The following is a 72,089-nucleotide window of genomic DNA, read 5'->3' as shown; positions in this document are numbered from 1 at the left end:
GCAATAGACACCTAGTTCCTTTTCCTTCTAGCCTATACAGAATTTAGCAATTGTGATGTGTACTGAAGCATTTAGTAGGCAAAATGACTTTCCAACTTTGTCATTCTTTTCTTTTTTTAAATTTAATTTTATTTCATTCATTTATTTATATTTTAACATCTTTATTGGAGTATAATTGCTTTACAATGGTGTGTTAGTTTCTGCTTTATAACAAAGTGAATCAGCTATACATATACATATATCCCCATATCTCTTCTCGCTTGTGTCTCCCTCCCTCCCCCCCTCCCTATCCCACCCCTCTAGGTGGTCACAAAACACCGAGCTGATCTCCCTGTGCTATGTGGCTGCTTCCCAGTAGCTATCTGTTTTACATTTGGTAAGGTATATATGTCCATGCCACTCTCTCACTTTATCCCAGCTTACCCCCTCCCCCTCCCCGTGTCCTCAAGTCCATTCTCTGGTAGGTCTGCGTCTTTATTCCCATCTTACCCCTAGGTACTTCATGACAATTTTTTTTTTTTTTTTTTAGATTCCATGTATATGTTGGCATACGGTATTTGTTTTTCTCCTTCTGACTTACTTCACTCTGTATGACAGTCTCTAGGTCCATCCACATCTCTACAAGTGACCCAATTTCATTCCGTTTTATGGCTGAGTAATATTCCATTATATATATGTGCCACATCTTCTTTATCTATTCATCTGTCAGTGGACACTTAGGTTGCTTCCATGTCCTGGCTATTGTAAATAGAGCTACAATGAACATTGTGCTACATGACTCTTTTTGAATTATGGTTTCTCAGGGTATATGCCCAGTAGTGGGATTGCTGGGTCGTATGGTAATTCTATTTTTAGTTTTTTAAGGAACCTCCATGGTGTTCTCCATAGTAGCCGTATCAATTTACCTTCCCACCAACAGTGCAAGAGGGTTCCCTTTTCTCCACACCCTCTCCAGCATTTATTGTTTCTAGATTTTTTGATGATGGCCATTCTGACCAGTGTGAGATGATATCTCATTGTAGTTTTGATTTCCATTTCTCTAATGATTAGTGATGTTGAGCATTCTTTCATGTGTTTGTTGGCAATCTGTATATCTTCTTTGGAGAAATGTCTATTTAGGTGTTCTGCCCATTTTTGGATTCGGTTGTTTGTTTTTTTGATATTGACCTGCATGAACTGCTTGTAAATTTTGGAGATTAATCCTCTGTCAGTTGCTTCATTTAAAAATATTTTCTCCCATTTTGAAGTTTGTCTTTTCGTCTTGTGTATGGTTTCCTTTGCTGTGCAAAAGCTTTTAAGTTTCATTAGGTCCCATTTGTTTATTTTTGTTTTTATTTCCATTTCTCTAGGAGGTGGGTCAAAAAGGAACTTGCTGTGATTTATGTCATAGAGTGTTCTGCCTATGTTTTCCTCTAATAGTTTGATAGTGTCTGGCCTTACATATAGGTTTTTAATCCATTTTGAGTCTATTTTTGTGTATGGTGTTAGGAAGTGTTCTAATTTCATTCTTTTACATGTAGCTGTCCAGTTTTCCCAGCACCACTTATTGAAGAGGCTGTCTTTTCTCCATTGAATATTCTTGCATCCTTTATCAAAGATAAGGTGACCATATGTGCATGGGTTTATCTTTGCGCTTTCTATTCTGTTCCATTGATCTATATTTCTGTTTTTGTGCCAGTACCATACTGTCTTGATTACTGTAGCTTTGTAGTATAGTCTGAAGTCAGGGAGCCTAATTCCTCTAGCTCCGTTTTTCTTTCTCAAGTTTGCTTTGGCTATTCGGGGTCTTTTGTGTTTCCATACAAATTGTGCAATTTTTTGTTCCAGTTCTGTGAAAAATGCCTGTGGTAGTTTGATAGGGATTGCATTGTATCCGTAGATTGCTTTGGGTAGTCTACTCATTTTCAGAATGTTGATTCTTCCAATCCAAGAACATGGTATATCTCTCCATCTATTTGTATCATCTTTAATTTCTTTCATCAGTGTCTTATACTTTTCTGCATACAGGTCTTTTGTCTCCTTAGGTAGGTTAATTCCTAGGTATTTTATCCTTTTTGTTGCCATGGTAAATGGGAGTGTTTTCTTAATTTCTCTTTCAGATTTTTCATCATAAGTGAATAGGAATGCAAGAGATTTCTGTGCATTAATTTTGTACCCTGCTACTTTACTAAATTCATTGATAAGCTCTCCTAGTTTTCTGGTAGCAGCTTTAGGATTCTCTATGTGTAGTATCATGTCATCTGCAAACAGTGACAGCTTCCGATTTGGATTCCTTTTATTTCTTTTTCTTCTCTGATTGCTGTGGCTAAAAATTCCAAACCTAGGTTGAATAATAGTTGTGAGAATGGGCAGTCTTGTCTTGTTCCTGATCTTAGTGGAAATGGTTTCAGTTTTTCACCATTGAGGACGATGTTGGCTGTCGGTTTGTCATATATGGCCTTTATTATGTTGAGGTAAGTTCCCTGTATGCCTACTTTCTGGAGAGTTTTTATCATAAATGGGTGTTGAATTTTGTTGAAAGCTTTCTCTGCATCTATTGAAACGATCATATGGTTTTTCTCCTTCATTTTGTTAATATGGTGTATCACATTGATTGATTCATGTATATTGAAGTAGCCTTGCATTCCTGGGATAAACCCTGCTTGATCATGGTGTATGATCCTTTTAATGTGCTGTTGGATTCTGTTGGTTAGTGTTTTGTTGAGGATTTTTGCATCTATGTTCATCAGTGATATTGGCCTGTAGTTTTCTTTCTTTGTGACTTCTTTGTCTGGTTTTGGTATCAGGGTTATGTTGGCCTTGTAGAATGAGTTTGGGAGTGTTCCTCCCTCTGCTATATTTTGGAAGAGTTTGAGAAGGATAGGTGTTAGCTCTTCTCTAAATGTTCGATAGAATTCGCCTGTGAAGCCATCTGGTCCTGGGCTTTTGTTTATTGGAAGATTTTTAATCACAGTTTCAATTTCATTACTTGTGGTTGGTCTGTTCATATTTTCTATTTCTTCCTGGTTCAGTCTTAGAAGGTTATACCTTTCTAAGTATTTGTCCACTTCTTCCAGGTTGTACATTTTATTGGCATATAGTTGACTGTAGTAATCTCTCATGATCCTTTGTATTTCTGCAGTGTCAGTTGTTACTTCTCCTTTATCATTTCTAATTCTACTGATTTGAGTCTTCTCCCTTTTTTTCTTGATGAGTCTGGCTAATGGTTTATCAATTTAGTTTATCTTCTCAAAGAACCAGCTTTTAGTTTTATTGATCTTTGCTATTGTTTCCTTCATTTCTTTTTCATTTATTTCTGATCTGATCTTTATGATTTCTTTCCTTCTGCTAACTTTTGAGGTTTTTTCTTCTTCTTTAATTGCTTTAGGTGTAAATGTATTTGAGATGTTTCTTGTTTCTTAAGGTAGGATTTTATTGCTATAAACTTCCCTCTTAGAACTGCTTTTGCTGCATCCCATAGGTTTTGGGTCATCGTGTTTTTATTGTCATTTGTTTCTAGGTATTTTTGGATATCCTCTTTGATTTCTTCAATGATTTCTTGGTTATTAAGTAGTGTATTGTTTAGCCTCCATGTGTTTCTTTTTTTTTCAGATTTTTTCCTGTAATTGATATCTGGTCTCATAATGTTGTGGTCGGAAAAGATAGTAGATATGATTTCAATTTTCTTAAATTTACCAAGGCTTGATTTGTGACCCAAGATATGAGCTATCCTGGAGAATGATCCATGAGCACTTGAGAAGAAAGTGTATTCTGTTGTTTTTGGATGGAATGTCCTATAAATATCAATTAATTCCATCTTGTTTAATGTATCATTTAAAGCTTGTGTTTCCTTATTTACTTTCATTTTGGTTGATGTGTCCATTGGTGAAAGTGGGGTGTTAAAGTCCCCTACTATGATTGTGTTACTGTCAATTTCCCCTTTTATGGCTGTTAGTGTTTGCCTTATGTATTGAGGTGCTCCTATGTTGGGTGCAGAAATATTTACAATGTTATATCTTCTTGGATTGATCCCTTGATCATTATGTGGTGTCCCCCTTTGTCTCTTGTAGTAGCTTTGTTTTAAAGTCTACTTTGTCTGATATGAGAATTGCTACTCCAGCTTTCTTTTGATTTCCGTTTGCATGGAATATCTTTTTGCCTCTTCTCACTTTCAATCTGTATGTGTCCCTAGGTCTGAAGTGGGTCTCTTCTAGACAGCATATATATGGGTCTTGTTTTTGTTTCTATTCAGCTAGTCTATGTCTATTGGTTGGAGCATTTAATCCATTTACTTTTAAGGTAATTATCAATATATATGTTCCTATTACCATTTTCTTAATTGTTTGGGGTGTTTTATTGTAGGTCTTTTCCTTCTCTTTTGTTTCCTGCCTAGAGAAGTTTCTTTAGCATTTGTTGTAAAGCTGGTTTGGTTGTGCTGAATACTCTTAGCTTTTGCTTGTGTGTAAAGGTTTTAATTTCTCCATCAAATGTGAATGAGATCCTTGATGGGTAGCATTATCTTCGTTGTATGTTTTCCCGTTTCATCACTTTAAATATGTCCTGCCAGTCCCTTCTGGCTTGCAGAGTTTCTGCTGAAAGATCAGCTGTTAACCTTATGGGGATTCCCTTGTATGTTATTTGTTGTTTTTCCCTTGCTGCTGCTGTTAAGATTTTTTCTTTGTATTTAATTTTTGATAGTTTGATTAATGTGTGTCTTGGCGTGTTTCTCCTTGGATTTATCCTTTATGGGACTCTCTGTGCTTCGTGGACTTGATTAACTATTTCCTTTCCCATGTTAGGGAAGTTTTCAAGTATAATCTCTTGAAATACTTTCTCAGTCCCTTTCTTTTTCTCTTCTTCTTTTGGGACCCCTATAATTTGAATGTTGGTGCATTTAATGTTGTCCCAGAAGTCTCTGAGACTGTCCTCAGTTCTTTTCATTCTTTTTTCTTTATTCTGGTCTTCAGTAGTTAATTCCACTATTTTAGCTTCCAGGTTACTTATCCGTTCTTCTACCTCAGTTATTCTGCTATTGATCCCTTCTAGAGAATGTTTAATTTCATTTATTGTGTTGTTCATCATTGTTTGTTTGCGCTTTAGTTCTTCTAGGTCCTTGTTAAATGTTTCTTGTATTTTCTCCATTCTATTTCCAAGATTTTGGATCATCTTTACTATCATTATTCTGAATTCTTTTTCAGGTAGACTGCGTATTTCCTCTGCATTTTTTAGGTGTGGTGGGTTTTTACCTTGCTCCTTCATGTTCTGGGTGTTTCTCTGTCTTCTCATTTTGCTTAACTTACTGTGTTTGGTGTCTCCTTTTCGCAGGCTGCAGGTTTGTATTTCCCATTGTTTTTGGTGTCTGCCCCAAGTGGCTAAGGTTGTTTCAGTGGGTTGTGTAGGCTTCCTCATGGAGGGGACTAGTGACTGTGTTCTGATGGATGAGGCTGGATCTTGTCTTTCTTGTGGGCAGGTCCACGTCTGGTGTTGTGTTTTGGGGTGTCTGTGACCTTATTATGATTTTAGGCAGCATCTCTGCTAATGTGTTGTGTTCCAGCATTGCTAGTTGTTTGGCATAGGGTGTCCAGCACTGTAGCTTTTTGGTTGTTGAGTGGAGCTGAGTCTTGGCATGGAAATGGAGATCTCTGGGAGATTTTTGCTGTTTGATGTTATGTGGAGCTGTGAGGTCTGTTTTGGAACAGTGTCCTGAAGTTGGCTCTCCCACCTCAGAGGCACAGCCCTGATGCCTGGCTGGAGGACCAAGAGCCTGTTTTCCACACTGCTGAGAATAAAAGGGAGAAGAAAGAAAGAGAGAAGGAGAAAGAGAGAAAGAGACGGAGGGAGGGAGGGATTAAATAAAATAAATATTAAAAAAATTTAAAAAGTAATAAAAGAAAAAAGAAAGAAGAGAGCAAGCAAACCAAAAACGAAATCCACCAATGATAAGAAGTGCTCAAAACTATACTAAAAAAAAGGAAAAACGAAAATAAAAGAAAACTGGACAGGCAGAACCCTAGGACAAATGTTAAAAGCAAAGCTATACAGACAAAATCTCACATAGAAGCATACAGATACACACGCACAAAAAGAGAAAAGGGGAAAAAAAGTATGTATCGTTGGTGCCAAAGTCCATCTTCTCAATTTGGGATGATTCGTTGTCTGTTCATTTATTCCACAGATGCAGGGTACATCAGGTTGATTGTGGGGATTTAATCCGCTGCTCCTGAGGCTGCTGGGAGGGGTTTCTCATTCTCTTCTTCGTTCACACAGCTCCTGGGATTCAGTTTTGGATTTGGCCCCGCCTCTGCGTGTAGGTCGCCTGAGGGCGTCTGTTTTTCTCTCAGACAGGAGCTGGTTAAAGTAGCAGGTGATTAGTGGGCTCTGCCTTACTCAGGCCGGGGGGAGGGAGGGGTATGGATACGGGGGGAGGGAGGGGTATGGATACAGGGTGAGCCTGCAGCGGCAGAGGCCGGTGTGACGTTGCACCAGTCTGAGGTGTGCCATGCGTTCTTCCGGGGAGGTTGTCCCTGGATCACGGGACCCTGGCAGTGGCGGGCTGCACAGGCTCCCAGGAGGGGAGGTGTGGAGAGTGACCTGTGATTGCACACAGGCTTTTTGGTGGCTGCAGCAGCCTTAGCATCTCATGCCCGTCTCTGGGGTCCACGCTGTTAGCTGCGGCTCGCGCCCATCTCTGGAGCTCCTTTTAGCAGCGCTCTTAATCCCCTCTCCTCACGCACCAGGAAACAAAGAGGCAAGAAAAAGTCTCTTGCCTCTTTGGCAGCTCCAGGCTTTTTCCTGGACTCCCTCCCGGTAGCCGTGGCGCACTAGCCCCCTTTAGGCTGTGTTCACGCAGCCAACCGCAGTCCTCTCCCTGGGATCCGACCTCCGAAGCCCGAGCCTCAGCTCCCAGACCCCGCCCGCCCTGGCGGGTGAGCAGACAAGCCTCTCGGGCTGGTGAGTGCTGGTCGGCACTGATCCTCTGTGTGGGGAATCTCTCCGCTTTGCCCTCCGCACCCCTGTTGCTGCACTCTCCTCCACGGCTCTGAAGCTTCCCCCACCGCCACCTGCAGTCTCTGCCCTCGAAGGGGCTTCTAGTGTGTGGAAACCTTTCCTCCTTCACAGCTCTCTCCTACTGGTGCAGGTCCCGTCCCTATTCTTTGTCTCTGTTTTTTCTTTTTTCTTTTGCCCTACCCAGGTATGTGGGGAGTTTCTTGCCTTTTGGGAGGTCTGAGGTCTTCTGCCAGTGTTCAGTAGGTGTTCTGAAGGAGTTGTTCCACATGTAGATGTATTTCTGATGTATTTGTAGGGAGGAAGGTGATCTCCACGTTTTACTCTTCGGCCATCTTGAAGCCTGTCATTCTTTTCTTTGTCTGGTTATTTGAAAATAATTGTTTTAAGATATGTAGACAACATAACAACAGACATCAAAAAAAAACTTAAATGAGTGAAGGATTTCTTAGTAAACATACGTTTTATATAGTTTCAAGTTACCAGATAACAAAAATACTACAATAAAGACAAAGGAGAGGAATGATATCTGTATGTTGGTCTCTATGTTTAATTATATAAATCATAGTTAAATGGCTTGTTGGTCCATGCTGGAATATTGAATATTGAATCCGAATTTCCTTGATGTAAGATAGGATGCATAACATTCATGCATTCAGACTACCTTCAGCTCCCCAGGTGAATTAATTTCTAATTGTTAAAGCTAATGAGTTAAATTCCCTAAGTCAATTGTGTATATGACCCTTTTTGGAGAAAACATGGAGGCAAATTTTTCTTTCATATTTGTAATGAGTTTATTTTAATCTATTCCTTTGTAAAGTTTGGTAATCCATGTATATGATAAGAGATACATTTTATATATGTGTAGGTACAATGCTAACGTTTCTTTCTTAATGGTTAGTTGATTTTGAGGGATATTTTTAGTTATGAAAATATTAAATTTGGTAGGAAGAGGCAAGGAAAAAGAATGGTTAGCTTAGGACTGACATGTTAAGTGTGGCTGCTTGTAGTTGCCAATCCATGTCTCCTTTGTTATAATAATGTGTTCTATAGAGTTAGCATTGGTTCTATACATAAGTTACATCAGGAGGCATTTTGTAATATGGATAGAGAAATATTGCAACACTGTAACAAGTTAAACTGTTGTTATAAAACAATTTTTTTACTCTGCTTGTACTATCCATGGAATGCAGAGACTTACTATTTCATCAGCCACTGATCTGGAAGCTTCTTCTTAGAAAACTTGTGTAAAGCATGTGCCTGCCACCCTTCTTAAATACTATAAATGCATAACTAACTAAAATTTTCCAAAATGGAAATGATAGATGAAAAATTTTGTTCAGGTTAATATGAAAACTTTAGCCAGTAAACTGTTCTTGTTTCTCTGAGATGAGGCCATCTTGGGTTTCTCAACCCTCAATATAAGTACATCTGCTATTGGTTTGTCCTAAGTGGCTTTTTTCTCTGAAAATGGTGACTTATTTTGTAAATTATACATGAAAAAATTATTTTTATTTATCATATGAGGTATGCATCCAAGGAGTACAGTTCTAAAAAGGAAATCAAAAAGGCAAACTGTACAGTTTGTGGGTAAATTTCAGGAGTTCCTTTGTTTCTTTTTGTACATAATTACCCTCTGCATGAAAAATATTTCAGTTGTAGTAGATATTAGGTAGCAGTATTCCGTGAATATAAAATAGAGTAATTGAAATTTTAGTTTGAAGTACATAGAAATATAGAATCTGAGGGAAAAAAAGAAATATAGAATCTGAGGGTTGAATTATCTAGCTTTCCATACAAATGCTGTTTATGCCTCTTCTTAAACATTTCCAGAGGTGGGATACTTTCTGTCTAATCCTGTGGCTAGTTCCCTTTTTGGGAAAGTGTGGTTGAAAGGCAGTTCTCACATTGAATTAAATATTCACCCCGTAGCATTTACCTTTTACTCTGAGTTTTGACCTTTCTCTGTGATAGTTATTTACATATTTGAAGATAACCGTCAAGCATTCTTAAATTTTCTTTTGCTTAAAACAAACAAATTTCCTTCAGCCTTTTTCTTATGACAGTTTTGATTTCTGTTTTACCTCTTTTGCTCACTAGTCCTCTTAGAGTATTTTATTAATATTGCTGTTACACATTTGGGATATTATCATAAAGAGTAAGTGATTTTCCTAACTAATTCTCATTTCAGTTAAAATGAAAAAAAAATCTGATTAATTTCATGTAGCTCAGTGTCGATCTTGCTAAGGTCAGAGGCTGGAAATAAATGAACACCAGGGAGAATTCAGGCTATGTGTAAGGGAGAATTTTAACTGGAAATGAAATACAGGATTCATGCCTGTTCTTTTTCCAAAATTTGAAGTAGTGGCAGCCTGCTGTAAAGATGGCACAGGCCGTTGCTCACATAGAGTAATTTTAGACAATCAGTAAGGACAAATTTGCATCCATATTTTCTACTTCTTTAAGTTTAACTTCTTTAGTTGCAATAGAAAGAGTCTCTGGCAAACAGTAAAAAATGAAATTTATTGGACAACTATGGATTCAGAATTGAAGGACAGGAACCACGAAAGCACAGGAACCAGAGAAACCTTGGAGATCTAGGGCAAGAAATGAAGCACATCCATTTCAGGGTGCTTCTCTCACTGTTGGGATGGAAACCAAAAATTGTCAGTCTTTCAGACACTGTTCTAGACTTCAAATCTAGGGGAGCCATAGTGATTGTGTTAGTCCTGCCATAACTTTGTTCATGGGTAAAGGTAGCATCCCATGGCAGAGTCTGAGTATCGTGCAGGGAACAGCAACATATGACCACTGTACTTCCCTAACTTAGTTCTGGATACTTTTAATATGTCTAATAGGAACAAAGCTTTTAACTTTACACATTTGTATTCTATATGAAAAGAAAATTCACATAATAAAGGTAATAGTGACACATTTAGTCTAAGTTTTAAATGAGAGTCAAGAGATCCTCTCCTATGAATTTTGTTAGTAAGATGGAAGGAGAAATGTAAACGCAACGATTGCTTTGCATGAGGTGCTGTGGCCTTTCTGGAAAGGTTCCACAGAGGAGGGTTGGGTGCTCGAGAAAAAAACCCCAGTTCTAAAATTTTGCCTTGGCCAGTCCCTCCCAAAGCAAGCTTTTACTGTGATATTTGTATTAATTTAAAGGGTAGACATTAAAAAAATTTATTTTTAAAAGTTTTTATTGGAGTATAGTCGATTTACAATGTTGTGTTAGTTTCAGGTGTACAGCAAAGTGAATCAGTTATACATATACATATATCCAGTCTTTTTTAGATTCTTTCCCCGTATAGGTCATTACAGAGTATTGAATAGAGGTCCCTGTGCTATACAGTAGGTCCTTATTAATTATCTATTTTATATATAGTAGTGTGTATACGTCAATCCCTATCTCCCAATCTCTCCCCCGTTTCCCTCTGATATCCGTAGGATTGTTTTATCTGTATCTGTTTAAAGGGTAGACATTTAAAGCTACCTTTGAGAAATTTATCATTGCTTCTATCTTGATAGCAGTTCTAGATTCTACTGCCTGCCAGTTTCAATTTGTCTTCCTCAGGAGTCTGGGTTCACTTTACCCTGCAATGAGAATTGTGGTTGATTTGGAACAGAGAGGAGATTATGGGCCAAATGATGGGCCTTGGGCTTCTTGCTGGGGAGTAGCCTTAGGAAGTCCATAAAAGAGACTGTAAGGATGGTCTGGGAGACTATTTCCTGATTAAAATAATTATCAGATATTGATAATCATAGTATACAGAAGCTGGCAGGCAGAAAGATTTCAATTTATTATAGTTTGGAAAGGGCTACTCTCTTTTAAAAAAATTGAAGTATAGCTCATCTATAATATTATATTAGTTTCAGGTGTACAGCAAAGTGATTCAGTTATATATATTTTTTCAGATTATATTCCATTGTAGGTTATTATAATAGGTTATTGAATACAATTCCCTGTGCTGTACAGTAAATCCTTGTTGCCTATCTATTTTTGTACAGCAGTTTGCATCTGTTAATCCCATACTCCTAATTTGTCCCTCCTCCCCTCCCTCTCCCCTTTGGTAACCATAAGTTTGTTTTGTCTGTAAGTCTGTCTGTGTTCTGTATATAGATTAATTTGTATTTTTAGATTCCATATGTAAATGATATCATATAGTATTTGTCTTTCTCTGTCCGACGTATTTCACATAGTATTCTCTAGGTCCATCCATGTTTCTGCAAATGGCAATATTTGATTCATTCTTATGGCTGAGTAAAATTCCATTGTGTGTGTGTGTGTGTATATATATATATATATATATACACACATACACATATCTTCTTAAGCCAGTTGTCTGTTGTTGGGCACTTGGGTTGTTTCTATGTCTTGGCTGTTGTAAATAGTGCTTCTATGAACGTTGGAGTGCATGTATCTTTTTCGAATTAGGGTTTTCATCTTTTTGAGATATATACCCAGTGGTGGGATCACTGGAGCATATGGTAGCTCTATCTTAGTACTTTTTTTCTTTTGCAGTCCGCGGGCCTCTCACTGTTGTGGCCTCTCCCGTTGCAGAGCACAGGCTCCGGACGCGCAGGCTCAGTGGCCATGGCTCACGGGCCCAGCCGCTCCGCTGCATGTGGGATCTTCCTGGACCGGGGCACGAACTTGTGTCCCCTGCATCGGCAGGCGGACTCTCAGCCACTGCGCCACCAGGGAAGCCCCCATTCTTAGTTTTTTAAAGAACCTCCATACTCTTGTCCATAGTAGCTGCACCAGTTTACATTCCCACTAACAGTGTGTGAGGGTTCCCTTTTTTCCACACCCTCTCCAGTATTTGTTATTTGTAGGCTTTTTGATGATAGCTATTTTGACCTATATGAGGTGATACCTCATTGTGGTTTTGATTTGCATTTCTCTAATTAAGTAGCGATGTTGAGCATCTTTTCATTTGCCTGTTGGCCATCTGTATGTCTTCTTTGGAAAAAATGTTTATTTTGGTCTTATGCCCAATTTTTGATTGGATTGTTTGTTTTTTTGATATTGAGTTGTATGAGCTGTTTGTATATTTTGGATATTAACCCCTTGTAGGTTGTATCATTTGTAAACATTTTCTCCCATTTCATAGGTTATCTTTTCATTTTGTTGATGGTTTCCTTTGCTGTGCAAAAGCTTTTAAGTTTGATTAGGTCCCATTTGTTTATTTTTTGCTTTTATTTCTTTTGCCTTGGGAGTCTTACCTAAGAAAATATTGCTACAACTTATGTCAGAGAATGTTTTGCCTGTGTTCTTTTCTAGGAGTTTTATGGTGTCATATCTTATATTTAGGTCTTTAAACCATTTTGAGTTTATTTTTGTATATGGTGTGATGGAGTGTTCTAATTTCGTTGATTTACATGTAGCTGTCCAGCTTTCCCAGCACCATTTGCTGAAGAGACTCTCTTTTCTCCATTGTATTGCCTCCTTTGTCATAAATTAATTGACCATAGGTGCATGGATTTATTTTTGGGCTCTCTATTCTGTTCCATTGATCTGTGTCTGTTTTTGTGCTGTTTTGATTACTGTATCTTTGTAGTATCATCTGAAATCTGGAAGGGTTATGCCTGCAGCTCTGTTCTTTTTCCTCGGGATTGTTGTGGCAATTTTGGTTTTTTTGTGGTTCCATATAAATTTTAGGATTATTTTTTCTAGTTCTGTGAGAAGTGTCATGGGTAATTTGATAGGGATCGCATTATATCTGTAGATTGCTTTGGGTACTATGGCCATTTTAACAAAATCAGTTCTTCCAATTCAGGAGCATGGGATATCTTTTCATTTCTTTGAACCCTATCTTCAATTTCCCTTATCAGTGTTTTATAGTTTTCAGTGTATAGGTCCATAATCTCCTTGGTTATGTTTATTCTTAGGTATTTTGTTATTTTTTGAAGTGATTTTAAACTGGATTTTTATTTTTTTTACTTTTTCTGATATTTCATTATATAAGTGTAAAGAAATGCAACAGATTTCACTATATTAATCTTGTATCCTGCTACCTTGCTGAATTCACTTATTCTAATAGTTTTTGTATGGAGATTTTAGGGTTCTCTATAGAGTATCATGTTGTCTGCAAATAGTGACAGTGTTACCTCTTCCCTTCCAAGTTGGATCCCTTTTATTTCTTTTTCTTGTTTGATTGTTGTGACTAGGAATTCCAGCACTATATTGAATAGAAACTGTGAGAGTGGGCATCCTTGTCTGTTTCTGAATTTAGCAATAAGGCTTTCAGTTTTGCACCAAGGAGTATTATGTTGGCTGTGGGTTTGTCATAAATAGCTTTTTATTATGTTGAGATATATTCCCTCTATAGCCACTTTGGTGAGCGTTTTTATCATGAATGGATGTTGAATTTTGTTGAATGCTTTTTCTGTGTCTATTAAGATGACCATGTGAATTTTGTCTTTTATTGATGTGGGGTACCAGATTGATTTGTGTATGTTGAACCATTCTTGTGACCCTGGACTTAATCCACCTTGAGCATGGTGTATGACCCTTTTTATATATTCTTGGATTTGGTTTGCTAATATTTTGATCATCAAAGATATTGGACTGTCATTTTCTTTTTTTTGTAGTGTCTTTTTCTGGTTTTGGTATCAGGGTGATGGTGGCTTCATAGAATGAATTTGGGAGTGTTCCCTTCTCTTCAGTTTTTTTGAATAGTCTGAGCAAGATAGGTATAAGTCCTTCTTTGTATGTTTGGTAGAATTGGCCAGTGAAGCCATCCAGTCATGGACTTTGTTTGCAGGGAGTTTATTTGTTACAGATTGTGTTTCATTTCTAGTGATCAGCCTGTTCAAGTTATTTATTTCTTCTTGACTCAGTTTTGTCAGGCTGTATGTTTCTAGAAACTTGTCCATTTCTTTTAGTTGTCCAATTTGTTGGCATGTAACTGTTCATATAATTCTCTTATGATTTTTTGTATTTCTATGGTATCAATTGTTATTTCTTATCTTTCATTTCTTATTTTGTTTATTTGGATCCTCTCTCTTTTCTTAGTGAGCCTAACTAGAAGTTTGCCAATTTTATTTATCTTTTCAAAAAACCAGCTCTTGGTTTTATTGAGGTTTTCTGTTGTTTTTTTGATCTCCATTTTTTTATTTCCTCTCTGTATTATTTCCTTCCATCTGCTGACTTTGGGTTTTGTTTGTTCTTCTTTTTCTAGTTCTTTTAGGTGGTAGTTTAGGTTGTTTATTTGAGATTTTTCTTGTTTCTTGAGGAAGGCCTGTATCTCTGTGTACTTCATGTGAGAACTGCTTCTGCTGCATCCTGTAGATTTTGTAAGGTTGTGTTTTCATTATTGTTTGTCTTGAGGTATTTTCTGATTTCTTCTTTGATTTCATTGTTGACTCATTGGTTTTTTAGTTGCATGTTTAGTCTGCGTGTGTTCATTCTTTCCCTGTTTTTCTTTCTATGGTTGATATCTAGTTTCATACTGTTGTGTTCAGAGAAGATACTTGAAATAATTCTGTCCTCTTAAATTTGTTGAGGCTTGTTTTGGTCCTAGTACATGGTCTACCCTAGAGAATGTTCTCTGCACCCTTGAAAGGAATGTATTCTGGGTTTTTTGGATGCAGTGTACTGCGGATGCTAATTAAGTCCAGCTGTTCTATTGTTCATTGTTCATTTAGAACCTCTGTTGCCTTGTTGATTTTCTGTCCATTGATGTGAGTGGGGTTTTAAAGTCTCCTACTATTGTTGTATTATTGTCAGTTTCTCCCTTTATGTCTGTTAATGTTTGCTTTATATATTTAGGTGTTTCTGTATTGGTTACATATATGTTAATGAGTGTAATATTGTCTTCTTGTATTGATCCCTTTTTCATTATGTAATGCTCTTCTTTGTCACTTGTTATAGCCTTTGTTTTAAAAGTCTGTTTTGTTTGATATGAGTATTGCTATGCCTGCTATCTTGTTGTTTCCATTTGTAGGAAATATCTTTTTTTCATCACCTTACTTTGTGTGCATGTGTGTGTGTGTGTGTCTTTCACCCTGAAGTGAGTTAATTGTAGGCAACATATTGTAGGTTCTTGGGTTTTTTTTAATCCAATCTGCCACTCTATGTGTTTTGATTGGGGCATTTAGTCCATTGAATTTAAAGTAATTATTGATATTGCCATTTTATTCCTTGTTTTCTAGTTGTTTTTGTAGTTTTTCTTTGTTCATTTCTTCTTTTTGTTTTTCCTTTTGTGGTTTGTAGTATTCATGAGTTACTTTCTTTTGGTTTTTGTGAATCTTTTGTAAGGTTTTGCTTAGTGATTGCTCTGGATTTCAAGTATGTTGACCCGTAACTGTATCTACTTGCTTTAAACTGATAGTCATACAAGTTAAATACATTCTAAAAGATCTACATTTTTGTACTCCCCTCCCTTACATTTTGTGATTTTGATGTCCTATTTTACTTCTTAATGCTTATCCTTTTGCTGTTTGTTGTAGTTATAATCACTTTTAAAATATTTTAATTATTTTTTAATCTATGTACTGACTTATTTAAGTGCTTCAATCCTTTTACATATTTGCCTGCCTTATTGTGATTTTCCCTTTCCTATAGATTCTTGCTTCTTTTCTATTTAGAGAAAACTCTTCAATATTTCTTTTAGGATAGGTTTAATATTGCTGAATTCTTTTAGTGTTTGTCTGAGAAATTTGTTATCTCTCCTTTTAATCTAAATGATAATCTTTCGGGGTAGAGTATCCTAGTTTGCAGGTTTTTCCCTTTCAGGACTTTGAACATATCTGACCTGCAAAGTTTCTGCAGCGAAATCAGCTGATAGCCTTATGGAGGGTTTTTCCCTTGTAACTGGCTCTTTGTTTTTCTCTTGCTGCCTTTAGAATCCTCTGTCTTTTGGCATTTTATATGGTATGTCTTGGTGTGGGTCTGTTTGGGTTCATTTTGTTTGAGATCCTCTGTGCTTGGATATCTGTTTCCTTCTTTAGGTTTGGAAAGTTTTCAGCCATAAGTTCATCAAATACATTTAGATCCCCTTCTCTCTCTCTTCTCCTGGATATCTGTTTCCTTCTTTAGGTTTGGAAAGTTTTCAGCCATAAGTTCATCAAATACATTTAGATCCCCTTCTCTCTCTCTTCTCCTTCTGGAGCCCCTATTATGCGTAGGTTGCCATGCTTTATATTATACCATAGATTTTTAAAGTTGCTTTCATTTTTTTCATCTGTCTTTCAGTCTGCTGTTCTGATTGGGTGATTTCCATTATTTTATATTCCAGGTTACTTATTTGTTCTTCTCTGTCATTTAGTCTGCTATTCATTGCTTTTAGATTGGTTTTTATCTTGGCAATTGGATTGTCTAATTTTGATTAGTTCATCTTTATAGTTTCTAGTTCCTTGTTACAGTGATTGCATTTCTATCAATAACCTTTCTTAATTTCTGTAGCATTTTTATTACCTCCTTTTTAAACTCAGGGTCTAGTAGACTGCTGAGGTCTGTTTTATCATTTGTTCTTTCAGGGTATTTCTCTTGTTCTCTTAATTGGGAGTAGTTCCTCTACATTTTCATTTTACTTATCTTTCTCTATCTCTACGAATTTAGGGGCAACAGTTATATGCTGTGTTCTTGAAGGGGTGTGTTTATGTGGGAGCATCCCTACACAGGCTGTGTCCAGTGTTTTTAGTGCAAGGGCTGGTTTGGTATGGGTGCAAACCACATCTTTAGTCAGAGTGTGCTGGCTGTTGTCCCCTTGATAGGGGGTGTGGTTGGTGTTGCAGTGTCTAGAGTCTGTGGTGGATGTGAGGTGGGGCTTTCTCTTTGCTCCCTGGTTGTTACTGCCCTGTTGGAGGTGGAGTCTGCTCCCCAGTCATTGGAGTGGAAGCCCTGAGGCTTGGGTTTGATCAGGCTCTGTTTGATGAGACCTACATGCTGCCTGTGTAGTGAATCCTCTGTGATGACAGCAGATCTATTTGCCAGCTGTGTAGGCATCCATGCTTCTGCTCAGGAGCAGCCCATGGTCACATGTCATTCTCTGTTGTGTTCATCCCATATCTAGTGCAAGACTGTGGTGTGGAGTAGGCTGGGGCTCGGGGCATTGTGGCTGCAGGAATTGAGGTGGCTGTGCTTCTGCCTGAGATCTGTGATGCCTCTGTGGCAGACTTTTCCCAGGACCTGTCTGCCTCAGAGCTAGTGCTAAGCTGTGGTGTAGCGCTATGCTGTGGTGTAGAATGGGCAGCCAAGACCTTGATAGATGATGTTTATTGTTTATAGATGTTCATAGATGGTAATCAGAGTTAGTATAATATCCTAAAATGTCTTCATAATAATGAAGAATGATTGAATTGTGTGCATCATAGTATTAGAGTTAAGTCTAAATAAGTAGCTATTATGTTCTGATTCCTTTATTGTTATGTCATGTGAAAGATAGATGCTAAATGTCTATTAAATGGGGCAACTAATAAAAATTTCATATTCCTTGTTTATTTTTAATAATAGAGCTTGCTGAAAGTACAAGAAACCTAACTGAGCAAGCATCTCAAGTTCTGGGGGCTGGACTTATCTGAGATTGTATATAAATTGTATCTGATATAGATCTACATGTACTCTCCCATGATATTTAGCTCCCACATTATAATATAGGGTCTCCATTTTTGGGAAAGCATGAAGTTTTATTTATCCTTTATAAGGGAAGATACAGTTTCAGTTTAGTGACTTCTTCAAAGCAATGGCCACTTGCCATCATCTAAAAATCTTGAGTCAAGATGATTAGTGAAATAAACTATATAGTCCTTGCTACTGAAACTATTCTCAATGACATAACTGACAGTCATAATTTCTCTCCTCTACTATCCAGTTTAAATTTCCCTTACCTTTGTTGAAACTTTAGCTAGTCTGGGTATTTTTCCTGGTCAGGTGACCTAAGTGGTCTAATCCCTTAGTTACTTTGCCTTTCTTGAGTTACTGTTACTGCAACAGTCATTGAATACAGATGATTAAGAGAGGCATACAAAATAAATGCACCTGATAAAATTGTATATTACTCATCAATTAATCAAAACAGGCAGTAGAAAAGTAATTTGGCTACACAATCATGTAGCACAATGCAATATAGCAGGAATTTAAATATTTATTTGAATTACTCTTGTCTATCTTAATTTCAGATTTATTTTGTATAGTTTTTTAGAACAATGGTCATTCCAAAATTCAAATTGTCTTAGCTGAGAGGAAGGATACTGCTTTCAGAAACATGCTATGGAGGAAAGAATAAGTTAAGGAACATTGTGGTGGTCTCATTATTCATGCCACCATGCCCTAGCCATGCAGGTTAGTGGAACTGACCCCAGCTTTGAATTTGTTTCTTATTGTCCTAAGCCAGTTAGTGTAACCCCATCTGCTTTGCTCCACTGATAAACTCAGACTTAATCCAGTCTTCCCCAAGGCATTTCCTGGTAATTGTTACCATGATGGTTTAGCCAGAGTTTAGGATTTTTTGGATTTTTTATGATGCTGTAAAAGTGACTCATTTCTAACTCCCAGTATATGAATGACGAAGCATGCTCCTTGCAGCTCTCTTTCAGTTGAGGGAAGGCAGTACAGCTTGAGGATGAAGCTTAAACATGGAAAAGGGCAGAATAGAGAAAATCAGAACAACTGGATCTTTGCCATGTGCCCAAAGCCTGATTACTTCTAGAATTTTCAGTTATGTGAGCCAATGAATTTCTTTTACTGTATAAACCAGCTTGAGTTGAGTTTACTTTGACAGCATTATCCCTGGTACAGTGGGTGAAGGTACAGAGATATTTTGAGCTGTAGAGGAGCCAAGAGTATAAATGGTGACCATCCTGTACCTTATCTGTAAAATGGAAGGAAGGGTTAATCTACAGAGATTTAGGGGACTATATATAGGATTGAAGATATGAGAAAAGTAAAAAGGAATTCTTTTTATGTGTTAGGGAAACAATTTGCATGGATCTCTGCTTCATAACATTTATCATTACTTAATATTATATTATATGCTTTTAATTTGTCTTTCTCATAAATTGTAAGCCTCATGATGGTGTGGATTTTGTCTGATTCATTTATTCATCATATTTCCAGTGCCTAGAATCAGGCTTGGCATATGGTAGAGGCTGAACAGGTATTTATACATAGGGATAAAGGAGTGAAGTTCTGAATAAATTTAAGAGCCCAGCTCAGATTGGGTAGTATGAATATATGGGAGAAAAAAATTGACCTAGTATCTTAACTCTTCCAGAAAATACTCTTTAGCTTGGGTACATCAGAGGAGAAAAGAGATTGTGGAGTTTCCCCATGATTGTGGAGTGGCACCTTGCCCAGTGCCTGGAACTCAGTGAATGGTAAATATAACTTTAATGCTGCACAATGTGACACAGTGGTTACAGCAGAAGATAGGTGGCGAGGAAATCTAGTATGGCAGCCAGGGTAGTGTTGTTGACATGATTAAACACTTGGTACAAGCTGGATAGGGAAACGGTTGATTAAAGTAATTTGAAAGTTAAAAAGTAAAACTACATCAAACTAATGTGATGCTGAAGTCTTGGTTTTGGAGTTCATAGTATAGTTGTATAATTTTACTGGAGAAAACATAAGTACCACTAGATGAACTACTTAAATCTAGCCTTTTTAGGTAAAGGTAGTAATAACAGGACAAAATAAAGTCATAAAGAGATCACCAGAAAAAAAAAAGTCCCCAAACCCTTAGAAACATAGCTGGACATGTGTAGGCATTGTGAGTCTTGGTGACACAGGGGTCTGAGAGAATCTGTTATTCGGACTTATTTGAAAGGTGGAGAAAAGGAACAGAGAAAGTTCCAATTTCAACCTACATTAAAAGAACAAAATAGTGGAAAGAATTTATGAAACTGGCTGTCATGTTTAAATTTAGTTAAGTAGGCTAAAGAAGGTTCAAAACAATGGGCTACACTGTTGTAGCTGCTTATTTTTACTGGGTCTATTGGCAAAAATCTCTCATTTTTCACACTTACTTTTCAAAGACCCTGGAGTTCCAGGTTTCATTTAACAGAGTAATAGCTTTCAAATAATAATCTGGTCTCAGCCTCTGTTTTTCCTTTTCCCTTTGTACCCTTTCCCTCTTAGTGTTTTTCTTAATTCCTTCGCCCACCTACTCCCCCTTCTCCCCACACATTTTTTTTTCTTTTCTCCTATTCAGTTTTCGCTCCAGATTACAAAAGATGTCAGTTAGCTATAAAAGTCATCTCATGCATATGAAATGTGTTTGATGACCAAGTCTCAAAGTGTCACAGGGAATTATGTTCCAGGGTGGTCATCATGACCCTGCTATAGCAAATTGGTTTTGAGGGTTAAGATCAACTTGAAGGGATTGAATGTAATTAGTCTCTTGGAACCTCTCGAAATTAGGAGCTACTCTGTCATTCTGGATGGTGTTATAATAGAAAAAAGACTTTGTGCTTAGACAAGCCTTGTTCAAATTCTAGGTTCATTTTTTAAATTAGCTGTGTGATGTTGGATAGATAGCTTCAACTCTATGGGTCTCTGTTTCCTTATCTGTAAAATGAGAATAATAACACCTTGAAGTATTTTGTGAAGAGTAAATGAGTAAAGCCTGGACAGTGGTTAGTACAGTACCTGTCACGTGGTAAACATTCAGTAAGTGGTAGCTACTCTTATTGTTCTCTTGTTCTCTTGAATTGATGCTAGATTCACCCATTCTCCTACCAATGTCCAGCTTAGACCACAGAATTGGCACTGCTCTTCTGGGATCTGAACCAGGACTGAAGTGCTCAAGTTGTGTGCTGCTGGGGCTTCTGGGCAGAGAGATGTACTTTTCTGGTAGAGAGGATTTTGGTGTCTGAGTAAGTACCCTTCAGGTAAGCTGCAGGGTAGGCTTGCTATTTAGGTTGTTCCCTTTCACATTTTACTTCATTTCTTCTGAGAGCCTGACCTGTTCGTTTTTGCATTAATTGATTTTCTCAGTACAAATTTATTGAGCACTTACTTGGTATCAGGGTTGGGTTTACAGTGGTGAGTAAGACCTAGTTCCTACTCTTCTGAGCTATAAAACAGCCCCTTTGGGTAATATGGAGCTTATATGTGGCTTCATGGAGTGAATTACGTTGTAGATGCACCTGCACTGCAACATGCTGACCTTTACGGCCAGTGCCAGTGTTAATCACTTTCTTAAGCGTTATTCCGGAATCTTCACTAGCATCTTAGTTTCTTTTCCATGCCTCTTGATCACTGTCAATTTTTCATTATCAGCTTAAAATCTCTATGAATTCAGAGGGTTTAACTCCTAATCTTGAACAGTTTATACTTGCAAGTAGTGTAAGTGTAACACTTCTTCTTGTAGAGCCAAATACCTTGTTGCAGAATATAAAGCATATATTTACAATATCACATACAGAGAACCATACTGTTATTTAAATATGGGAAAATTTAAGACTTATGAGCTTCTTTATGCTCTTTTTTTTTTTTTTTTTTTTTGTGGTACGCGGGCCTCTCATCGTTGTGGCCTCTCCTGTTGCAGAGCACAGACTCCAGACGCGCAGGCTCAGTGGCCATGGCTCACGGGCCCAGCCGCTCCGCGGCATGTGGGATCTTCCCGGACTGGGGCACGAACCTGTGTCCCCTGCATCGGCAGGCGGACTCTCAACCATTGCGCCACCAGGGAAGCCCTATGCTCTTTTAATGCTCAGATATAATGGCATAGAATTGAAAGGTCATTGTAGTAGGTTTAGGTGCATTTTCTCAGTTCTAGGTTACCCAAGAAATCAGGGCTCAAACTGGAAGTTGCAAGAATGTGGGGCATAAGTGCATTTTGAATTAATGTCAACAAGACAGAGTATTTTTCTTTCTTCCATGTTTTCTTTGGTGTACATTTTAAGATAAAACAGGGGTAATATTATTGATGAGGTGTGCTGTTTTAGTCTTGCTGATAGCAAAACTAGTCTTTTTCCCCCCCCCCTCTTTTTCTGTAGGAAAGTTATTGTGATGTCTGCAGTCATATCTGGAGTATTTATGAGGCTCAGTTTACCTCCCCAGGTCCTTTATTTCGGATGTCAGTATTGCTAGGGGTGGGGCACAAAGCAAAGTCTTGTTACTTTTATAGATGTAAGTGCTGTTTTGGTTATTATTAAATTGCAGGAGCACTGCAGAATCTTGAAATGATTGGCAGTTTATTTGTTTTTAATACTAAAGTTTATTTTTGAAATGGAGTTTGACCTTTGAATAAAGTTTTTTGGTTTTAGGAATTCATGATAAATGAGAAGTGTAAAGTTCGCCTGACTTCCAAAACTCAAGTTTTTCTAAGTCTGCTACTGCAATACCCCCCTTCAATTTCAGGCTTACCGCTAGTTTACATTCTAGATACAGTCCTTGTATAAGTCAGAGGAGCTTAATAAGAGCTATAAAAATAATTAATTGACTAAGGTTTGTGTAAATGTTGTTCTTTGTTTCTCTGTTTTGGGTACTCTGGTATCCAAATGATTTGGTTTTCTTCATAAAACTCTACCTTAAAATATTTGGCTCCTATTGTGTATTCTATACACCGCAGGGGATGGGCTCCTGATTAGTACTGTAGTTCTGTAGTGTGGAAGTTCTTACCCTACGCTGAAGTGAGTTGAATTTCTTACTTTGAACCTGAGTCTCCCAGTGACTTACTTCCTGACATCTGTTGTTGGCCCTCACCAATACCAACTGACTTTCTTATTTGGGTTTCTGCTTTATATCACCTTTGTTGTGAGCTCTCACTGCCTGACCCATCATGGCTTGGATAGTAAGATGCGTATTTTGCTTAGCAGTATTTATACTCTGTTTCTTTTCCTTTTTGAATTGATGCCCAGAGTTTTGCCTTTCTATGTGGGCCTTCCCTGGTCTTCTCCTATATGAAATAAAAATATTCCCCTAGAGGCCATGTTTAGCATTTTGTTGAATCTCTAAAAACTTCAGTAAAAACAAATCAACGGATCCAGTAAGCAGTATTTCCCTCAAGCCCTACCACAAAGCCAACTCTAAAAGTATTGTCAAGTGCTGCAGCATTTACTGAAATTCTCATGAGATGACAGAAGAGCAGTTCAATTGCATACCACAGTGCAAAACTTCTTAAAATACTCTAATCATCTTTCTTCTCTCCTTTGTTTCTCTTGCTGTCTGTCCTATGCCTCTTTCTTTTTCACAAGTTATACCCCTAACCTTTCCAGTGGGTTATCCCTCTGTTGCCCTAAGCATTGCAGCTCTTCCCCTCAGCGGGAATACTTCACTCAGCAAAACAAGAACCAGCGTAGAACTTTTTTATTTAGTGTGTTCCTTGGGAACCTTGGTATGTCCTACACCAAAAACTGACAAGATGCCTATGATCCAGAGGTAGGTGACTTTTGCAAAAGTGTATATTATTCAGTCATTATGAGTGTGTGTCCACATGTTTGGGAACGAATGTATATGTATGTACATTTTACAAAATTGAGATTATACCACATATACTATTTAATAACTTGCCCTTTACTTAGTGAAAATATCATGGATATATTCTCCTTCAGTAGTCTTCTATTATATATTTTCAGTCATTTCAGGAATTGCACTGTATGGATGTTTCATTATTTAATATGCCACCTTGTTGGCTTGTTTAGACTGTATACATTTTTTTCCTTTATAAATTATTCTGCAATCTGTGCTGTTATTTCCTAAGATAAACTAATATAAATAGAATTTCTAGGTGGAAATGTATGAGCATTTTAAAAGTTTTATCCATAACATGATATTGACTTCCCAAAGTGATTATACTAATAAATGCTCTCATTTACAGTATATGAGAGCATCCATCCTCTGTACCCTCATCCACAATATGTATACTTCTTTTTTCATTACTGTATTAGATGGGGAGGAATGGAATATAATTATTGCTTACATGTTCAATTATTTGATTATTACTAAGGTCAAGTATATTATAGAATTTGTCAAGCAGTGCAGTCACACAGAACTATACCATGTGTTTCTCTGCTCCCTTGCCAGGGCTCATCCACTGCCGGGACTTTCCTCCTGCGCTTGCCTCTGTGCTTCTCTGTAGTCTTTCAGGTGACTTGTGATCTGATTCTATACCAGTTTTTGTTTTACTTTGTTTCATAGGCCTTTTTCATACTTAGCTTTTTCTTCTTTTCAGCTTCACTAGTCGACTTCATTAGCTAAAACTTAAAAGATCATCTCAAAGATAATGTGAGAAAAATGAATTTTTGTCCTCAGACTAAAGTTACATCAAGGACGCTCATTTAAGGTTCTGAGTAAGTGGATAGACTGACGATAAATGGGCTTTACTGGAAAGCAAGAGGCAGAGATATTGATCAAGGACCCCTGGAAACTGAGTCTGCTTTCTTCTCTAGATGTGGATGTGGTCTTGCTGATGCTATTTAATGCAAGAATCAAAAGATCTTATGTGTTTTTTTTGGAGGAGGCGGTTGCGGGGAGAAACAAATAGGGGTAAAGGGATGGTTAGTGTAAGTTCTTTTGGGGTAGTAAAATGGTGATAGTTTAGCAAACACTCAGTTTCTCAGAATCAGTGCACATACTGTAGCTTTTGTTGCTGTTCCTCAGCCCACCCCAAGGGAAGCTGAATGTTGAATTCTGCTGTGCTGCATTGGGTCCTGCTCTCTGTGACCATCTTGCTTCCAATAAGATCTTCCATCCCTGGCTTATTAGTCATGGTAATCTAACCTCATGTGATGATTGCATGTTGCCTTTTTCTACCCACCCATAGCTTATAAGGGTTAAACATTGCATAGCAGAAATTTCATTTTTATAAAGATATGAGTAACTGATAAAATGGGAATATTTGTGTAAAGTTTAATGTATGATGTGATTACTATGTACTTTATTTTCCATTTTATAGATGGGTTCATGTTTGTTTCATTAAAAAATTGGGCTGTACTTTCTTTTACATTTTAATTTCAGTTCATAATTTACTTATCCCTACCCATATTGTTTATATCTTTCTCCTTATATGAGTCAGATAAATTAGTTATGCTGAATTAACAAAAAACTCCTAAATCACATGGCTTAACACAATACAAATTTATTTCTTACTATACCTGTTCAAAGTAATTATCTTTTTAGAGAAATGAAATATTATAGATACAGGTAAAGACACATTTTTCTACCCTTTTCTCCTCCATCAATCTCTAGAGGTGACAACATATAACTAAAGTTGGTAAAATTTATGATAAACTTTGAATTTCTACAAAAATGTTGGGATTTTGATTGGAATTCCATTGATTCATAGGTTAACTAGGAAATGATTGCTATCTTCACAGGATTGATTCTTTCCTGAATATATCTTTCTATGTATTTAAGTCTCCTTTTATGTCTTTAAATAAGTTGTAATTATTTTCTCTATTACGTTTTTCCATATCTTTTATTAAATTTCGTTCATAGGTACCTTATATATTTTGATGGGGTTTTAAGAAGAGTCTGTGCAGATTCTGTGTATTGGCTAATCTAGCAGCAATTTTTAACTTCTGCAGCTTGAGGTGGCTGTATGACCTAGTTCTGGTCAATGACACTTAGGAAGTCTTTCGAAGGGTGATTATTAGGAACTTTTTTTTTCTGGCAAAAGACAGGTGTGTTACTGATGATATCTTTTCCCTGTTCTCCCTGCTTGTGATGCAGGTGTGAAGACATGGTGCTTAGAGCTACTATTCTGTGAATAAGAAATGACAAAACATAAGTATAAAAAACATGGCAATCGGATGGAAAAAGCCCTCAGGTACTTGCTGACTTGTAGAGCAACTGAATCAAGTGACTGCTTATTTCCAGATTTCTTGCCATGTGAGAAAAATAAACCTTTATTTGTTTACATAACTATAATTTTTTTCTGTTACTTTCAAACAAAGCCACTTCTGACATAGTAGCTATTGTGGTACTAAATATTTTAATTGTTTGTTGCTGTTTAGAGTAAAATTAATTACTGTTTTCTGATCTTGTATCTAGCAATCTTCTTAAACTTTATTTTTTTTTCTAATAGGTTTCTGTCAATTCTCTTGAATTTTTAATGTACCCAACCATATATTATGAAGTATGATGGTGTTTATAGGGACAGGCAGGACAGGAAAGCAGGAAATAGGAACTGAAAATGTTTTTTTATTTCTTATTGGCCATATTAAAGCTGTCTGACTTCTGTCGAACTACAATCAATTTCATGCAAGATATAAAAATTTTTGACTTTGTTATTATTCCCATATAAACATGCAACAGATTCTAGTGGTGAAACAGTTCTGTAATTTCTAAACTTTGTTACATCTATTAATAGTTTATCACTAGAAATATCTGACTTTAAATAAACAGTCAAGACACTATTAACTCAATTATTGTCCAAAGTTTTAAAAGGAACTTTCCTCAAACTCTTGAACAAATGATTTGGGTCATACTTTTCAGAATCTTAAAATCCAGATATACTGGGAGTATGGGTTTTCCCATAAAAGTAAAGGGCAGATGGTTGAAGAAAACTGTATGAGGTGTGGAATTGTGGATACTAGTTACCAAAGAACTCACTTTACTTTCTGTTGTTCAATATGCTGGATTTAATAGACCACAGAGAGGACTGAACAGAGTTATAGAGTTAGATTTATTTGAAATACATTTACAAATGGTTAAAGGACAAACGTGAATTTTACTTTTTGGATACCCTATTTTGATCTTAAAATTTAGAGACTATCTATAGTTCTGTTTTAATTGTAACTTTACTTTTATGTCTCTAAACTTTGTGTAAACCCACCTAAGTTAGAGTCAGAAGGTTTGTTTATTATTAACAGTGATGATGTTTTAAGGGAAGACTTGTTTTGTGGAAATATGAATGTTAAAGCACTCTGATTTAAAGCATATCTTTTATGGCACTTCACTGTAACACCTTTTCCTAATTTAGGTTTTTACTGGTAGTTAAAGGTCTGCATACTTGAAGCTCTCTGTGTCTGGTTAGAAATTGTTGTTCCTTCACACTTGGTGGTCATAGTATGGTGGAGCACTTCAGAGACCTTTAATTTCTCCCAGCCTGACACTGTTGCTACTGCTTCTCTTCTACTAAGGATGATTAGGTATTTCTACTGTTACTTTGACTCTCTCCACCTTGAATATCATGAATATATCATTTTCTCAGTTCTTATTTTTTCTTTAGATTTCTGCAGACGTTTATAATATTGAAACTCCAGGTCCTGTCATTTAATCACTCTTCTACTAGCTTTTATGACTTTAAGCTATGCTATCTTCCCTTTTATCTCGAACTATTCCTTTATTTCTGTTGCTTTTTATACTTTCTTCTCTCCTACTCTACCTATGATTATAGTCCCTTAGCCTACTATGCTTTTCTCATTATATAATTTCTTGCATAGATAATTATTGATCTTTTTTGGTTCAATTATTCTACTCTTGACTGAATATGTATATCTTAGGATTGACTTTTCACATGAGCTTCATTTACTTATGCCCAGTTTCTTCCAGGATGCTTATACTTGTATAGTTTCCTATAATTAGTCTAAAATTTATTTCATTGCTCACTTCACCTAAGCTATATGTATGTCTCCTACATGTTACCATCATTTTTCTGGTCACTAAGGCTTAAAACAATTTCATCTTGATATATCCCTCTTCTTGGTATTTTTATATACTCTACTAAATTTTATAAATTTTCCTTTGAAATATCTACTTCACACTTCTCTTTATTTCAGTTCTCTGTGCCACAGGCCCATCTAGCCTTTGATCTCTTTGTATCTGGATTTCTTTATCGATCTCTTGGATCTTTCTTGGGTCATTCTTTCATAAAAAAATGCTGTACATTCTGGTTATGTTCATCACTTATAGAAATGCTTTTTCTGTTGCTCTCCTACTCAATAATTTCTTTACAAAATACATTCAATTATCTGACCTTGGGAATAAAGATCTGTGAGTTTGAATATGTAACAATAGAAATAACCCAAAAGGAAGACTAGAGAAATACAATATGCCAGAGCTTCAGTGAGCTGTGGATAATACCAAACAGTTTCACATATGTATAATTGGATTTCCAAGAAGAGAGGAGAGACAGGAATCACAAAGAACATTTTGAGAAAAATGGCCTAAAATTTCATGGCCATATTAATTTAGACTCAGAGCAAGGAATATTACTAGGGATAATGTAGATTTTCATTTCATAATGACAAAAGGTTCAACTCTTCAAGAAGACTATACAGTTCAAAGTAAATATCTGTATACCTAATAAAAGTGCTTGAAAATACATAAAGAAGGAAATGATAATTGATTAAAAGAGAAAGTAGACAAATCTGCAGTTAGAGTCAAATATGTTGATTATTCTCTCTTACTAATGTATAGAACAAGTAGAAAATCAGTAAGGGTATAGAAAACTTGAAACATTAATAACCAACTTGATGTAATTGACATTATAAAGCATCCTGCCTAATGACAACAGAATATGTATTTTTTTCAATATACACAGAACATTTATGAAGACAGGTCATATTCTGGGCTATACAGGATGTCTCAAATTTTAAATATGTTATCTCATCATAATAGAATTAAACTAGAAATGAATACCAGAAAGATATCTAGAATATCTCCAAATATTGATATTTATCAGTCAAATAGTACAGAGCTAAATAACGCATGAGACCAGAAAGAAAGGACATGTATTAGAAAATATTTTGAAATGAATTGAAATTACAACCTACCAGAATTTGCTGGAAGAAGTTATAACATTGCTTAGAGGGAAATGTATGCCTTTAAATATTTGTATTGGAAAAAAGAGGTCCTGAAATCAATGATTTAAACTTCCACCTTAAAAAGAAAACTGGAAATATAAGACAAGTTAAACACAAAGTAAGGGGCAAAATAATTATGAAGAGAGCAAAACTCAGTGAAATATAAAACAAACTCTAGAGAATGTTAATAAACCAAATGTTGTTAATAAAATGTTAATGTAATAAAATTGATAATTCTGTAGTCAGACTGATTAGTTTAAAAAAAAAAAAAGAGACACAAATTACCAATATCAGGAATGTAAGAGGAGGCATCCCTACCAATACTAGAGGCATTAAATGATAAGAAAGTGATGTTACCCATCCAACTTTATGCAATGCATTCTACAAATTAGGGATGAAATAGGCAAATTTCTTGAAAGAACAATATGGAAAAGAAGATCAAAGTTGGAGGACTTAGGCAATCTGTTTTAAAGACTTAACTATAAAGCTGTAGTAATTAAAACAGTGTAAGTTATTGGTGTAAGGACAGACCTGTGGGTAAATGGAACAGAATGGACAGTCCACAAATAGACCCACATTTATATGGCTAATTAGTTTTCAACAAATATGCCAAGGTAATTTAATGAGGCAAAGAATATTATAGCTAAAAATGGTGCTAAAATAATTTGATATGCATTTGCAAAACTCAAACCTTTATATGACCTTTACTTCAAAATTAAAAAAATAATTTTTATTCAAACTGGATCAGAGACCAAAATATAGATGAAATAAAACTGTAAACTTTCTAGAAGAAAGTATAGGAGAAAGTCTTTGTGACTTGATATTAGGAAAAGATTTTTCTTGAGAGCTCACAAAATGAGACTTTGGTAAATTAGATTTCTTTAAAATAAATAAAAAGACTTTGCTTATTCAAAAGACACTGTTAAGACAAGCCTCTTAGATAGCCTCATCCACCAGAAGGCAGACAGCAGAAGCAAGAAGAACTACAATCCCGCAGCCTGTGGAAAAAAACCCACATTCACAGAAAGATAGACAAGATGAAAAGACATAGGGCTGTGTACCAGATGAAGGAACAAGATAAAACACCAGAAAAACAACTAAATGAAGTGGAGATAGGCAACCTTCCAGAAAAAGAATTCAGAATAATGATAGTGAAGATGATCCAGGACCTCAGAAAAAGAATGGAGGCAAAGATCGAGAAGCTGCAAGAAATATTTAACAAAGACCTAGAAGAATTAAAGAACAAACAGAGATGAACAGTACAATAACTGAAATGAAAACTACACTAGAAGGAATCAATAGCAGAATAACTGAGGCAGAAGAACGGGTAAGTGACCTGGGAGACAGAATGGTGGAATTCACTGCTGTGGAACAAATAAAGAAAAAAGAATGAAAAGAAATGAAGAGACCTAAGAGACCTCTGGGACAACATTAAATGCAACAACATTTGCATTATAGTGGTCCCAGAAGGAGAAGAGAGAGAGAAAGGACCAGAGAAAATATTTGAAGAGATTATAGTCGAAAACTTCACTAACCTGGGAAAGGAAATAGCCACCCAAGTCCAGGAAGCGCAGAGAGTCCCATACAGGATAAACCCAAGGAGAAACACGCCAAGACACATAGTAATCAAACTGGCAAAAATTAAAGAGAAAGAAAAATTACTGAAAGCAGCAAGGAAAAAATGACAAATAACATACAAGGGAACTCCCATAAGGTTAACAGCTGATTTCTCAGCAGAAACTCTACAAGCCAGAAGGGAGTGGCATGATATACTTAAAGTGATGAAAGGGAAGAACCTACAACCAAGATTACTCTACCCGGCAAGGATCTCATTCAGATTCAATGGAGAAATCAAAAGCTTTACAGACAAGCAAAAGCTAAGACAATTCAGCACCACCAAACCAGCTCAACAACAAATGCTAAAGGAACTTCTTGAAGTGGGAAACACAAGAGAAGAAAAGGACCTACAAAAACAAACCCAAAACAATTAAGAAAATGGTCATAGGAGTATACATATCGATAATTACCTTAAACGTGAATGGATTAAATGCTCCAACCGAAAGACACAGGCTTGCTGAATGGATACAAAAACAAGACCCATCTATATGCTATCTACAGGAGACCCACTTCAGATCTAGGGACACATACAGACTGAAAGTGAGGGGATGGAAAATGATATTCCATGCAAATGGAAATCAAAAGAAAGCTGGAGTAGCAATACTCATATCAGATAAAATATACTTTAAAATAAAGTATGTTACAAGAGACAGGGAAAGACATTACATAATGATCAAGGGATCAATCCAAGAAGAAGATATAACAATTATAAATATATATGCAGCCAACATAGGAGCACCTCAATACGTAAGGCAACTGCTAACAGCTATAAAAGAGGAAATCAACAGTAACACAGTAATAGTGGGGGACTTTAACACCACACTTACACCAATGGACAGATCATCCAAAATTAAAATTAATAAGGAAACACAAGCTTTAAATGACAAAATAGAGCAGATAGATTTAATTGATATTTATAGGACAAAACAGCAGATTACACTTTCTTCTCAAGTGCGTATGGAACATTCTCCAGGATAGATCACATTTGGGTCGAAACTCAAGCCTCAGTAAATTTAAGAAAATTGAAGTCATATCAAGTATCTTTTCTGACCACAACGCTGTGAGATTAGAAATCAATTACAGGGGAAAAAACATAAAAAACATAAACACATGGAGGCTAAACAATACATTGCTAAATAACCAAGATATCACTGAAGAAATCAAAGAGGAAATCAAAAAATACTTAGAGACAAATGACAATGAAAACACGACAATCCAAAACCTATGGGATGCAGCAAGAGCAGTTCTAAGAGGGAAGTTTATAGCTATACAAGCCTACTTCAAGAAACAAGAAAAATCTCAAATAAACAATCTAACCTTATGCCTAAAGGAACTAGAGAAAGAAGAACAAACAATACCCAAAGTTAACAGAAGGAAGAAATCATAAAGATCAGATCAGAAATAAATGAAATAGAAACAAAACAATAGCAGAGGTCAATAAAACTAAAAGCTGGTTCTTTGAGAAGATAAACAAAATTGATAAACCGTTAGCCAGACTCATCAAGAAAAAGAGGGAGAGGACTCAAATCAATAAAATTAGAAATGAAAAAGGAGAAGTTAGAACAGACACCACAGAAATATAAGGCAGTCTAAGAGACTACTACAAGCAACTCTGTGCCGATAAAATGGACAACCTAGAAGAAATGGACAAATTTTTAGAAAGGTATAACATTCCAACACTGAACCAGTAAGAAATAGAAAACATGAAGAGACCAATCACAAGTAATGAAATTGAAACTGTGATTAAAGATTTTCCGACAAACAGAAGTGCGGGACCAGATGGCTTCACAGGTGAATTCTATCAAGCATTTCGAGAAGAGCTAACACCCATCCTTCTCAAACTCTTCCCAAAAATTGCAGAGGAAGGAACACTCCCAAACTCATTCTATGAGGCCACCATCACGCTGATACCAACACCAGACAAAGATACTAGAAAAAAAGAAAATTACAGACCCATATCACTGATGAATATAGATGCAAAAATCCCCAACAAAATACTAGCTAACAGAATCCAACAACACATTAAAAGGATCATACACCACAATCAAGTGGGATTTATCCCAGGAATGCAAGGATTCTTCAATATACGCAAATCAATCAGTGTGACACACCATATTAACAAATGAAGAAGAAAAGCCATATGAGCATCTCAATAGATGAAGAAAAAGCTTTTCACAAAATTCAACACCCGTTTATGATAAAAACTCTCCAGAAAGTGGGCATAGAGGGAACCTACCTCAACATAATAAAGGCCATATATGACAAACCCACAGCAAACATCATCCTCAATGGTGAAAAACTGAAAGCATTTCCTCTAAGATCAGGAACAAGACAAGGATGCCCACTGTCACCACTATTATTCAACAAAGTTTTGGGAGTCCTAGCCATGGCAATCAGAGAAGAAAAAGAAATAAAAGGAATACCGATTGGAAAAGAAGAAGTAAAACTGTCAACTGTTTGCAGATGACATGATACTATATAGAGAGAATTCTCAAGATGCCACCAGAAAACTACTAGAGCTAATCAATGAATTTGGTAAAGTAGCAGGATACAAAATTAATGCACAGAAATCTCTTGTGTTCCTATACACTAATGATGAAAAATCTGAAAGAGAAACTAAGGAAACACTCCCATTTACCACTGCAACAAAAAAGAATAAAATGCCTCGGAATAAACCTACCTAGGGAGACAAAAGACCTGTATGCAGAAAACTGTAAGACACCGATGAAAGAAATTAAAGATGATACCAACAGATGGAGAGCTATTCCATGTTCTTGGATTGGAAGAATCAACATTGTGAAAATGACTCTACTACCCAAAGCAATCTACATATTCAATGCAATCCCTAGAAATTACTAATGGCATTTTTTATGGAATGAGAACAAAAAATCTGTATGCAGACACAAAAGACCCTGAATAGCCAAAGCAGTCTTGAGGGAAAAAAACAGAGGTGGAGGAATCAGACTCCCTGACTCAAGAATATACAACAAAGCTACAGTAATCAAGACAATATGGTACTGGCACAAAAACAGAAACATACATCAATGGAACAAGATAGAAAGCCCGGAGATAAACCCACATACCGATGGTTAACTAATCTATGACAAAGGAGGCAAGTATATACAATGCAGAAAAGACAGTCTCTTCAATAAGTGGTGCTGGGAAAACTGGACAGCTACATATAAAAGAATGAAATTAGAATGCTCCCTAACACCATACACAAAAATAAACTCAAAATGGATTCGAGACCTAAATGTAAAACCAGACACTATAAAACTCTTAGAGGAAAACATAGTAAGAACACTCTTTGACATAAATCACAGCAAGATCTTTTTTGATCCACCTCCTAGAGTAATGGAAATAAAAACAAAAATAAACAAACGGGACCTAATGAAACTTCCAAGCTTTTGCACAGCAAAGGAAACCATAAACAAGACGAAAAGAAAACCCTCAGAATGGGAGAAAATACTTGCAAATGAAGCAACAGACAAAGGATTAATCTCCAGAATTTACAAGCAGCTCATGCAGCTCAATATAAAAAAACAAAAAACCCAATCCAAAAATGGGCAGAAGACCTAAATAGAAATTTCTCCAAAGAAGACATACAGATGGCCAAGAAGCACATGAAAATCTGCTCAGCATCACTAATTATTAGAGAAGTGCAAATCAAAGCTACAATGAGGTATCACTTCACACCAGTTAGAATGGGCATCATCAGAAAATCTACAAAAAACAAATGCTGGAGAGGGTGTAGAGAAAAGGGAACCCTTTTGCACTGTTGGTGGGAATGTAAGTTGATACAGCCACTATGGAGAACAGTAGGGAAGTTCCTTAAAAAACTAAAAACAGAATTACCATATGATCCAGCAATCCCACTACTGGGCATATACCCAGAGAAAACCATAATTCAAAAAGACGCATTCACCCCAATGTTCACTGCAACACTATTTACAATAGCCAGGTCATGGAAGCAACCTAAATGCCCATCGAAAGACGAATGGATAAAGAAGATGTAGTACGTATATACAATGGAATATTACTCAGCCATAAAAAGGAAAGAAATTGGGTCATTTTTTGAGACGTGGATGGATCTAGAGACTGTCATACAGAGTGAAGTAAGTCAGAAAGAGAAAAACAAATATCGTATATTAATGCATATATGTGGAACCTAGAAAAGTGGTACAGATGAACCGGTTTTCAGGGCAGCAGTTGAGACACAGATGTAGAGAACAAACGTATGGACACCAAGGGAGGAAAGCGGCGGGGGGTTGGGGGTGGTGGTGTGATGAATTGGGCAATTGGGATTGACATGTACACACTGATGTGTATGAAATTGATGACTAATAAGAACCTGCTGTATAAAAAATTTAAAACAAACAAAAAACAAAAGACACTGTTAAGAAATGAAAATGTAAGCCATATACTTGGGAGAAAATAGTCACAATGCATGTATCTCAGAATGGACTTGAAACATAATATGTTAAAACTTTTTCAATTAAAGAAGACAAAAAACTTTTATAAATAAATGGGCAAATATTTGGACAGACACTTTACCAAAAAGCTATCTGAGTGGCAATTATGCAGTGGAAATATGCTCAATATAATTAGTTATAAGAGAAATATGAGACTGCAATTAAATGTCATTATCTACTCCCTAGAATGACTAAAATTAGAATGGCTATAGTTATATGATATAATTTCTTTCCTGTTTACCTCAGAGAAATCAAAATATATGTCAGTACAAAAGCTCTTCTGTGAACATCTATAGCTACTTTATTTATAATATCTGCAAACTGGAAATAAGTCAAATATCGATCAGCTGGTGAATGGATATACAAATTGTGATATAACTACACAATGGAATACTACTCAACAACTCAACAATCAAATGAAAAAAATCAGTGATACACACAACAACAAAATTTCAAAAATATTCTGCTGTGTGATAGAAGACAGGTGCAAAAGACTAGGCAATGTGTGACTTTTTTTTTTTTTTTTTTGCGGTACGCTGGCCTCTCACTGTTGTGGCCTCTCCCGTTGTGGAGCACAGGCTCCAGACGCGCAGGCTCAGCAGCCATGGCTCACGGGCCCAGATGCTCCGCCTCACGTGGGAACTTCCCAGACCGGGGCACGAACCCATGTCCCCTGCATCGGCAGGCAGACTCTCAACCACTACGCCACCAGGGAAGCCCACAATGTGTGACTTTATATGACATTTTATAAAGGAAAAACTATAGTGACATTGAAAAGATTGGGGTAGCCAGGTGAAGAGCCAGTGGGAAGGGGATCTAACTGCAAAGAGGCATGAGGAAATGTTTTTGAGGTCATGGAAACGTCCTGTATCTTGATTTTGGTGGCTATTATATGACCATATACATTTGTCAAAACACTGAATTATGCCCTTAAACTTAGTGAATTTTATTGTATAGAAATTATAGTTCAATAAAATTCATTAAAAATACTGAGTAGAGGGTATTTCCATAGTATGTTTCTTTGAGACAGTATTTTTGAAAACCTGTCACAGTATTAAAATGCTTGTCCATGTAAAGGTTGACATCTTACTATACTGATCCAATAGTATTTGATTGTCTTATGGCAGTGATATTGTTTCTATAGAGACTATATGACTATATAACACTCTAATCAACTAGATTCTTTTATTTAGGCAGCACAAAGTCCCAGGCCAGAGAAAGCTTAAAGAGGATAGTGACAGAAATGACGACATTTTACGATTCAGCTCAAATGAGAGGCAATAGGTCACTATTTAGATATGACAACTAGAAAAAAAAATTCTTGTGTCAACAATCAGAAACATGTTCACTTTTTGAAATATCTGTGCCAAACCCCTAAGAAATATTAGGAAAGACAAGCATAATGAAGTTCATGAAGCCTCTATAAGATATGAAATCCCAATATGAGTTGGTCATCTAGTCTTGAGAGGAAACTCTTGAGATGGATTGACAAGGAAATCTGACATGAAGCTTTAGTTTAAAAACCTTGGTGAGGAAGCTGGAGAGAAGGCTATCATGAGAAAGAGAACTGTCATCTTTCTTTATTCCATACTACCAGCTATATCCAAGTTTCCAGCCACACTGTCTTAGGCTAAAACAATTGCTGGCAACCCCATTTTTCTTTGCTGATGTCACTTGCAAAGAAAGTCACTTTCAGTTTATTTGTGTGGGTATATTTTTCCCTTTCCCTTGGCATTTTTGAGTTTTACATTATTAGATTCTATCCCTCATTGTGAACTGCTTAGTGGTTTATTAGGGACAAGTGTGGCCACTGCCTCTGGAAGATGCCAGAGTGGTATATATAAACCATGATGAGGTTTTAGCCGACAGTGGATGGTATGTTAGCTTTGGCCTTGAGTTCTTGAGGGATCATGATTTAAAAAGTTGTTCAGGGAGACATATTGCTCTTTTTAGGTTGCCAACTTTGTGGCTTTCCTGTGGAGTTGGACTAGTTTTCATCAACAGCTGTGGTTAATTTTCAGGAGCTAGGAGTAGCCATTTTAGAGGCGAATCTTCCCCTGTCTTTGAGTGGTGAATGAAGTTTCTGACTCTTTGGTCACTGTGATGTGTGCTTTTTTAATTTCCTTAACTGAGGATTGATTAAAAGTGATTGGCTTGGATTTTATGTAAGCTAAGCAGAGACCTAGGGGATGTTCAGTGACACTTCATGTAACTGAAGAGTATTCTCACATTAATGGTTGGGAAGAGGCAATCGAGGGGTGAGATGCAGAGACGAGAAAGGATAATAATAGGTTGATGTTTAGCTGTTATTTACCATAGCTGTGGATGTGGGTTTTAAAGTGTACATGACACAATTCCTTATATATGAGGAGTAAAGTGGCTGACTTGATTTTTCATTTATTTTAGGTACAATTTACATGCAATAAATTATGTCTGTAAATTTTACTGAGTGCACAGTTTGTGAGTTTTGACAAACACAGTCATATAAGCACCACTGTAATCAAGGTACAGAACTGTTCCAGTACCTCCCCAAATTTTCCTGTTCCCCGTTGTAGTTAACTCTTCCTCTGATTTTAATATTTGCCTTTTCCAGAAAGTCATATAAATTCAATCACATAGTATATAGATTTTTGAGTTGGCTTCTTTCACTTAGCATAATGCGTTTGAAATTTATTCATGTTGTTGCATATGTCAGTAATTAATCCATTTATATTGGTGAATGATATCCCACTGTATAGGTGTGTCACAGTTTATTCACCAGTTGAAGGATATTTGGGTTATTTCTAGATTTTGGAGACTATGAATAAAGCTGCTGTAAACACCAATGTGGTGGTTAATTTTAGGTGTCAATTTGGTTGGGCAACAAAGTGTCCAGATATTTGGTCAAACATTATTCTGGATATTTCTGTGAGGGTGATTTTGGATGAGATTATCATTGAAAATCAGTGGGCTTTGAGTAAAACATCACTCTCCATAATATAGGTGGGCCTCATCTAAACACTTGAAGGTCCAAATAGAACAAAAAGGCTGGCCTACAACCTTACCCCTCCTCCCGCCCCGCCCCCCCCGCCAAGCGAGAATTCTCCAGTATACTGCCTTTGGACCTTATTTACAACATTGGCTCTTTCCTGGTTCTAAATCAGATGACCTTTGGACTCAAACTGGGATATCGTCTCTAACCCGCTGGCCTACACTGCAGATTTTGGACTTGCTAACTTCTATAATTACATGACCAATCCCTTATAATAAATCTCTTTGTGTATATGTGTGTGTGTGTGTGTGTGTGTGTATACACACACACACACACACACACACATTCTGTTGCTTCTGTTTCTCTGGAGAACCCTAACACAACCCACATACAAGTTTCATGTGAACACAAATTTTCATCACTTGGAGTAGCATTGCAGAATCTCATGGTAAAGGCATGTTTAACTTTATAAGAAACTGGCAGACTTCTTTCATAAGTGGCTATACTATTTTGCATTCCTACCAACAATACATGAGAGTTACCATTGCTCTGTATCCTTTCAAACACTTGGTATTTTCAACATGTTATTTAAAAAAATTTAGTCATTCTAAATTGGGGTGTAGTAATATCTTACTGTTTTATGTTTTTGAGTAATGGTATGTTGAACTTGGAGCTAGTCTGGGAGAGCCCTGTCATTATTTTCTGGTTGTCTCGATATCTCGTACTGACCCCTTGGTCAAGATAAGGATGAAATCACTAAATAATAATTTATAAGTTGCTGTTCTAAACCTAATACTCCCCTGGAGTGGTTTTAAAGTATGTTCATGAGTTATTTAATATGCCTCCTTTCAAGAGATAAAGCTTAATTCCCCCCTCCCCCCCCCCCCAAAAAAAGAGTAGGTTATCCTTATTGGCTCACTTTTAATGAACAGCATATATAACTTTCAAAACTAATAAAACACTCCCTCCTTGCTTCCCTTTCTCTGGGATTACTCCCTGTGGGGAAAGCCAGTCAGCTGCCACATTGTGAAGACACTCAAGAAGCCTTATATGGTGGCCCTTGTAGGGAGAACTGAGGACTAGTAAGGGACTTGTTCTGAGAACTAGTAATGAACTGTCTTAGTCTTAACCTCTTGCTAAGACTCATGCAAATGAGCCATCTTGGAAGTGGATCCTTCAGCCCCAGTCAAGGCTTCAGATTACTGCATCCTCAGCCAACATCTGGAGTGCAACCTCATGAGAGACCCTGGGCCAGATCCACCCAGCTAAGCTGCTCCTGAATAACTGATCCATAGAGACTATGAGATGATAAATGTTTGCTGTTTAAGCTACTAAGTAATGGAGTAGTTTGTTATGTAGCAATAGATAGCTAATACAGATTAATACAGATTTTGGTACTGGGATTTAGGGTGCTATTATAACAAATACATAAAAATGTGGATATGGCTTTAGAATCATGCAGTGAGCAGAAGGTGGAGGGACTTTGTTATTAATTATTCTGGCAGTCTCGGGAACTCCCCCAAATTATTGCTTTTGCATTTTAACTTTGGTATAAAAATAGGCTCTACCTGATTTTAGTCTCTTTTAAATAGATTTTACAATGACTGGCTCAAATTATGTACAGAGGATCATTTGTTTTAGGACTTTAAAAATGTCATACAGTTAACAAGTAAAATCATAAATCATGAAACACTCTTATCCGATTTCTTAAATATCTCCCTTTTTAGTGATTACTGAACAGTAGGAAGTCCTTGTCTCAATTTTTGTTTTAAATTTTAATCTCAGTATGAGGTTTTAAAATAAAAAGTTTGGATGGAAATAACTGATTATCTGGTTCCAAAGGACATTTCCAAAAGAGATCTCTTGGGTATAATCCATGCACCTAAGTCTCACAGAGTAGGAGATTTACCACTTAAGGAGTTTAGTATCATTGGTGGACATTTTACATGTACATTCTTTAAGCCTCAAATTTAATTTCTTTGGCAATCCAAGCTATTCTTTGTACAGGAGAAGCCAGATTCTCTGCTATACTAATATATCATACCTGCCTTCTGTCAATTCCACAGTGCTACATAAATTGCTGAGTTCTGCTTTTTTGGCTTTTTCCTGGCCAAGGTGTGAAGAGGCCCAGGAGAGAGGAAAGTAAATCAGAATGTGTATACTGTCTTTTCCTCTCAATAACCAGGTCTGACTTAATCCTTGGCAGAGCTGAAGCACCCTGTTTGCCATGGTCGAGTCTTATTTCTTTCTGTTCTGGGGGTTGTGATGCATCTATTTAAACTTATATTGAGTCATTAATATCCAGAATTGACAAGGAAAGGGAGAAAAGTACTATTGAACAGCTACCAGGTACCATTTATGTCACACAATAGCTTAAATGTATATTGGATTGGCTGGCACAGTTTGGCCAAACCTGTGTTGTTAAGTATTGATCAGGATCAGTCCAGCTATAACTATCAGCATGTCTCAGCTCAACTTGGAAGAAATTGTTGAAGGTCATTCTCATGGAATATATGAAACTGATCCTTCATATTTAGATAGAAAATCTGGCTTGTTTCCTATAAATTTTCTGCCAGGTCATGGTACACGATATTCAGTACAGTTTGAATATTAGCCCTGGACCCCTGGCAGTCCATTGAGGTAGGCATCCAAGGCATATTTGCTAGAACCGAGCTCTGCTTTTGTGGGAAGTCAGGTACATTGTTCCTTTATTGTCATGAATTCACTGTCACTTAATGACTTTTTCCAGTGATGGGTTCATGAGTGGTGAGAATACCTGGCACAAATTAAAACCGTATGTATATGTGTGAAATATTCTCTGTTAGTTGTGCCATTATATAGTGTACTGGTTTGGTTTTCCAGGAAGTATACTTCAAGATGGACTTAGGAGTGCAGAAAGTTTATTTGGGTTTAATACCTGTGAAAGGAAAAGGAAGGAAGCAGGATTGGGCAGGGGTGAGTCATCAGACTGTAATACAGACCTGTTAAGTTTCTGCCAGCCCATTGGGGAGCTCTATCACAAAAATCATCATCTGGAGTAATTCTGCATTAGGCTGAAATACCTAGGCCTTTGTACCACAGTCTTTATCAGTCATTAGGGGCCACCTTGAGAAGAATGTGACCTTGGTTCCCTTGGTTCTAAAGCTGAGGCAGACCCTGAAGAGCTAACTGCTGAAAGCTGTCAGCTGACAGCATTTTTTCTTTTTGTTGCTGGACATGGAGTGCTTTCTCAAAGAGGGATCTGAGCAGCACATCTCCATATCTGCTACATGTAGCTAAAGGCAGATCTTGTTTTGGCTGTTTACTGTGCCATCCTTACTTCAGTTAGGTCACAGAGGTATAGCTATAATCTGTGCATAGATCTAGAGATATAGTAAAGCCTTTCTTTTCTGAAAGTTTATTAATAAAAGTAAAAGTCAAAGTGGAAAATGATAAAATGTTAAAGATAATGCATGTCTAATTTAACTTAATGTTATTTTATCTTTTATGTAGAGACATGTCTTATGTAGGGACAAAACCTTTTTTTTGAGTATGAGTCTTTTGATTAGAATTCCACTTTATCTTTCATGCATAGGGAATACCAATAAAACATGATACTGAATTTGCAGTTTTTTTTTTTTGTTTGTTTGTTTTTTTGCGATACGTGGGCCTCTCACCATTGTGGCCTCTCCCGTTGCGGAGCACAGGCTCTGGACGCGCAGGCTCAGCGGCCATGGCTCACAGGCCCAGCCGCTCTGCGGCATGTGGGATCTTCCCAGAATGGGGGCACAAACCCGTGTCCCCTGCATCGGCAGGCGGACTCTCAACCACTGCGCCACCAGGGAAGCCCTGCAGTTTTGGCAGAGCACAACCTTATACACTGTGAAACAGTCTGAGTACAGGATTCCCTAGATTTTTATGATTTTTCCACCAGTATTTCATATTTATTTTTATACCAGTTTAATTCAATAGTGTTTTTAAATGATTCACCTTAATTTAGACTTTTCAAGTCATCTGACCTAATTTTTATTTTAACCTCCTCTCCTTTTGCACTAATTTTTACTCAGATTATATTTAATGAAAGTCATTGCATAAGAATAAATAGATTTGACTTTGGTGTGTGTATGACTTAATAGATGAGAACAGAAGTATTCAGGCTTCCTAGAGAGGGGTATACTAGCTCTAAGGCTTCAGTTAGTGGTGAACATTGGCCAGTGTCTTTTGTAAAGGGGAAAGAAAGTGTCATTTAATCAAGCAAATAAAACGAGAGCTTTGTATATTTATAGCTGTATCTCCAACTACATCTGTAATTATAGCTTATATCTGTTAAAGGACATTCAAGAACAATAAATATTTTGTTACTAGAGAGGGATATAGGCCCAAATCACTACCTAATGCCTTACTTTGGTGAACTGGGCTGGGCTGTGAGAGAGTCTCAGCATGCCTTTTGACCTATTAGTGTAAAGCCTGGATTAGGGTAGCAGTAATATTCTTTTTCCCTCTAGGCCCTATTCTGTTTCCATTGACCATGCAAGGGCCTCCCTCTAAGTCAGTGTCTTCCCTAGGATCCTTTCACAATACCAGCTGCCTGAGATTAAGTGAGCCAAGAGAGATGAGAGTTCAAAGAGAAGAAGGCCTTTGTCCCAAATCAGTTCTATTTATAATCACTTTACTCCTCTACCTAAAAGCTCCATCCTCAACTTCATGTCCCTGAAAGAGTCTGTTTTTTCCTGACTTTTGGAATTGAAGAGAGGAAGCCTTGAGAGCCCCTGAAGATTAGCATGTGCCATGAACATCATTTTTATATTCATTTTTAAAGGGTTAATACGGACCTTTCTTCTGTTAGTTTTTGTGGATGGCTTGACTCTGGGCTCTTTGAATAATGTTTGCAAACATCTGGCTGGAACATCCCATCAACCTGGAATAACTATACCTAGCATCCTAGTTTTCCTACTTATGAGAAAGAACTATGGAAAGGAGGTAGCTAATCATATGATTCAAGATCTCTGGATGATGATTAGTTAAGCTGAAAACCCTGATAAGAGTCTATAAAGTCCTGCTTCAATTAAAGATGAAGCACACATAAAAGCTGCTGTGGCCTGATGCCCTGTATCTGTCCCAGAATTGATTTCTTTGAAGAGATGTATTCTCAGTGCCAAGACATTTCAACAGCTTTCACTGTTTCTCCTCATTTTGTAGGCACTGAAATTTACATTTTCTCTTAATTTACAAATACGTGACGAGACTGTTGGACTATTGGTATCAAATAGAATATTGTAGCAGGAAAGGGAGAGTAGTTGATGTTTTTAAAAAGGAAATTTTCCTAACTTTTTCATTCCTAACCTTTAAACTGATATTTAAAGAAAACATGGTGATAGTTATGATTAGGTGTAAAGATTTTACATTAATATTATTACATTGTCAGAATGATCATCTGTTGTACAAAGCTCCCGTACTTATGTTTAGCTGTGACAGTTGAAGACATTTAAGTAAGAATGCAATTATGTAGTCAGAGCAATTCCTAGGGTCTACATGTGTGTGCCTGATGGACCTATACCAGGTGTTCTTTGGGTAGGGAAGAGAAGAATGGAGAGTTTATTAAGGTTGCTGTTGTGTTAATCATGGTACTTGCTGTAGTTTCTTTTGAAAGAGGTTAAGGAAACTGATCAGCATTTAAACCAATCCATAGCTTGGGACTTTTTGATAAGATTCACTCTTTAAAGAGGGGAAGATTTTTTTCCTATGCATTAAGAGATAAGTGTTACATAAACCACAGTTAATCCGGTACATGGTTTTTGTTTTGTCAGGGATAAAAGACTGTTGTTAACAAAGAAAGCAAAAGCTTATGTTTGGAGAAAAGGGCCAGGAGCCATGCATGGCCTGTTACCAGGGACTTCTATATCTAAGTGGCAGCAAGACTCTGCTCCTCACAAGAGCCACAGATGTTCAACTCCATCAAATACCCTTGGAAGGTCTTTCATTTAGTCTTTTCTTTGGTCTCAAGACAAGACAGCACCTTTGGTGGACCTCTTTCCTTTTCCTATATAATATTTTCATTTTCTGCCTCATTTTATTAGTAGTATCTCCTTTTTACTTTGGGTTGCTGCATTAATTACTTACATGTACCTACTTAAGGGCAGGTAAACTTTAACAAAAGTTTAAAGCTCAAGTGTAGTTGAAATGAAATAATCTTTATGCCTTATGAAAATACACAAGTGAGTCATTCTTTATTGGAACTAAAGGCTCAAGTTAAGAAATTTTTCCCATAATCTTTTAAACATATGTTCAGCAGAGATTAAAAAAAATCTGTTTAGGCTGGAATCTTCTACTAAGTTAATAAAATGTTAATGTTTTCCCATGTTATAAATTTAGACATTTCTAGGATCCTAAAGTCACAGTGGTTAAAACTTTGAGACAATACTAAGAGTGGAGTGCAGAGTATGGAAAAAGGAGAGGTACTTAAAGATTCCTTTTTATCTCTGCTAGTCTCACTTTCTCACATTGTGTTGGACTAGGCAGTTCCAGTTGCATAATTAAAGTCTCCTCTCCAGAATGTCTGCTTTACTCATAACACAAAAGTAGATTAAACATATTGGTGTGTGATATGTGGAAATGGTGTATGTGTGTATGTGTGTGTGAATAAAAGGATAGTGCAGACTTTTGAGTGAGAGCAGGTTGACTTTATATTTATTTTCTAAGAGTACATAAGAATACAACAGTGTTCCCAGAGATAAAATCCTGTAAGTTTTAGAAAAAGTAAAAATTTGAAATTTAAAGAAATGTCATTTCTTATGTTTTCTTTCTTTGGTGACTTTTTTTTTTTTTTTTTTTTTTAAATGCTTGTGGTGGAAATTTTTTCTCTCTTTGAATGAGAGAGCTTTTGGTATTTATTGATAGCTGAGAACATTCATCTCTCATTCCAAATAGACAAGATTGACACCTTTGAGGTCCCCAGCATACTTATATCCCCAAATATGCACAAATAGCTTTTGGGGCCACTCTGTCATCAGGGCACCTACTTTCAAGAGAAATGGATGAGGTAATGTCTGTAGGAACTTTGAGAAGGCTAAGCACCAAAAATAAAATATTTTTAGAAGAAGTTATTACTTTGGACAGGCAAGACCTAAATGTGTAATGTAAAGCCAAGTGAGGAGAACACAGAATTGTGGTGCCAGTCAAGGGCAGCACTGTGATCATGGATGGGTGCTGAGCCCTGAGGAATAAAAAGATTGCATGGAAGGCACAGGAAGAGAGCAAAGGAGAATCAAGGACTGGATTAAATGACCAAATAGAGACCAAAAAGCCTCGAAGGTAGAAGATCACAGAGGATAACAAAGGAAGTGGGAGTTTGGCTTCTTATTACCTTGCTTTCTTTAATCAAGCTATTTATTTTAAAAAGTGTTTTCTCTCTTTTACTTTCCTATTTGTTTTCTAGTATTCTCCATTTCAATTTATGGCTTTTATTGATATTTACATTCTTATTTATATCGTGAACAAAGCTAAGGAATAATCCTCAAACATTACTTTTCTTTTTTTTTTTTTTTTTTTTTTTTTGGCAGTACACAGGCCTCTCACTGCTGTGGCCTCTCCCGTTGTGGAGCACAGGCTCCGGACGCGCAGGCTCAGCGGCCATGGCTCACGGGCCCAGCCGCTCCGCGGCATGTGGGATCTTCCCAGACCGGGGCACGAACCCGTGTCCCCTGCATCGGCAGGCGGACTCTCAACCACTGCACCACCAGGGAAGCCCCTAACATTACTTTTCTTATCACTGGTGTACAGTGAAAGTCTTTGTCTATTATAGGAAAATTTTCAGCATTTTAAAAGATATCTTTCAAATGAAAGATTACTTAGATGAGCAATTGTAAAATAGTTGAAATTATGGTCATTGAAGTTGGAGTTGGAGGAAGGGGGCCTAGAATATTTCCTGCTCAGATTTTCCCCTCCTTGGGGTCTAGGAGACTCCCATAACTTCCTGATTGCTGGATAAAATCTAAACTCCACAGTTGACATTCAAAATTTTTGGTACCATGGACTCATTTCTGTAATTCTTGGTCACTCACTCCTATAATACTCATTCCTCTTTCCTATAATACTTGATTAACCTCATTCCTCATTTGTTTTAAGTGTGTCTCTGCTTTTCCACTTGGGCCCTTGCCACATTGTTCTTACAGCTCTCTTTGTATTTTACATGTTCCTCTTGCCTATAATGTTCTTCAGTTGAACTATGTACAACTCCTTTGGACTTGTCTAAATCCAAAGAGGCTCAGCTGCTCTTGACCTATGCCACCCTACTCTGCTTTTCCTTTTACTGTACTCACACCTTTATTATTCCTCATCATCCACAACATCTTAAGACCTTCAGCTTAAAAGCCCAGCACTACTCAATGTCTGAAGCAATCTGGACCAGAATACAGAAACTTTATTATAAGAGCTGTCATCTGTGATAGGTAGAACCTAGAATTATTCCTGCTGCCCAAAGCCTAGAATTTTATCTGAATAGGGTGAACTGTTGGGTACCATAGATACCTGGTCTGGATGATTGCTCTTTTGTCTCAGTTCCATACAGTTTAGGACAGACTCTAGTGTTTGAATTTACCTAACTTTGATGTTTCCCTCTCTTGGGGATTAGATCTTATTTCTATCAATGTAGATTCTAGTTGAAAGCATGCTTTATCAGGGTCAATGGTGTCATCATTCCCTGGACAGTGAGTTTCTTTGAATCAGTACCAAGAGTGTTTTCTTTGTAGTCTTTGCATAAGCTGGTTTGAACTTCCTTACAGCATGGTAGCCTCAGAGCAGTTGGATTGTTTATATAGTGACTCAGCACTCCACTGTGACTGTTCTAGCAAGCAAGATGGAAGTTGCAATGCCTTTATTGACCTCACCTTAGAAGTCATGCAGCAGCACTTCCACCACATTTTATTGATTTCAAGGCAGTCATAAACTCTCCTAGATTGATGGGTAGGAGAATTCGACGCCACATTGTGATGGGGCATGGCAAGAGTCTAGAAAAATGGTAAGACAGGTGATGTTGTTGCAGCCGTCTTTGGAAAGTACAATCTGCTACAGGCTACATGTATAGTTATAGTTAGCATTTATGAACATAGCATAGATAAAGATAAACTTGGCTTCTTGCTTGAATAATAGTATAGTATAGCATGTTCACATATTGCCTGTTCTAATAATTTAGATATTTAAAGGTTGATAGTGGTTATTACTACCTTGAAATAAGAAGTGATATATAGTTGAAGTTCATTGATACATATTAATTATACACTGGGTGTTGGAGGCTGTGGTAAGGACCAGTATTTATTCTAGTGCTTTAAAGATGACCTAGGAATAGATGACCAGGATCTGTCTTGCTTCTAAGTAGAGCCGCCCAGGAGAGCAGTTCAGAGGTATAATGGGGGAGGGGCCCTCATAATGGGCTGAGAGTAAGATGCTAGTCCAAGTCAGAGAGACAAAGGAGAAAGGGTTAGAATGCTGACTGTGCAATTTGTCAGGAAGGTCCTAGAGACTAACAAAGAAGTGAAGATGACATCAGAGAAATATCCAAGTAGGCAGGTATTGTGTTAGTAGTCACACCAGAAACTAGTCCCACAAACATGGCTCATGTATTAATTTGAAGCTGAGCCCTTAAAGCAGCAGAACAGCATTGGACACAAGCCTCACTCAAGTTGGCATAAAAATTAATCTCAATAAATTAATTTTTGTAAGAGAATTACACAAACTCATCCTGACTAATGAATTTTCTAAGAGCTGCCTTGTTTATAAACAATCCATGTGAGGTTTTTAATAATATTTCATGTTGGTAACTGTGGCAAATTGTAGCCATACCTCTTTTTATTGTGTTTTGCTTTATTGCACTTTGCAGATGTTGCATTTTTTACAAAATGAAGGTTTGTGGGAACCCTATGTTGAGCAAGTCTATCGACATCATTTTTCTAAGAGCATTATTTTTAAATTAAAGTATGTACTGTTTTTTAGATAATGGTATTGTATACTTAATAGACTACATTATAGTGTAAAGATAACTTTTTATGCACTGGGAAACCAAAAAATATGTGGGACTCACTTTGTTGCAGTATTTGCTTTATTTTGGTCATCTGGAACTGAACCTGAAATATCTCAGAGGTATGCCTGTATTTTGAGATCTCTATCCCTGTGTGTGTTTATCTATATACAATTCTATTTCTATATTTCTATCTATGTCTGTGTCCAGGCCATTTCCATCTTCCATGTCCTTACCCATAACTGTATGTATATCTATATATCTATGTTTATATCTATATCTATATATGTATATCTATATCTATATCTACATCGATATCTCTCCAAGATGTCAGCTGGAGATTCACTGCATCTTAAGAATCAGATAAGATTGGCTTAAACCTCTATTTCCCGTCCATTTCCTTCTCAAGATTTTTATAGTTCTTACAGGAACAGAGAAAGGTTTATGATCTCATGATAACCTCTGACTTTGAGCTCCTGCTTCTACTACAAATAGGTTAATTTATGGATTGTCCCCAAACCCTGAAGGTTTTCAGCTTATTTTTCTAAACAAAGCTGATTCCCTCCTTTAACGGTTAGTTTTTGTTGCATAACGAATTGTCTTCAAAACGAGTGGCTTAAAACCAAAACCATTTTATTCAGTTCACTATTCTGTGGATCACCTAGGTTGTTCTAAGTGGGCTGGCTTGGCTGACCTCTTCTGGGCTCTCTCATGTATCTGTGGTCAGATGGAATTTGGGTGGTGGCTAAATGATCTGGATGGCCTCAGTCATATGTCAAGAGTGGGTAGACTGGTTGGTTTTGTGGAGTGAGTGGCACACAGCTGGAACTGCTTGAATATGCTCTGTTCAGTCTCTCATCCTATAGGTAGCTAGCCTGAGCTTCTTCACATGGTGGTCTCAGAGTTCCAGAGAATCACACAAGTGACTTTTCAAGCCTCTGCTTGTGTCACACTTCCTAATGTCTCATTGGTCAAAATTATTCAAGTGGCCAAGGCCAAAGGCATTGTGGGAAGGGATAACCCAAGTGTCTGGGGCAGTGAGGGAAATTATTGCGGTAATTTTTGCAAACACTTTACCACATCTTTCTAAGAGAAGTTTAATGTCAGCTGTTAAATGCATATATTTTAAACTTTAATCCTTACTTTCCCCTAAAGACTCGATTTTTCATTAGATCGGGGAAATATTTTCTACTTCTTTTGAAACAACAACAACAAATAAAAATGTGGTAGCTCTGGGCTTTGAGAAATGTAGGGGACTTCTTAGTACAGTGACTGGGGGGCTCTAATGGCATTTAGTGGGCAGGGGTCAGGAATGCTGGGGCCAGTTTGGCACAGCACAGTTAAGGCTTGTCTTGCCCCTGTTGAGAAACACTGAGCTACATGTACCAAGGAGATATTTTTCCTTTTGAATTAATTTCCTTCCTCCTTCAAGGCTTAGGGAGGTAATTTTATGATAGAGAAGGAACGCTAGACTGAGTGAGAGGAAACTGAATTTCTAATCTTCTCTGTACCACACTCTGACTGCATGATCTGGAGCAAATCACTCAAGTATTCTGGAACTCAGTTTCCCACCTTAAAGTAACAGAGTTGGCTGAGATGATATACGCTTATTTATGCACTTATTTCCCTCATCAATCCACAAAGAATTTGAGATGGCATGAAAACTGCATAAAGTAAAATAAATACTTGAGGAAATGTATACAAAAGGAAAACAAGAGAGGGGGAATAAAACAAGGAAAACTGGTTCACAGAAAACATACTTTGAGAATCTATATGGCTGCTAGAAACAGACTTCAAATTTGACTCTAAGTACAGAGGGAAACATCATTATAGAAGTCACAGCCACGATAAAATGAGAATACAAGTTGTTCATGTGAAAGAAACAGTTTTGTTACTGAGACTTGAGAGGAACCCCTTAGGATATCATAATGATGTGTGAAAGACCATATTCTTGAAAGCATACAACAGATATGTTAAACAATTTTCCCACAGTGATTTCTTATCATATCCCTTAGTGTAAATTGATGTCATAACAAAAAGGGGCTAAAACAATGATCTCTAATATGCACCTCTGTTGATTTGATTTATCTCAGTGGTAATATACAGACTATTTTCTAGAGTAATGTTCTTAATGGAAGTCCTTCAAGATGCCCTCAATGAATATTATCTTTCACTATTAGGTCTCAGTGATTTTAAGGCTCTTTCTATCTCTGTGGTTATAATAACTTATGTTTTGGGAAGAAAAAAGACTTCTGCTTTGTGTTAGTCTGCTAGGGCTACCATCGCAAAATACCACAGAGTCACGTAAACAATAGAAATTAATTTTCTCATAGTTCTGGAGGCTAGAAGTCCAAGATCAAGGGGCCATCAGGGTGGGTTTCTAGTGATGCCTCTCTTCTGGCTTGTTGACAGTTGCCTTCTCACTGTGTTTTCATATGGCATTTCCTCTCTGTGCCTGTGGAAAGAGTAAGATCTCTGGTTTTTCTTCCTTTTCTAATAAGAATACCTGTCCTATCAGATTAGGTCTACCCTCATGACCTCATTTAACCTTAATTACTGCCTTAAAGGCCCATCTCCAAATACAGTCACATTGATGGCTAAGGCTTCAACATACGAATTTTGAGAGATACAGTTCAGTCCATAACATGATTCTTTAATTCATCATGGTTCTTTAATAATCAACTGACATATTGAGAACAAGGATACATTTAATGTAGATTTCATTTTATTTCTTTGGTTTTCTTAGAATTTTCAGTTTGAAGCCAACAGAACCATTTCATTTTTTTCCCCCAATGTGCTTTATTTTGTGTATACTTGAAACAACTCCAGAGATCTGACATCTGTATTTAAAATAATAAATGGAAATTATTGTAATCTGATGCATCTTACCTCTCAGATTGTCAGTTGAGGTAATTTCACCAGTTATAGATGAAAGTGGCTCTTCGGCATGTCTTCAGAGGGCTTCTTGGTGTTATATGACTTTTGGGATACATGGAAGAGATTCATATCTTGAGAAGCATATATGTGTGCATGTGTGTGTACATACATATGTTTAGACACTAATGCTAAAAATACAATTAAAGTGAAATACTTTATTGTTTATTGAATGGTAATATACACTTTTTGCAATACTGTTTGGAAAAGGGCAGAATCTAGTCTGTGGTTTCATCTTTGTTTAATAACTGAAAATATGTTATAGGGCAGCTAACATGCTTTCTGGTTTATCCCAGTGGCAATCTCATTCTCTAGTCCCCCAGCAACAGCTGTGTCAAATAAACCTAAGTAAAGAAGAAGAAAAAGAGGGGGAGAGTTGGAGAGGGTGCAGCTTGAGGTGGGAGTAGCAGTAAAAAAAAAAGAGAGAGAGAGAGAAAGCAGAGTTGCAAAGAAAATTGACTTAGGGTGGTATTTTTTTGAACCTTTATTATATTTGTGTTAGGATATGTTTTATAGGCTCATAAAATTCAGTCACATAAGCAGACTCAAAAGTAAAGCATCGAGCCTCAGTCTATTTGTTATCATTATAATAGTGTGAAAACCATTTCCATTGCAGGTGTTTCAAAGACCCATAGAGGTTGCATGACTTAAACATTAACATATTATTATAATAATATGAAGCTGCGACCCTTTGACCCATAAGCTTTTTTTTTTTTTTTTTAAATTTTATTTATTTATTTATTTTGGGCTGTGTTGCGTCTTCGTTTCTGTGCGAGGGCTTTCTCTAGTTGTGGCGAGCGGGGGCCACTCTTCATCGCGGTGCGTGGGCCTCTCACTGTCGTGGCCTCTCTTGTTGCGGAGCACGGGCTCCAGACGTGCAGGCTCAGTAGCTGTGGCTCACGGGCCTAGTTGCTCCGCGGCATGTGGGATCTTCCCAGACCAGGGCTCGAACCCGTGTCCCCTGCATTGGCAGGCGGATTCTCAACCGCTGCGCCAGCAGGGAAGCCCGACCCATAAGCTTTTGACTTTAATAATTTCCAGGTTATTCCTTAGCCAAAATATGTTTTCCCTTCAATTTTTACACTGGTGCATTTTCCTAAATAAAGTACTAATATAATAAATAAATTATATCCAGATGAAAGCCTGTCATCCAGTACCTCATCCCAGCACAGTGCCTGCAAATGCTATAGTAAGGATTTCTCAATGTGCTGCCTCTATCAGGGATAGAGACCTGGGAATCTGGCCGAGGTGGTACTTGATAAGAGGAAGAACGAAATGAATGGATAAGGTTAAGAAAAGATGACCTTGGACAAAAGTCTTAGAGGTCAGTACTTGCTTTTTTATTCTCTCATAAAGTGAAGGAGGGGATTGGGGTGAAGAGGAAAAAAGAGTTCATCACAGATTGAAAAACTTTGTGTCAAATGTGGGAAAAAACCCACCAAAGTGAAGTCTTTATCATGAAATGCACCAAACACAAAAGAATGAATGCATGGGTTTGAGGCATTTGGGAGTGATTGGTAGTCATATTATTTAGCTTGCTGCACACTAGATGGCTGTAGTCAGGTTTTCTGTTCTGTTAACCATGGAGTCAATGGTTTCATAAAGCTGTTACTCATTCGGAGGGAGTTTGTGTGCTTTATTTCCACATAGGATATCTGTCTGAAAAGTACATTGCATATCTAATAAACTGCTAATTGCTCAGATTGAGTAATCTTTCAATCAGTGATTTCTAAGAAAGAATGGTAACATTTATTTGAATATTGCATACTCTGAATGGATACTGTATTCATATCCAATAGTTATTAGATACTTTCCTCTTTTCTAGTGAGACAACCAGGTTCTTCTCTTTTCTCTGCTCTCCTCCCTCCCTCCTGGTATCTCTTCCTCCCTCTTCTTTCCTTCCTTCCTTCCTTTCTTCCTCCCTTCATTTCCCCTGCCTCTACTTTTTTTCTCCTTTTTTGTCAGATAGCCAACATAGGAGCTAAGGGAAGAAGAGAAGGGTCATCATGGTAAGTGAAGAGAGTTATAGAGAGAAATACAGATAGTCCTTTGGTGGTAATATCTTTTGAGGGGATTAGGCTTTCTACACACACACATACACACACATATACATTTGTAATACTGCTATAGAAGAATACATTGTCAGGGAGGAAGAGGAAAAGTAAAATTAGCATTTGTTGAACTTCTGTGTACCAGGTTCTATTAGACTGCTTCATTTAATTCTTAAAATAACACAAGGAAGTTCTAATGAGAAGGTAAAATATCTCTGATATCTGGTATTGGTATCTGTTTGTTACCAGCATTCGGATAGTACCCAAGCTGTTTAAAAAATACATGTTATTCACCATACAAAAATATGTGCAGACATAGTGATGCCAGCGATTCACTATTCAGTAACTTATTAAGAAAATATCTATGGATTGCCTACACTGTCCGGGTCAAAGAAAATAGTCAAGGTTATTTCATTAAATGAGTATTTGTGTGTGTACTCCTGTGTGTACATTTATTTGGTTTACAAACTGCTACTTTGACATTACAGTGTACAATTATGTAATGATAATGATAACAACTGATATTAACTGGCCACTTTCTCTTTGTCAGGGGCTCTAGTCTGCTGAATGGTGACTGCATATTAGGTTCCTTAGAAGTGGGAATTCCTATGGAATTTTTTCATTTAAATTAATTAAATAACTAATCATATCCTACGTTATTCCAAGGTGACTTAAAATAAAGATTCAAATAATATGGTAAAAGAAAATAATTAAAAATGAACAAGAAACATGAGGTAATGGAAAAACAAAGTGAAGAAAGTATATCAAGCTGGCAGTGAGGCTGTGAAACAAATTATAGGCCACATATCTCCATGTATTTTCACCAGGGGCGGGGGAAGCATGGTAAGATACAGGGCCCATAAGGGAAAAATGAACTAGTTGTTGAGGATAAACATAATATCTGAGACTGAGATAAAGTTCTTTCGTAGGCCCTCATGTATGATGCCACATAAAGAACAGTATACTTACTGGAAACGCAGTCCAGTCCATTTTTCATTATAGGCTGATGGCTTCAGTACATTTAATTCTAGAACAATTCAGTAAACAGTTTTAATGGGGTAGAGGGAGAGGTTGAGTGTTGGGGCAGATGGAGTTGAAATGATGGGCCATATCATGTCCAGTTATGAAGTTTTCTGGATTTTCTTGCTTAATCCAAGGAAAGATGGTATCAGAGGAATGTGTAGTCTGCATAATCTGATGAGATCCTTCATAAAATTAATATCTTTCAGCCAAGAGTGTAAAAGGCGTTGACCCACAGTAAATTCAAGATTAATTTCAGGGTTAAATATTTGGAATGCAGATTTTCTGGATTAGTTCAGCCTTATGCTTTAATAATCAGTGAAACTGGGGATAGAGTTGACATCCTACAAAAGGGCATTATTTATGAATTCCAGGAGGTCCTATTATAGTGTAATTCCTGTGACAATACTCTTGTCAAATTACTTAGAACTTCACAACTGCATTTGTGTTTCACTGTGTGAGCCCCTCTCCCGCCTTCTTAGGCTTTATTTTAATGTTTCCAGTCATGAATCTGAAATAAGACAGTATTCTTTTTTTTAAAAATCAAACATCAATATATATTTTCTCTATTAATGAGTCAATGCATTACATTTAGAAGACAAGGGATAATTCACTCATTGTCATGCAGAGTTAGCATTTAGATAACCATCTTTCAATATTTTTCTAGCAATAAGTTTAAAAATAAGTCTTACATATTATTTTTTATCTTACATTTTTTACTTAGTTTATCCAGTTCTTTCCCCTGGTACAGCATGGTGTTTGCAACAGTCTTTTAAGGCTGTACAATATTCTATTAAGTTGTGTTCTATATAGTTGATGTATTATAGTTTACTTAAGAATATAGTTTAGTTAAGCACTTGTAGATGTTGTGGTGTTAAAGACAGAAGAGACAGAAAAGAAAAGGAGTAGGAGAAGAGATAACGTGGGTTATTGCAGAGTTAGGTCAATAAATGCCCAGCCACTTCTCTGCCTTTTAAGAGATCAGAGCACAAAGAGCTTTGTATGATAATAAAGGAAGTTAAGTAGAAAATGTGAAAAAAGTTTTTCCCTAGTCTCCTTCCTCTCTCTTGCCTTCTACTTTACCAGTAGACATGATGGAAATATTTTAAATAAAAAATGGAAAGTAAGCATGAGAGAAGTAACAGGAAGTTGAGCCAGTTGAGTGATCTGATGTAATCTGCAGTAAGATCCTAAACTCTGAATCTAATATAATCGAAATTAGTAAGGTCTGGATTTGTTTTTAGTGTAGCTGGAAATTTCCACAGAATTTCTAAATATCTTTTTTAAAGACAATTAAATTTATTACTATTTGCAAGGAGCCACAGTCTTGGATGATACGTGTTGGATATTATTATCATCAATAAATTTACAAGGCAGAAGAAATTGTACTGAAGTGTGAATCCATAGGCTTGGAGAGAGACTGCTGGGCCAACCACATTTCTTTTGTGACTCTTCTAGTCTACTAGATTTATAGCAGAGCACAATAACTATTAAATCTGAAATGTTATGTAATTTCAGAACTCAGTTTCCTCTAAGCTGCAGTGGACGCTTGAAGGTCTGGGATGGAACAACATGTTCTAGACTCTGGGTGGAAAGGCTAGTGTGGAAACTGTAAAGGAAATCTCCTGGAAAGCAAAGCCTGGGTCTGCACCCATAGCTCACCACCATGTGCTTCCTCTGAAGCGTCACCCCTTGAGCTTAGGGAGCTCTTTTATTGCCAGCAGCACATTTTGTACATCTAAGCATCGTCTTCAGTAACTGGATTTATTTCTATCATTAAAGAAAGACATTGCTTTGCATTTGGTTTCTTGGAGCATGGTATGGTGGGAGTGGAATATTCTTTAATGTTTCTGAATGTGGCTACAATCAGATCCTCATCCAGATTCTGCCTGTGAGGTTTATTTAAGAAAAGAGTTTGTTTTTCTTCATGTTGTCTAAAAGCATGTTTATTTTTTTCCAAGTGTTGCAATTTATAGTCTGAGATTTGTGTGGTGATCTGGTTTTGGTCTCTTTGAACAAATAAAACCTTTCTTGGGAATGTAATTATTTTTTCCTTAGGCACTATGGTGGATATTTGGTGAAAGAGAAGTAGTGTTATTATTCTTCTCCTTTAGAGAATGAAATTTACATGGACTTCTGTCCACTACATAACAAGGATTTTAAGGTGGGAATGAGTGGCTGCTGCGGTATGATCTAGTAGAAAGAGCACTAGGCTATGAGTTAAGACCTGCCCTAATCTTGACTCTCATTAAGTAATTGTGTGTTTCCACATCTCTGATTTACTCTGTTGGATTGCATCTGATTATGACTATTACCATTCATACATTTAATAAAAACTTGATTATAGACATTTAAAAACATATATGAAAGAAGAGGGAATAATAAAAAATAAACATGTATACATCTCCCAGTTTCAGCAATCATCAGCACAGTTCTGTCTCATCTGTGCCTACAACTACCAGCATCACTGTCCTTCTACCCCAGAACTATGTTGAAGCAAATCCCAGATGTCATATCATTTATCTGTAAATACTTCATTATACATCTCAAAAAGATAAAGACTTTTTAATAAAAAACACCATCACAATTATTACACCTAAAAATTAACCCCTCAAAATACTTAATACCATCAAACTCCCAGTCAGTATTCACATTTTCTCAGTTTTCATATATATTTTTTTAACATCTTTATTGGAGTACAGTTGCTTTACATTGTTGTGTTAGTTTCTGCTGTATAAGAAAGTGAATGAGCTATACGTATACTTATATCCCCATATCCCCTCCCTCTTGCGTCTCCCTCCCACCCTCCCTATCCGACCCCTCAGGTGGTCACAAAGCATCGATCTGATCTCCCTGTGCTATGTGGCTGCTTCCCACTAGCTATGTATTTTACATTTGTTACTGTATATATGTCCATGCCACTCTCTCACTTCGTCTCAGCTTACCCTTCCCGTTCCCATGTCTTTAAGACCATTATCTACGTCTGCGTCTTTATTCCTGTCCTGCTCCTAAGTTCTTCAGGACCATTTCTTTTTTTTTAGATTCCATATATATGTGCTAGCATACGATATTTGGTTTTCTCTTTCTGACTTACTTCACTGTGTATGACAGACTCTAGGTCCATCCACCTCACTACAAATAACTCAATTTCGTTTATTTTTTTGGCTGAGTAATATTCCATTGTATATATGTGCCACATCTTATTTATCCATTCATCTGTCAGTGGACCCTTAGGTTGCTTCCATTTCCTGGCTATTGTAAATAGTGCTGCAGTGGACATTGTAGTAAATGACTCCTTTTGAATTATGGTTTTCTCAGGGTATATGCCCAGTAATGGGATTGCTGGGTCATATGGTAGTTTCTATTTCTAGTTTTTTAAGGAACCTCCATACTGTTCTCCATAGTGGCTGTATCAATTTACATTTCCACCAACAATGTAGGAGGGTCCCATTTTCTCCACACCCTCTCCAGTATTTATTGTTTGTAGATTTTTTGATGATGGCCACTCTGACTGGTGTGAGGTGATACCTCATGTAGTTTTGATTTGCATTTCTCTAATGATTAGTGATGTTGAGCATCCTTTCATGTGTTTGTTGTCAATCTGTATATCTTCTTTGGAGAAATTTCTATTTAGGTCTTCTGCCCTAAATTGGAATGGGTTGTTTGTTTTTTTGTTATTGAGCTGAGAGCTGCTTGTAAAGTTTGGAGATTAATCCTTTGTCAGTTGCTTCATTTGCAAATACTTTCTCCCTTTCTGAGGGTTGTCGTTTCATCTTGTTTATGGTTTCCTTTGCTGTGCAAAAGCTTTTAAGTTTCATTAGGTCCCATTTGTTTATTTTTGTTTTTATTTCCATTTCTCTAAGAGGTGGGTCTAAAAGGACCTTGCTGTGATTTATGTCATAGAGTGTTCTGCCTATGTTTCCTCTAAGAGTTTTATAGTGTCTGGCCTTACATTTAGGTCTTTAATCCACTTTGAGTTCATTTTTGTGTATGGTGTTATGGCGTCTTCTAATTTCATTCTTTTACATGTGGCTGTCCAGTTTTCCCAGCATCACTTATTGAAGAGGCTGTCTTTTCTCCATTGTATATTCTTGCCTCCTTTATCAAATATAAGGTGACCATATGTACATGGGTTTATCTCTGGATTTTCTATGCTGTTCCATTGGTCTATATTTCTGTTTTTGTGCCAGTACCATACTGTCTTGATTACTGTAGCTTTGTAGTATAGTCTGAAGTCAGGGAAGTTGATTCCCCCAGCTTCGTTTTTCTTTCTCAAGATTGCTTTGGGTATTCAGGGTCTTTTTTGTTTTCAGAAATACTGTGAAATTTTTTGTCCTAGTTCTGTGAAAAATGCCATTGGTAGTTTGATAGGGATTGCATTGAATCTGTAGATTGCTTTGGGTAGTAGAGTCATTTTCACAATGTTGATTCTTCCAATCCAAACACATGGTATATCTCTCCATTTCTTTGTATCATCTTTAATTTTTTTCATCAGTGTCTTATAGTTTTCTGCATACATGTTTCCTTAGGTAGGTTTATTCCTAGGTATTTTATTCTTGTTGTTGCAGTGGTAGATTTGAGTGTTTCCTTAACTTCTCTTTCAGATTTTTCATCATTAGTGTATAGGAATGCAAGAGATTTCTGTGCATTAACTTTGTACCCTGCTATTTTACCAAATTCAGTGATTAGCTCTAGTACTTTTCTGGTAGCATCTTTACGCTTCTCTGTGTATAGTATCATGTCAACGGCAAACAGTGACAGTTCTACTCCTTTTTTTCCAATTTGGATTCCTTTTATTTCTTTTTCTTCTCTGATTGCTGTGGCTAAAACTTCCAAGATTATGTTGAATGATAGTGGTGAGAGCAGGCAACCTTGTCTTGTTCCTGATCTGAGAAGAAATGGTTTCAGTTTTTCACCAATGAGAACGCTGTTGGCTGTGGGTTTGTCATATATGGACTTTATTGCATTCAGGTAAGTTCCCACTGTGCCTACTTTCTGGAGGGTTTTTATTATAAATCAGTGTTGAATTTTGTCAAAAGCTTTTTCTGCATCTATTGAGATGATCATATGGTTTTTTCCCTTCAATTTGTTAATATGGTATATCACATTGATTGATTCTCATATATTGAAGAATCCTTACATTCTGCAGATAAACCCCACTTCATCATGGTGTATGATCATTTTAGTGAGCTGTTGGATTCTGTTTGCTAGTATTTTGTTGAGAATATTGCATCTATCTTCATCACTATTATTGGCCTGTAGTTTTCTTTCTTTGTGACATCTTGTCCGGTTTTGGTATCAGGCTGATGGTGGCCTCGTAGAATGAGTTTGGGAGTGTTCCTCACTCTGCTATATTTTGGAAGAGTTTGAGAAAGATAGGTGTTAGCTCTTCTCTAAATGTTTGATAGAATTCGCCTGTGAAGCCATCTGGTCCTGGGCTTTCGTTTGCTGGAAGATTTTTAATCACAGTCTCAATTTCAGTGCTTGTGATTTGTATATTTATATTTTCTATTTCTTCCTGGTTCAGTCTGTGAAGGTTGTGCTTTTCTAAGAATTTGTCCATTTCTTCCAGTTTGTCCATTTTATTGGCATATAGTTGCTTGTAGTAATCTGTCATGATCCTTTGTATTTCTGCAGTGTCAGTTGTTACTTCTCCTTTTTCATTTCTAATTCTATTTTTTTTTTGGCTGTGTGTTGGGTCTTTGTTTTTTGTATGAGGGCTTTCTCTAGTTGCAGCAAGCGGGTGCCACTCTTCATCGCAGTGAGCGGGCCTCACTACTGCAGCCTCTCGTTGCGGAGCACAGGCTCCAGATGCGCAGGCTCAGTAGTTGTGGCTCACGGGCCTAGTTTCTCTGTGGCATGTGGGATCTTCCCAGACCAGGGCTTGAACCCGTGTCCCCTGCATTGGCAGGCAAACTCCCAGCCACTGCGCCACTAGGGAAACCCCTCTAAATCTATTGATTTGAGTCTTCCCCCTTTTTTTCTTGATGAGTCTGGCTAATGGTTCATCAATTTTGTTTATCTTCTCAAAGAACCCGCTTTTAGTTTTATTGATCTTTGCTATTGTTTCCTTCATTTCTTTTTCATTTATTTCTGATCTGATCTTTATGATTTCTTTCCTTCTGCTAACTTTGGGTTTTTTAAATTTTTCTTTCACTAATCGCTTTAGGTGTAAGGTTAGGTTGTTATTTGAGATGTTTCTTGTTTCTTGACGTAGGATTGTACTGCTGTAAATTTCCCTCTTAGAACTGCTTTTGCTGCATCCCATAGGTTTTGGGTTGTCATGTTTTCATTGTAATTTTTTTCTAGGTATTTTTGGATATCCTCTTTGATTTCTTTAGTGATCTCTTGGTTATTTAGTATCATATTGTTTAGCCTCCATGTGTTTGTATTTTTTATAGTTTATTCTTGTAATTGATATCTAGTCTCATAGTGTTGTGGTCAGAAAAGGTACTTGATATGATTTCAGTGTTCTTAAATTTACCAAGGCTTGATGTGTCACCCAAGATATGATCTATCCTGGAGAATGTTCCCTGAGCAATTGAGAAGAAAGTGTATTCTGGTGTTTTTGGATGGAATGTCCTATAAATATCAATTAAGTCCGTCCTGTGTAATGTATCATTTAAAGGTTGTGTTTCCTTATTTACTTTCATTTTGGTTGATGTGTCCATTGGTGAAAGTGGGGTGTTAAAGTCCCCTACTATGATTGTGTTACTGTTGATTTCCCCTTTTATGGCTGTTAGCATTTGCCTTATGTATTGAAGTGCTCCTGTGTTGGGTGCAGAAATATTTACAATTGTCATATCTTCTTGGATTGATTCCTTCATCATTATGTAGTGTCCTTCTTTGTCTCTTGTAATAGTCTTTATTTTAAAGTCTCTTTTGTCTGATATGAGAATTGCTACTCCAGCTTTCTTTTCATTTCCATTTGCATGGAATATATTTTTCTACCCCCTCACTTTCAGTCTATGCGTCCCTAGGTCTGAAGTGGGTCTTTTGTAGACAGCGTATATACGGTTGTTGTTTTTGTATCCATTCAGCCAGTCTATGTCTTTTGGTTGGAGCATTTAATCCATTTACATTTAAGGTAATTATATGTATGTTCCTATTACCATTGTCTTAGTTGTTTTGGGTTTGTTATTGTAGGTCTTTTCCTTCTCTTGTGTTTCTTGCCTAGAGAAGTTCCTTTAGCATTTGTTAAAAGGCTGGTTTGGTGGTGCTGAATTCTCTTAGCTTTTGCTTGTCTGTAAAGGTTTTAATTTCTCTGTCAAATCTGAATGATATCCTTTGCTGGGTAGAGTAATCTTTGTTGTAGTTTTTTTCCCTTTCATCACTTTAAGTATGTCCTGCCACTCCCTTCTGCTTGCAGAGTTTCTGCTGAACGATCAGCTCTTAACCTTATGGGGAGTCCCTTGTATGTTATTTGTTGCTTTTCCCTTGCTGCTTCCAATATTTTTTCTTTGTATTTAATTTTTGATTGTTTGATTAATATGTGTCTTGGCGTGTTTCTCCTTGGATTTATCCTGTTTGGGACTCTCTGTGTTTCCTGGACTTGATTGACTATTTCCTTTCACATATTAGGGAAGTTTTCAGCCATAATCTCTTCAAATAATCTCTCAGTCCCTTTATTTTTCTCTTCTTCTTCTGGGACCCCTATAATTCAAATGTTGTTGTATTTAATGTTGTCCCAAAGGTCTCTGAGACTGTCCTCAATTCTTTTCATTCTTTTTTTCTTTATTCTGCTCTGTGGTAGTTATTTCCCCTATTTTATCTTCCAGGTCACTTTTCCATTTTTCTCCCTCAGTTATTCTGCTATTGATTCCTTCTAGAGAATTTTTAATTTCATTTATTGTGTTGTTCATTGTCATTTGTTTCCTCTTTAGTTCTTCTAGGTCCTTGTTAAATGTTTCTTGCATTTTGTCTATTCTATTTCCAAGATTTTGGATCATCTTTACTATCATTACTCTGAATTCTTTTTTAGGTAGACTGCCTATTCTCTCTTCATTTGTTTGGTCTGGTAGGTTTTGACCTTGCGTCTTCATCTGCTGTGTATTTCTCTGCCTTCTCATTTTGCTTAACTTACTGTGTTTGGGTTCTCCATTTTGCAGGCTGCAGGTTCATAGTTCCCATTGTTTTTGGTGTCTGACCCCCTGTGGGTAAGGTTGGTTCATGGGGTTCTTTAGGCTTCCTTGTGGAGGGGACTGGTGCCTGTTTTCTGATGGATACGGTTGCATCTTTTCTTTCTGTGGGCAGACCACATATGGTGGTGTGTTTTGGGGTATCTGTGACCTTATTATGATTTTAGGTAGCCTCTCTGCTAATGCGTGGGGCTGTGTTCCTGTCTTGCTAGTTGTTTGGCATAGGGTGTCCAGCACTGTAGCTTGCTGGTCACTGAGTGGAGCTGGGTCTTAGCATTGAGACGGAGATCTCTGGGAGAACTCTTGCTGATTGATATTATGTGGGGCTGGGAGGTCTCTGGTGGTCCAGTGTCCTGAACTAGGCTCTCACACCTCAGAGGCTCAGGCCTGGCACACAGCTGGAGCACTAAGATCCTGTCATCCACACAGCTCAGAAGAAAAGGGAGAATAAAAGTGAAAGAAAGTAAAAATAAAGTTATTAAAACAAAAAAATTATAAAATATATTATTAAAATAAAAATTAAAAAAGTAAAAAAAAAGAGAGCAACGAGACTAACAAACAAATCCACCAATGATAACAGGCACTAAAAACTAAACTATGTTATATATACAAATCAGAAACTGGTCAGTCGCATACAGCAAACCCCAAGTCTACAGTTTCTCCCAACGTCTGTCACCTCAATTTTGGGATGATTCGTTGTCTCTTCAGGTAGTCCAGGGATGCAGGGTACCTCGAGTTGATTGTGGATATTTAATCCGCTGCTCCTGAGGCTGCATGGAGAAATTTCCCTTTCACTTCTTTGTTTACACAGCTCCTCGGGTTCAGGTTTGGATTTGGCCCCGCCTCTGCATGTAGGTCACCCACTGGGATCTGTTCTTCGCCGAGACAGGAGGAGGTTAAAGGAGTGGCTGATCTGGGGGCTCTGGCTTATTCAGGCTAAGGGGAGGGAGGCCTGAGTTGGGTGCTCCTGCGGCGGGAGAGGCTAGCATGGTGTTGCAACAGCCTGAGGCGCTCCGTGTGTTCCCCTGGGGAAGTTGTCCCTGGATCACAGGACCCTGGCAGTGGCGAGCTGCACAGGCTCCTGGGAGGGGAGGTGTGGATAGTGACCTGCGCTTGCACACAGGCTTCTTGGTGGCTGCAGGAGCATCGTTAGCGTTTCATGCCCGTCTCTGGTGTCCGCGCTGATGGCCGCGGCTCGTGCCCGTCTCTGGAGCTCGTTTAGGCAGTGCTCTGCATGTCCTCTCCTCATGCACCCCAAAACAGTGGTCTCTTAACTCTTAGGCAGTTCCAGACTTTTGCCCAGATTCCCTCCCAGCTAGCTGTGGCACACTAGCCCCCTTCAGGCTGTGTTCATGCAGCCAACCCCAGTCCTCTCCCTGGGATCTGACCTCCAAAGCCGAAGCCTCAGCTCTGAGCACCGACCCACCCCGGCGGGTGAGCAGACAAGCCTCTCTGGCTGGTGAGTGCTGGTCGGCACTGATCCTCTGTGCGGGAATCTCTCCGCTTTGCCCTCCGCACCCCTTTTGCTGTGCTCTCCTCCGCGGCTCCGAAGCTTCCCCCTCCACCACCCGCCGTCTCCGCCCACGAAGGGGCTTCCTAGTGTGTGGAAACCTTTCCTCCTTCACAGCTCCCTCCCACTGGTGCAGGTCCCGTCCCTATTCTTTGTCTCTGTTTTTTCTTTTTTCTTTTGCCCTACCCAGGTACGTGGGGAGTTTCTTGCCTTTTGGGAAGTCTGAGGTCTTCTGCCAGCATTCAGTAGGTATTCTGTAGGAGTTGTTCCACACGTAGATATATTTTTGATGTATTTGTGGGGAGGAAGGTGATCTCCACATCTTACTCCTCTGCCATCTTCACAACTTCGTCCTCAATTTTCATATATTTTTAAAGGTTTATTTGAGTGGGGATCCGCATAAGGTCATATATTGTGATTACTTAATCATATTTCTTTTTTTTAAAATATTTATTCATTTATTCATTTATTTAGGCTGCACCAGGTCTTAGTTGCAGCACTCAGGATTTTCCTTTTGGTATGTGGGCTTCTTAGTTGCTGCATGTGGAGTCTTTGTTGCAGCATGCATGTGGGATCTAGTTCCAACAAGGGATCGAACCCGGGCCCTCTGCATTGGGAGTGTGGAGTCTTACCCGCTGGACCTCCGGGGAAGTCCCCTTAATCATATTTCTTACGTCTTTTAGTCTATAAGTTTCCCTCCACTTTTCTTCTTTTTCTGAATCCACATGGGGCTATTTAACACATTGTTTCTCCTTTGTATTTCCAGTACATTGATGGATCTAGAGAACTGATCAAGTCCAGGTTTGAGGGTTGGGTTTTTTGTTTCTTTTGTGTTTGGTTTTGTTTTGGTAAGGTTACTTCTTACGTGGTGTTATGTACTTCCCAGGAGGTACATAATGTCTTGGCATTTCTTTCTGTGAGTTATCAATCATTGATCATTTTCTAGGTCTGTTACTTCATTTTGAGTTGCAAAATGTTAATTCTATCATTTCCTGTTTTCATTGTTAGCGGCAGAATTTCTATAAAGAACTTTTCCTCATGGACTATCATTCCCCTAAGGTAGAGGCTATAGAAAAAGTTTGATTCTTTCCATTTAAATACCAGTTTTCATAATAAAGGTGGTTCCCTAAAGTCTTGCAAAAATGACCTTTTTTTTGGAGGAGGGATGATCCATGGAAGCATTATTTTGAACACATGAGTTAAAATACATTTATCCATTTCAAAATATCATCTGAAGTTTATATAGTTGGAGCTCATGCAGGTTGTTCCCAAGACTTTTAACATGACCCTCCCCCACCCAGTACTTTTGTTTTTTGAATTTTATTTTTTTCATATAGCAGGTTCTTATTAGTTATCTATTTTATACTTATTAATGTATACATGTCAATCCCAATCTCCCAATTCATCCCACCACCACTCCCCACCCCTGCCACCTTCCCCCCTTGGTGTCCATACATTTGTTTTCTACATCTGTGTCTCGATTTCTGCCCTGCAAACCGTTTCATCTGTACCATTTTTCTAGGTTCCACATATATGCGTTAATATACGGTATTTGTTTTTCTCCTTCTGACTTACTTCACTTTGTATGACAGTGTCTAGGTCCATCCACATCTCTACAAGTGACCCAATTTCTTTCCATTGTATGGCTGAGTAATATTCCATTGTATATATGTGCCACATCTTCTTTATCCATTAGTCTGTTGATGGGCATTTAGGTTGCTTCGATGTCCTGGCTATTGTAAATAGGGCTGCAGTGAACATTGAGGTGCATGTGTCTTTTTGAATTATGGTTTTCTCAGGGTATATGCCCTGTAGTGGGATTGCTGGATCATATGGTAATTCTGTTTTTAGTTTTTTAAGGGACCTCCATAGTGTTCTCCATAGTGGCTGTATCAATTTACATTCCCACCAACAGTGCAAGAGTGTCCCCTTTTCTCCACACCCTCTCCAGCATTTGTTGTTTGTAGAGTTTCTGATGATGCCTATTCTAACTGGTGTGAGGTGATACCTCACTTACCTCCCCCACCCAGTACTTTTTGATAACTTCTTTGCTTCTGGAATGACAAGATGTTCCAGGCTCATCTTGTGCATTTCCTGTCCCTGACCTGGATTCAGTCATTTTTTTCAAAAAGCCCTGATTCCTTTTAGTGGGATTTAATGTTAAGACATCATAAGGGCAAATATATATATAATATAAATAAATATATTTATTTTTAGAAGATAAAGTAGTCCATGAATTCTTACTGCTGCTTAAAACCAGGACTAAAGAGTTTTTAATTATCTGTTTTATATCTTTATCTCCTTTCAACCTTGTTGAAAATCTTGGTTCTTAACAACACCAAAATATGTGCATTATTTCACAGTATATATTCAACCATCTCAGAATAATGATGCCAACCTACAGTATGACTACTGAAAATGACTTAAGATATATCATTACTATATTTTAAGTTACTCTAAATTATTGTATTTTAGAATCAGTTGTAATAGGTACCCTCTGTATGGTTATGCCATTAAATGTTTACATATTGGGCTTCCCTCGTGGCGCAGTGGTTGGGAGTCTGCCTGCCGATGCAGGGGACATGGGTTTGTGCCCCAGTCCGGGAGGATCCCACATGCTGCGGAGCGGCTGGGCCTGTGAGCCATGGCCGCTGAGCCTGCATGTCCAGAACCTGTGCTCTGCAACGGGAGAAGCCACAACAGTGAGAGGCCCGCGTACCGCAAAAAAAAAAAAAAAAAGTATACATATATATGTTCATTTTATTTGCAGTTTTTAGGAATTGCTTTGTGAAATTAAATTTATTTTATAATTATATAAAATAATTACATGTTTCTAAAGGCATATCTACAGAATAAGCTATTTGCAAAGAAGTGTGGCTTCTGTCCCTGGTTCCTCTACCTTGTTTATTCCTATTCCCTATAGGTAACCATTTAAAAATTTCATGTTTTGTCTTTCTATTTTTCAGAAGATATAAACATATACATGGTTAAAGTTTCAGTTCTACAACACTGCTCCCTCAGGTACCTCCCCCCACCCCCACTTCAGACACCAGTCACAAGTCCAGGTTGTCACCTCTGCTTCTGGAGGACTATAGATTAGAGGTTCCCATTGAAACTGTGCACCTCAGATTGGGACTTGAACCCCTGTGCCAGGACTTGAACCCAGCCTAAACCCATATAGGGACTTGAACCCATGTGGCTGGGACTCGAACCCGGCCAAAACCCACAGTCTTCCAACTGAGATCACACACCTGGTCTCAGGACTTATTGAAGCTCAGGTTCTTGATGTCTCATCACAGGAAGAATTCAGTGAGAGACAAAGTGATAGGTAAGAAGTGGGTTTATTTAGAGAGAAACACACTCCACAGACAGAGTGTGGGCCATTTCAGAAGGCGAGAGCAACCTTGGGAGAAACATACTCCACAGAGTGTGGGCCGTCTCAGAAGGTGAGAAAGGCCCCAGGGTATGGGGTTGTCAGTTTTTATAGGGGTGGGTAATTTTATAGGCTAATGAGTGGGAGGAGTATTCCAGCTATTTCAGGAAGGGGCGGGGATTTCCAGGAATTGGGCCAATGCCAGTTTGATCCGTGTGGTCAGTCTTGGAACTGTCATGGCGCCTGTGGGTATATCATTTAGCTTGCTGATGTGTTACAGTGAGTCTGTACTGAGGCTCAAGGTCTAGTGGAAGTCGACTTGTCTGCCATCTTGGATCCATTTGGTTCTAATCAATTTATGTCATGTCCTTAGGCTATGTCATTCTTTCAAAGGTTGTGCCCTGACCCCTTCCCTCCTGTTTCACCATGACCCTCTCCTTGAGTTTTATTAATTGCTAGAGCAGCTCACAAAACTCAGAGGAACATTTTACTTACTAGGTTACCTGTTTATTATAAAAGGATATAGTTCAGAAACAGTCAGATAAAGGAGATACATAGGGCAAGATATGTGGAGAAAAGGCTTGTAGCTTACATACCGTCTTTAATTGCAGCACTCTCCCCAGATCTCCACATGTTCACCAACCCACAAGCTGTCTGAAACACATCCTTTTGGGTTTTTATGGAGGCTTTATTACATAGGCATGATTGATTAAATCATTGGTCATTGGTGATAGATTGAACCTGCAGCCCCTCTCCCCTTCCTGGAAGTCAGAGGAGTGGGACTGAAATTTTCAACCCTCTAATCACAAGGTTGGTTCTTCAGGCAACCAGCCACCATCCTTAGGTGGGGTTCAAAAATCACTTCATTAACATAACAAAAGACACCTTTGCTGCTGTTATAAGTTTGTAAGTTCCAAGGGTTTTAGGAGCTCTGTGCCAGGAACAGTGGACAAAGACCAAGTATATTTCTTATTATACGTGACAATATAATATCTTATGGTTCTGGATTTGAGGTTTTTAATCCAAACTAGGGAACCCAGGAGAACAAATAAGTTTGAGGGTCAAGAAATGATGGGTGGGAAACAGTAAGTTGGTTTTGAGCAGTTTGAATTTGAAATACTATAGAACATCTGAGTGGGAATATCTAGTTGGAAACCATATTATAGATTCCAGGAGATAGGTGTGAACTAGATGTGTGGCTCTAGGTGTAATAGCTGAAGCTGTGCATGCTCAGGAGACCTGTCAATTTTGTATATGGTAAGAAGCAGGCCATGGTTGGAAATAAGGCTGCCAGTCTAACTGCTAATTTTCCTGCAAAATGTGACCCCTGTCAGGATCACAGCCCCTGAGAACACAAAGACAAATGCCATCATCCTCTCTGCATCTTTTGAGAGAGGGTGATCTGTTCATTGTCCAAGGCAGAGAAGCTTACTTTGAAAGCACTAATTAAATTATGAAATGTAAATTAGATTTAATTGGAGGAACCTCAGAGGAAGCCCTTTCCTAAATAAATCTTGATTTCTTGATGAAATGGTTTGGTAGGATAGAAAGGGAAGAGTAAATAGGATTTAGGTTCAGGTTCCTCTGAGTTGTTCTGCTGCGATATAATGCTTATTCAAATGCCTAAGTGGAGGGAGTGTATCACTAAGAGGGAATGGGATTTGGGCACTGAGAACTTTTGGGAGGGGTGAGCGGTGGTGGCAAATGAACTTTAATGCATCCTTTATTATTTGGGATTAAATTCCAAAAGAGATCCTTGGCCATTCAGTGACTGGTTATCTGGTCTGAACTGCTTCCTTTGATGCCACGAAGCTCAAGGGATGACAACACAGTGTGGCAGTCTTGTGATTGCAGTATAGCTCTCGTGCCTTGGAGTGAGGGAGGACTGAAAGGCGTATTTTTTTTTTGTTTTTTGTTTTTGTTTTTTTTGCGGTACGCAGTCCTCTCTCTCACTGTTGTGGCCTCTCCCGTTGCGGAGCACAGGCTCCGGACGCGCAGGCTCAGCGGCCATGGCTCACGGGCCCAGCCGCTCCGCGGCATGTGGGATCTTCCCGGACCGGGGCACGAACCCGTGTCCCCTGCATCGGCAGGCGGACTCTCAACCACTGCGCCACCAGGGAAGCCCTGGAAGGCGTATTTTGAATATAAATGTTCGTCGTTGTGGTTAGTGTCCTCAAATTTTCTCTTCCCTCAGCATTTTTTATCCTGTTGCTCTTTTCTTCATTTATCTGGTAGCCACAAGAAACTAATTTTCTCAAACTTTGGTCTTTTTGAATCTTTGGTCCATTATTTAACAAACACATTTGTGTGGTTACTATTCCATTCTCTGTCTAATTTCATCTTCAGATTGACCCTATGATTTGGAATTATTCATTCCATTTAATATCTGAGGAAGCCAAATCATAAAAGGTTTTAATGAGTTGAATTAGCTACTGTGGCTAGTAAGTTATAGAGCTGGAATCTGTATTCAGATCTTCTGATTTGAAGATAGTACTCTTTTCTTTACTGCATCTACCTTTATACATAATGATAGTAAAGGGGAAGAACGAGCTAGTGGAAGGGAGACAGTATTTGAAAGGAGTTTCTAAGAATTAGAAGATGCTTCTTGAACTTCAGGAAACTATCATTTTTTTGAAAGGAACAAAAATTCTCATGTGATTTCTAGGGCCTTGTTATTTAGGCAAATCACATCACAATGTTCTTTTACAACATAAAAATCCTTAATAGCTGAGCATAAAGGGATGGCCTTCAGGGTAGGATCAATGAATTCCTTTTAACTTTTTATGTCCCCTTAAAGGGACTATAGCTAAAAGTGTGGAGGTGAGAGAACCATAAATCATGGACGTTGAAATACTAAATGCTGTGAACATAAATGTTTCGATAAATACTAAGTGGTATCAAATTCTGCTGTGAAATTCCAAAGTGTAATATAATCCTTTAGTGTGAGGAAAGAAGTCTCCAAGTGAACAACAGTTAAAGGTGGTCAGCTTGGCTTCTGTATTTTGGAAAGGGAGCAAAGCTTAACACTGCTGCGTGTCAGTCAGTCCAGAAAGAGCAAGGGAATGGCTGTTTCATGCTGATGAGTTGTTTGTCCTTTTTTCTACTTTACACCTTTCTTCTTGTTTAATATATACAGGTATACATTATATAGCTATTATGTATACAGAGGCCTTTTTGACATCAAAGATTCTGGTTTTGCAGTTTGGATAATCTATAAGATTATACCGACCATAACATAGCAGGCACATGCCAGACACTTGACCCCTAAAAGGGAGTCACAGGCCATGACATATTTAAACACAGTGAGAAGTGAAGTTAACAGCCAGCGTGCTCTTGAACAAATGTGCATTGTTGTTAAAATTGAAACCACATGTTGATTAATAAAACATAGGTGCAACGTAACTGAAAATGTGTGGACAGTTGGAACCCTGAGTATATTATTATTTTTTAAATTTATATTTTGTCTGTGGGTCTTGAGGCCCCATACTGTTTTCATAGTGGAAGTCAGCAACACAAGCTCAGCTGCATGGAAGGCGCTGGGCGCTGAAGGACCAGGTCTTCTCTAGCTGCTGGGACCGTGGAAAGATTTCAGCTGCTGCAACAAGAGCCTAACCAGATCTTTCTAAACCATGTCAAACCTGAACTTACCTGAGGGGCTAAATCACAGCCTGCTGAGCCAGACATCTCTGAATAAAGCAGTAATTCAATGGCTGTTTATTACTTTATGGAAAATTCAGCCATAGACAGTTGTATGAAGAGATATTCAACAAACTAAATGTTTCAAGCTTCATTTAGTTTGAAATAACACAGGTTTCTTCTTCAGAGCTCCAAGTTTTTAGCTCTGGTGCATCTATTTTTTGTTTATTGGCAACTTAAATTAAGACAGGTGAGAGCTGTTGAATTTTCTCTGCAGGCAGATGAGAATGATGAAATAATGATTTATTTGTGTATCCCTTGCGCAGTAACAGCTAGAGTTGTCCGGAAATCCCATTAGTAATTTCTTTTTGCTTCTGTTCTATATATTTACTTGGAGCCAGCAATAGAAAAGTTGAGGGGAAAGAGGAGAGAGAACATAGGGGATGTCTTCTGTTCGTTGGCGGAATTTTTCTCTTTTTGGAAGGAGCACGAGGTCCGTGGGAAGAGCCTAAACTCCTGCACGGGAAAGAAACCCCTTGTTCCCATTTAGTATGCTTTCTTCTTACATATTTCTAGGGTTACTGCTTTGCCTAGGTGAAAGCAAAGGCTGAAGCTCCATTACCAGCCTCCCAGGTAATAAAGTACCCTGTCTCGATTTCATACCAGCAGGCTGTTTCACCACAGATAATACAGTTCATTTTTTATTTTAATATTCTACTAAGACCTTCTCCTCCTAGGTGTTCATTTATTTATTTATTCAGCACATATTTAAGGACATACTTTGTACATAATTAAGTGCTAGGTTTTTAGGGAAGAGAAAAGGAATTATAACATACAGTAACTCATGTCTCTTTTAATCTAGAGGTGAAAAAAACCCATACACACTCATAAGAACAAATTACACACTAAAAAAATGAGTTCACAAAGTAGCATTAGATGAAGGGAATAGAAAAAAGTTATGTCAGTTCAGAAACAAAGGAGAGTTAGCATTTCACCATGAATGGGACTGATTCTTGGAATCAGAGAGGCCTTGTGCTGTGTCTTAGTGGCTTGGTAGGGGTTGTATGGGAAAGGAAGACTGAGCCTCTTTCCAAGAATGTGGAGGGTTAGGACCCAAACTGCAGAGGCAAAATGAGCGTGGCACATTTAGGGAAGTGTGAGTTGACTAGTGTGCTAGAGTGGAAGTTTCACTGAGGGAAATATCTACTTATTCTTTAATTTCAACGAGTATTATACTGAGTTCCTACTGCTCTGTGCTGCATGCTTTGTATACAAAGATGAAAAAGGCAGACATGGTTTCAGCCATCAAGGAGGTCACCATCTGGTAGATGGAAGGACAATAAACATGGGAATAATAATTTATGAAAATTATTAGGTAAAACTTATTAGGAAACATACAAGGATCTATGAGTGAAAACAGGGGAAAACAACTGGAAAATAAGATAACTGTGTGTGTATTGTGACCCAGAGGAAGCAATGTGATATTGTATAGTTAAATAGTGTGTTCAGATCCCAGCTCTGCTGTGGGACTTGGTGAGTTATCAAACCTATCTGAGCAAAGGTCTCCACCTTTGGAAAATGGCTTACCATCTGCTTTACAGAATTGCCATCAGAATTGAATGAAATAACATATATGAAGTTACATCCACAGTCTTCAACACATAATAGATTCTGAGTAAGTATTAAAACCCAT

The sequence above is a fragment of the Delphinus delphis genome, chromosome 5 (genome assembly GCF_949987515.2).
Source record: "Delphinus delphis chromosome 5, mDelDel1.2, whole genome shotgun sequence".
In the NCBI taxonomy this organism is placed as follows: domain Eukaryota; kingdom Metazoa; phylum Chordata; class Mammalia; order Artiodactyla; family Delphinidae; genus Delphinus; species Delphinus delphis.
This window is presented reverse-complemented; position numbering follows the sequence as displayed.